We start from the raw sequence: 72089 nt of genomic DNA on the forward strand, positions 1-72089 counted from the left end.
AGAGCAAGTCCTGACATTGATTTGTGCCTAGTCTGGGTCATGGCCCAGGTTGGGGAAGAATTACTGTGGCAATACAACCGATGTACAGAGTAATCTCCATGTAGACCTGATGATCCTTGGATGTTCACAAAATGAGTTTTCTGAACCAATATTAGCCCTGATTGCTCTTACATGGTCTGCATGTGGAATGGTGACAGAGGTAACCCAGGTACTTCTTTCCTTTGACCCACGTTGTCAATGTGTGACATTTACTTATGACTGGCCCCTTATTTGCACAGGTCTGTTGTCACTTTTCCATAAGTCATGCTTCCATTGCAAAGTCCTATTGCGTATGTGACACATTAAATGTGCAGATAGTGGGCTACTTCTGAAGTGATTTTGATGTGTGAATCACCAGCATTGTTACAATCAAACGACACATAAAATGGTATGTTGAATGTCATCCCTGTAACAGTGTCCTGTGATAGCAGTACATACCACACAAACTCAATGGGACACAGTATGATATACCATTAAGTAGTCAACATGTCTACACATCCCATAGAGGAAGCTCTCAGTCACACACATGCCAGCCATTTTATTGTGACCTAAGTGTTAGGTTCTAGTCTATACTATGGTACCAGCCTGTATGGACTGTATGCATCAAGTCAGTGAGCCTGGCTGTAAATGTGTCCGTACAATAATAATGCACAAGTAGTTTACCCTTCAAAAGGTCACAATGGTGTGTTACGTTTAATAGTAGCTCACATCACAGTGCACGTACGATGGCTATGGGATACATGATGTTAGTGCCCTGGCTTAGTCAATGTAGGTCATTACGGGGATTGAGGATAGTCAGCATATGTCTTTGAAGTGCCTAGTGTGTGAAAATTACACATATTGTGTGTTAACTAATAATTAATGTTTGTGCTAGGTGTATACAAAATGTGTGTCAACCAAACAGATATCCTAAAATTAGTTATAATCAGTCCCTTCATCTATTGCATCCATACAGGTCAACGTCTACTAGAAGCAATCTATTTGGTAAACCATCGACCGGAAGGTATGGAACCTGAGGGTCTATCACCGATGCGGCATCCATTGCAGAAAAAGGTGGGAGGAACTGAGGCGCTGAACCCAGAAGATCACAGAGGTCCAGCTCCCAAAGTGGAAGGGGAGCATGCCAGACCCTGACCCCTCAAATTGCCCCCATACTGGCAGTGACCTATTCAGAGCTTGATGGGCAGTTGAGGGCCCAACAGCAGCTACAGGAGGTAAGTCTTTTTCAGAGTCATTCATGTTAGAGTGCCAACTTTGTGTGTTACTGGTGCACATATCCCCACCAATATTGGGGTGGCCCATGTGTGACACAGAAGAAGAGTTATTGTTTGTGTAGGTCTTGTAGTAGATGCATGCTGATGTGCTTTTCCTTTTGTACTTCTTACCAGGAACACAGCAGAGTCAAGTCCACTACCTATTTACTGTCTTGGGCAGACACATGGCTAGGTAAAATGATTAATCAGCTCATGCTGTTTGATGTTCTGGCTGACTATTGTACCAAACAGGCCACCTGTCTTCAGTTTGTCAGGAGTGATGCTCTCTCACTACTGTGTCTCATGTGACAGTAGGCCCAATACATGTGCCATACCATACAGAGCCCTTTGGATGCAGTTACTGAGCAATACCTATCCTTGGTAAGTGGAGAATGTACAGTAACATGAGATAGCAAACTTCACTGGTGCCATCAGTATTAGTGCCTACATTTTGGCATGTGTCCCTTTCTCCATTATAGTGTTATCTGCACTACTGTTTCATACATGATCTACATGTTTTGAAAGGTTAATGTCTGATCACATCACAAATGTGTGTGTAGGCTAGTCTGTATTTGTGCCTAGTTATTTGAAATGGGTATACAGTTAATGTATTACCACTGACCGGAGTGTTTAGACATTGGTGTAGGCAATGATGGTTGGGTCACACACAACCTAACCCATTACTCAATGTCATTAGTCAGGTCCAGTCGATGAAGCAATGAACAACATGACAGGTAGACTTACAATGATTTTTTACAATGTGAATGTTCATGTAATTGATGTGGGAGTATTCAGCTATGTGAATTACACATGTGGATTTGTCAAAGATCATTCACTGACTGGTGACATGCATCAGGCAGTAACATGCAGAAATGTAGGTGTCATATGTGAGTGTCTACACTCAATAATACAATGGAATTTGTGTTTGTGAGACAAAAAGTTACTGTGATGTGCCTTCCCATTATGACACAGATTAAACCACTTCTTGATGTAATGGAGATTCCCTGAGCCTCAACAACCTACAAAGGCTTATTGGCTTTTAGTTTTTTGGCAGTGTGTCAGAACGAGCAAGTGAAATCACTTGGTCTTGTGAAATCAATTTTGCAATGTTTTTAAGACAACGGAGAAACATTGAGTAGCCAACACGTGTTTCACCCCCTTACACTGGCCATCTGGCCTGGGGCTTCCTCAGGGCTGTACACAAAACCAGGTGTGTAGTGAGTGTATGGTGAGCACGTGATAGAAGTTTCACAGTTCGAGTCATGCAGACATAGAGGGTGGGGTGGTGTGAAAGGGGTAAGCAGGAAAAACAAGATTAAGTAGGGGAAGGGGAGAGGAAAGGAATGGGAAAGTAGGAAGACAAAGGGAGTTATCCATTGGAAGAAGAAAAGGAAGATATGAGTATCAGTATAAAAAGGAAGTAAAATTACCGAAAGGGAAATAGCTAGAAAAAACACAATCACCAGTGGTCGCAGATAGGGGCAAAATTCACTCCTCCGTATGCCTGTATCTTCATGAGTATAGTGGAGAGATTCTGGCTATGGGACCAAAGCTTTGCGGGAATCACTTCACACTTACCGGCACATGCATCAAGCATTTTACTGGCCGCAAATGGTCCGATTCGCAGAATCGGGCCGTTTGCAGCCGGTAAAATGCCATTTCCGATGCATCAAATCCAAAACCCATTCGCAATAAAGGTAATCGCACATTTTGCGATTACCTAAATTGCGAATGATTTTAGGGACTCGCAAATTGTGATTCCCTATTAGGGATGCATCAAAGCCTTTCCTAAATGCGACTTCGCATTTAGGAAATGCTAATTACCATCAACTGCAAGTTGATGGTAATTTGCAAATACTTGGAAAAATGCACAAAAGTGCATTTTTCAAAGTGCCATATGGCGCACACATATGCCCTTAGGGAATATGTTTGCGCCACATGAGCATACATGCCAAATTTGGGGGTGCAGCAGGGTGGCCTTTAAGGCCCCCTAGAACCCTTCAAATTGCATTCGCAATTTGCGAGTACCTATATGGTTCTCGCAAATTGCGAATACCTTCCCATTCAATCCTATGGGCCTCTAGGCCCATAGGAATGAATGGGAAGGCATTCTTTAATTGCAAATCGCATTTTGGGATTCGCAATTAAGGAATGTGTAGGAATCGCAAATATTTTATGCATAGGCAATTGCGATTCCTTAATAGCGATTCCTTAATAATTGCTATTAAGGAATCGTAATTGCCTAGCTTGATGCATGTGGCCGTTAGTACTTTGGCATCGTTATATAGACAACATTCTTTGCATTTGGCAAGGGGATCAACAACTACTAGAAAGTTTCCTATTGCCAATTGGACAACAACCCATGGAAAATTAAGACAACCAATAACTTCTCCATAACAGAAATCAGATTCTTGGCTCTCACATTCTATGTGAAGGACAATGTCTTGCACAGTAAGCTGTACAGAAACGAGACCGCGGTGAATGCCATTCTCCGTGAAGAAAGTTGCCACCCCAAGCACAATATCAAAAATATCCCCAAAGGTGAATTACTTTGAATCAGAAGGAACTGCAGTGAAGATCAAATGTTCTAACAAAAAGAACAAGAAGCAATAATAAGCTTGGAACAACGAGGCTATGATTGAGGCACTCTGCAAAACACCATGAAGACGGTATCTAGGATTGAGAGGGCAAGTACTCTTAATCCCAAAACTCAACAAAAACATGGCAAAGACAACAGGATTAGATTAGTTACGGATTATCACAATGGACATCACAACATTTGGCAAATACTCAGACACCACTGGCACCTGTTGCAATACACACCTGTGCTCAATGATCACCTTCGTAACTACTCTGAGGTAAGCTTCAGAAGGGCGCCCAATCTAAAAAGACTACTGTGCAAATCAGAATTGGTGGATAACAGGAAAAGGATAAGTACATTTCTAGACAGACCAGCAGGCTTCCATACGTGTCACAACTGTAATATATGCAAACTAGGGATCAACAAAACCATAAGTATACCAATGCCACAGAACAAACAAATCAAAATCAAAGAATGGATTGATTGCAGCAGCAAGTTTACCATCTAAGTGATTTTTTACACATGCAATCGACCATACATAGGGAGTACGCTCAGACCTTTATGAACAAGAATACAGGAACATTACAGAAATATCAAAAAGTACACCCACTAACAGATCATTTCCACAGTGCCCACCCGCACAAGAAAAGTTTCACCTTCTACGGCGTTGAGGTGGTCCACCCCCGGCAAAGAGGAGGGAACAGAGAACTCGGACTACAAAGAAGAGAGATTGAACTAATTCTCCAATTTAATACTGTGAAACTTGGACTGAACAAATATGCGGAAATGCATGTGTGGTTGGGTGATGAGTAAAACCGACTCAGGTTTGGTATAGATCCATTCTTCTGTCCAAAACACCATCTTTGTTTTGACTATTTAACAAGGGCCCACCACTGACCAGGGGCTCCTATCTAGTCTTCCAACATATACATATACTCTATCCATACACCACTTGCAGTGCTACACATGGACCTGTTACCCACATTGACTAGAATCAATGTCTAATTCCACTGAGTTTTTCCAACTTCCCTCCATCTTAGGTTTTAATACCTATCCCCCCAAGTGTAACCTTGGATTGCCAACTGCACAATGTACTTAATTTAGATCGAGTTCCTGGCCCACCCTGGGCTAAATTATACAGTAAACTCTACCAATTTAATCCTTGCATTTTAGGTCTTTCCTTCTTTGGAGCACGGTCACCATTCCTGGTACCCTCCAGTTTTAAACTTACAGTCCGGGCCCTTCTTGACCTGTGGCACCCCAAAAAAATTTTTTTTTATAAAAACATTTTCATATTAATTTTTTCTTTATTTGTCTCGTATGTATAGACTGACATAGTCTGCACCCCTATCCAGTTCTTTATCCCCACTACAGTACATAAATCCCCACCCGGATTTCATGTTCTCTGTTCACTGAATACCACTCATCTTTTTACTTCCTCTTATAACAATCCTGACCTCTTGGTCACTTTCAGTACTTTTTCGCGGTTTATTTACCCAGACTTCTGGAGCCTGGGTACGATATTCAGGCCCTAAATCTCAAGAGGTCAGTCAATCCACAAACCTTACTATGCACACCTGTCATTTTAGAGAATGGTCTAAAAGGAGAGGCAAGTAGCTTCCCATACACATTACTACACATACCCATCATCTGAGAGAGAGAGATCTCAAAGGAGAGGCTAGTCGAACCACACGCCCCACTACGAACACCTGCCATCTGAGAGAGAGGTCTCAAAGGAGAGGCCAGTCCATCCACACACCTTACTATGAACACCTGTCATTTGAGAGAGTGGTCTGAAAAGAGAGGCCAGTCCCCCCCACTCATTACTATGCACACCCATCATTTCAGAGAGAGGTCTTAAAAGAGAGGTCAGTCGCTCCCAATATACCCTACCTCACACACCTGTCATATGAGAAAGAGGTCTCATAGGAGAAGTCAGTCCATTCACACACCCTACTATGCACACCCATCATCTTAGATTTAGGTCTTGAAGGAGAGGTCAGTGGCTCCCCATACACCCTACTACATACATCTGTCAACTGATTAAGAGGTCTTGAGGGAGAGACAGGCCCATCCCACACCCTACTAATCACACCCATCACCCGAGAGAGAGGTCTTGAAGGAAAGGCCAGTCCATTCCCACAACCTACTAAGCACACTCGTCATCTTAGAGAGAGGACTTAAAGGTGAAGCTAGCTCATCTCCACACCCTACTTTGCAGACTAGTCATCTGAGAGAGAGGTCTGAAAGGAAAGTCCTATCCACTCACCCTACTAATGCATACCTTTCATCTGAGAGAGAGAGATCTGAAATTAGCAGCCAGTCCATCCACACAACCTACTATGATATCAGTCATCTGAGAGAGAGGTCGGAAAGGAGAGGTCTGTCCATCCAAACACCCTACTAAACACACCCGACATCTGAAAGAGAGATCTGAAAGGAGAGGCTAGTCCCTCCCCACACCCTACTAGATTAGCATTAAACATGAAAAAGAACTCTATACAATACTTTAAAACAGCTTTTATAACTCTACAGTCTTGCGAGTGTCCTGCGAGCAGCGTGTGAATAATTGAACAACTTAAAAATAGATTTACATGGTGGAAACTAATACTATATGTTATTAGAAAAACTGATCACTCTTTTTCTGAATTATAATTCCCTCTATAATGTAAAAAGACATTCATCACTTAAAAATTGTGACATTAGATTATTAATAATCTTTCTAAGAGACTCACTAATTGTAACAGTTAAAAGTACTGATGAGGTGGACAATTTCAACAGAAATTTTGGTGGATTACTCCATATTATACTTAGATGTCATTTGCTGGAAAGATTTTACAAAATGTACACCGTTTTTTGTTATGTAACAAAACAGAGTCATTACCTTTCAAAATGATGTGTACACACAGGATATATTCATCAATTATTCTGTCATGCATACACTCAAAAATAAATAATTTACTTTAAAAAAGAAAACTTGGAAATTCACTGCAAAAAACAAAGGTTAAAGTAATGTTGTAGAATAGTGTGATTAAAATAGCTGTTTTGTAAAAAATCCATGGTTGAATTTAAGTTATAGTTAGATGTAATAAAAAGATCTCTTTAAAAAAAAATACGTTAGACATTCACCAAAAATAAACCAAAGGTTAAAGTATCTTTAAAGTTAGGTGAATTGGTCAGTGATAACATCGACATTTTGAACTAAAATATTTGAGATGTCATCAGTGAAGGCATAAATGATGTCATGGAACATCTCATGAGTGATATAATATGTGAGGGCATAGGCATCAAACAACAGGAGTACAACCAAATACCCAGTTGAGACCCGGGTGACAAATGTATGTAACAAAAACAATATCTCAACAGGTAATATTTTGCAGGCTGTTAATAAAAAATGTAAATATAGGTGCAAAAAGAGCAGGGAGACTCAAAGGGTTTGAGAGAAAATGCAAGGAGATCTCAGTATTTAGAACATGTATTGAAAATAACAGTATCAGCACTGTTTAGAATCGATGTGGGTGTTAACCGAAAAAACATGTGCACATAAGTTCTTGTGAAACACAATGTGGACAGTGCAAGGGACCAGTGACACAGCAAAGTGCGGTGCAAGGTAGACAATAGTAACAATATTTACAAGGTACCTTTGGTTCACAAGTAGTTGTTTACAGAAATCATTTACTAAGGAATGACACTTTGTGTGTGAACCAGAGAATTGCACCAAAGGTTGCGCTGGGAGGTCAATGGTGTTTTGACCTGTAGTAAATTAAGGTCATCTTCAGGACCAGGTTACAATTTTGTTTGTGCTGATCAATAAAAGAAAGTAAAAAGGAAAGGATAAGAAAAGGGTCAGGCAAGAAGTGCATCAAGTAAGAGGCAGCCGGAAAATGTAGATACCTGATCTGGGAATGGACAGGGATCAATGAATCATGGAGATAGGGTGGGGATGCCAGAGGCCAGGATGCACAACCAGCCGGGGTGCACCAGATTTACTTTCTGTGGGAGATGGGTAAAAAGGCATAGGGTCAAAACAGCAGTGAGAGGAGAAGGATAACACCAAAACAGAGTGATAGGCCACGGATGGGAAGCCGGGCTAGGACTGGACCGAGGTGCGGACAAACACCGGATGGCAATTATAGAAACTCGCACACAATAAGGAGCTACAGAGGGAAAAAGACCTAGGTCGCCCTCCTCTCAATCAATATTTATCTACACAGGCCTAGGTCTTAGAAGGTATAATGGCCGTAAGCTGTGGTTCAAGCCCTATCACTTTAGGTATCTTGTACTCCCCGTATTTCAAATTTGAGGTCGTCACCAACAAGCTAGCCACCTTCAGTTTTTGATTTATAAAGGATTTTACTTCAGGCAGTCTCCCCAATGAGCCTCACGGTGTAAGGGCTCATGTAAAATACACCGGGTATTTTTCCAGTTATGGAAAAATGTGTGTAATAAAAAATGTGTGTAAGAAAAAATGTGAGCGAGGCGAGATGGCACCTCACGTGCGCAACACCAATTGAGCCTGCTGATTGGTACTCATCAGCTCTGCCCACTCTTGTCATCATCAGTTGCCATCACGCTCCAAAAAATATTAAACAAAGTGTCCACAAAGATAAACCCAAAAATGTGAAGGTAAGTGGTGAAGAAATCACATACCAAAGTACGACTGAATAGTGAAGATAAAGAATGAAAGTAAAAAATGAAGCAGATGCACCCTCTATAGGTTCAAACTTTATTCTTCCTTAGATGTGCACCCAATTCAAAGCTTAAAAAGGTTGCTTAATATGCATACCATTATGTAGTGCCAACATGTTTCATCGCCAAATGTGTTTGTAGCGATTTCGTCGCTTGGCACACGTCAGGGACACTTCTTAGAGTTTCATTCGGGGACCTTATTGAGCCATGGCCTTGCGTACCAGCTCGTTCCTATAGATCACCCTCGGGCTCCTTGTGTGAGTCCTCGTGGTGGTTCAGCATTCAGCTGTAATGCCAATCACCCAAAGCCTCACGGAGCTCCTTTTCTCCGCCGGTCGGTTCTTACACACATTTTTCCATAACTGGAAAAATACCCGGTGTATTTTACATGAGCCCTTACACCGTGAGGCTCATTGGGGAGACTGCCTGAAGTAAAATCCTTTATAAATCAAAAACTGAAGGTGGCTAGCTTGCTGGTGACTACCTCAAATTTGAAATACGGGGAGTACAAGATACCTAAAGTGATAGGGCTTGAACCACAGCTTACGGCCATTATACCTTCTAAGACCTAGGCCTGTGTAGATAAATATAATTATAGAAACTCACCTGGAAGCTGCTGGGACGCCATGTTCCGGTGAATACATACATCTAGTGTACGAGGATGTAAAGTCCGAAAACTGGCATCACTTGGAATGCGTCCAGGGGCTGGGTAAACAAAATAGCTGAGTATAAGGGATTGACACAGGTGGTAGGGTTTGGGTTGAGGGGGCAAAATAAGGGGAGGAATCGGAGATAGCTCTCATCTGGATAATGAATAGGGAAGGGCCAATTTTCCATATTCGAGGTCTGGCGGGTTCCTCTTATTATTAGTATTAATATTTATATGGCTCACAAATCATCCCCAAGGGGATCTCTTGGCGCCTGGGAGGCAGGCGTCTAAAAACAGAGCGGTAACCGTAATCGGCGTGGTCCGAGTAGGTAGACCCAAAAGTGAAAGACAATCAGGAAGTAACCGCACATCTGTAGGAGTGACATCACAATGTTGAGTGTGTGCGTGGGAGGGGGCAGTAGTGTGATGAAGTTAAAGGGCCAGAGCCGACAAGGAAGTCGGAAGGCGGGAGACCCGAGCAAGGGCACAGATTATCAATAAAGTTGGTTGTGGTGGCAAGGGCATTAGGAAGAATTGGAAAAAATAAGTTAAGTATTTAAAGTTGGAGAGAATGATACAGCTGACAGACATAGCGTTGTATTATTACTTGACATTTAAAAGAACATTCATAATGAAAAATGGAAAAAATTACATATGTTACATGAAGAGTTGACGAATCGTGTAGTGAGGGTAAAGTAGTCTGCATAAATGTGCTGTTTAACAATCTTATTTGTTGAAGTTGAGAATATCCCCAGGACTCAATATGTTGCCAGTGGTCGGAAAATGTTTGCGTGGTGTGAGGACATGCATCCCAGATGGAAGGGTGAATGGGATAGGTAGTAAGAGGAGGGCTAGAGGGTACATTGGTGTAAATCCTTGGAGGTGTGAATCCATAAATTGGTGTATGTGAATATGGACATTGCAGTGGGGTCAATTATAGATAGAGGGAATTTGTGCATAGACCTGGCTAGATGCGGTCAGGGGTAGGATGCGACAAGTGCAAAGTGTATCAAGTAGTGTATCAAGTAGTGTATACAGTGCTAGGAACAAGGATCATAGAAGGCATTTGAGATGAACAGTGTTGTGCCACTCATCGAGGGTGTTCAGACCTTGATTTACAGAATTGCACTATGTGATCCATCTACATTCATACTTGTTAAGGAGTTGCTGCAGAATGCCGCCTCGTGTGGGTAGTGTGTGTTGATCAGTAACTTGCAATACCATGTCAAGCTCACTGTACTGTTTTTCAAGGTAGTGTGCAACAAGGGGGACATTGTCAACTTTGCAATGGATGCGGCTTCTATATTGAATGAGGCATTGTTTTCCATTTGTGTGGTTTGGCCAATGTATATAAGGTTGCAAGGGCATCTTATCGCATAGATCACATTAGTAGAGCGACAGTTTGTGAAGGTCTTTAGTTCTTACGAGGTCATAAGCAGTGCATGGCTGGGGCACAAGTTATAGCCAGCACTGCTAACTAGAACTTGTGAATTTCTGTGTTTTTTTAGTTCAACAAATTTATGCTATGACTAGCAAATTCACCAAACTATGATTATTTCAGTGACAAAATGCACAGAAAATGCATCCCTCTGTTGAAGTTTGGGTGAGTGGTGCTGATAAAATTTTCCATATTCACATACAATTTCACGTATTATTTAGGGAATTTTATGTAATTTCTGCAGCGGTCTATTTTTGCAAAGTATTCAAGTCTGAAAAATGTTGCTTCTTTAAAACTAGCGAGACCTATTGACTTTTCCAAAGCTTGTTCCAATTAGGATTGTGAGGGGCATCTGTGTCCCAGATGCCTGCCTTAGCATCTCTTTTTGCGTCAATCCTCACTGTCTTTAATGGATGAGTTGGCTTGAGAGTTTCGTTCACATTGAATTCCATTTGAAGTACTTTCAGAAAACAAATCTTATAAAATGTTGTTTATGCTGTGACCTTCTTTTGAGCCAAGTATAGTACTGCCTTTTTCAAATCAAAGGAATTGGTATTGTTTTATGTTTTTTTTAAATGATTCACATTTTGCAAGTGTAGAACATTCATGAACATAGTCACCAGGTGCTCAAATATTCTTTGGAATTGAAAACAATCCATACAAATGCAGATGAGGCAACAGAGGCTGAAGGGCTGAACTAGCATCCCCTCTTGATGATGTGCCAGCAATTCTGTACTGGAGAAAAGCTCTAATGAGCAAACTCCCCAATAAGTATTATTTCTGTTAGTTATATAGTCGAAAATTACAATATTAGGTTCTTACATTCACATTGTGAAAATTCTGCTTATTTGAGCCTGTACCTTACAATAGTCAATATTTTCTTAGTCTCAAGGATAAACGTTAACCAATATCAATTTCAAATCTAGTCTCTAGATTGGAATACTCATTTTTCCCATTTTTGGTATGATAGAATGCAATGTGAACTGCTAGCAGAGTAGCATTGCTGTTATGCAAGGTATTACTGATCCTTTTCACTCAACCTTTCAGCTAATTATGATTTGACTCCTAAAAAGGCAGGGAAGCTGTAGCAGAGAAAACATAACATCAAAAAACTACATCCAATAGGTGACAGAGATATTGGAATTAGCCTAAGGTAGTCCCAGCATCGTCAGTTGCAGTGAAATAGATGTTAGAATTAGTGTCTTCAATAAATAAGCATATTCAGACAACAAAGGTTATGATTAATGTAGAAGATTTGCCTTTTCTGTATTGCACTGCTAAATTGTTTTACTTCTTCAGGGCCCTTATTTGTGCTCGGTTTAGGAATCTCTGTACTTCTAGACAGTAGCAAGGGCTCTGTGTACTTTACCACCACTTCTTAACAGTAGCAAGGTGCTGTGCTTTTCCCTCTAATCCATGTGCTGCATTTAGGAACTCCATCTTTGGCCTATTTAAAATTGTAAATAGTATCTAAAGTGTACTGTGGAATGAGAAGTTAAATGTCAAATGTGGGTAGCAGGTTGCATTTACACCACCCACATATATCCCTGTACTCTGTCTGGGCTGCAGCTTAAATGTAAATGTACTGCAGAGACACATTATATGGGAAAATAGGACATGGGAAAAAGACTTGGCCGTGTAGGAAAAGCCTATTTTTGTACATTCATATGTCACCCCAAAAGTGTGCCTTGTGCGCTCACAGGCACAGGACAGGGTGCTAATATATAAAATGTAAGGCACGCGGTATACTGACATAGTGTTACAGCTTTAGATTGGTATGAGTGGCACTATGCTAATCCTATGCTTATAAACTGCTAGAAAAACTGACATCTGAGGTGAGCCGATTCAGAGTGTTGGTGGTAATTTTAGAACTACCTAAAATTCCCTTTTTCCCCTTTTTCCTCTTTTGCAAAAAATGCAGGATTTTAATCCAGACTTACACTGGGTGCTCCTTTGTGTCTGGAAAAAGTCTGGAAAAAGCTATGCCTCTCTGATGATTGCTAACTAAACTGTACTACTGTGCCCTGGAATGGTAAAAGGCTTTGTAATATTTTAGACTTTGCTGTAAAAATGGAAAAAGTCTTTGTCACTTTTTAGCTTAGAGTGGATAGCAATGTTCTAGTCCTATGATTAAAAACTCTGCTAGAAAAACAGACATTTGGGGTGAGCAGATTCAGATTGTTTGTGAAGTTGTATGATGCTCCATATAAACAAGCTGCTCTCCACCTAAACTTAGGAACTAGCCTGAGTTCCTTGTTTCCTCTTTTGCCTAATGGGAGACAGAGACAAAATAGCGTTATACTCTATGGCTGAGTCTTAACGTTGGTCTGATTACAGAAGCATCACTTGGACTCTGCTTTTTGGCATAAAGCCATGTGTTGCCCCAAGCAAGATAACACTTACCATCCGGAATATGGTACATGCATGCATAAATTCCACAAAAATTATTCAACTGAGATAAATGGCTGTAAAATATTACTATGAAAAAAAGCTGTTTTTTGAAAGAAAAAGTAAATGTTTTCTTGTACTAAGCATATTTTAATGTGATCTGTACTGCCATATGCTCCAGTGAGCAGCTTCCTATGATTAATTGAGAATAGATGACATATTCAGCTAAGATATGCTTTAAATAAAGGTTGCCATTGAATAGTTCTCTGTCTTAGATGTATGGAGATAGATTGCAGTTGCATTTATAGATAAGGTTTCCAATTTTTCATTTGATACACTGTTTTAAAGGTAGCTGGCTGAGCAATCATCCAGTCTGGGTAGTATGGTCCTGGTTAAACACCGCATTATAAGCTGAATTGCAGCATTTTTAGCTTTTTGGATGCTGTTTCTTTGATATGCTAGACCAACAGTGCCAAGGGCATCACTATCAATTTTACCATTGATGGCTGTACTTTCTAGTAACGATATGTTCATGGGTTACAATGGCATTATAGGTTTAGGATAAAATTATAAAAGCTTGGTAAAACTGAGCCAACCTCCACGTTTACAGATTGATCAGATTGAACATTAAATACTCATGTTGTTACATTGTAGAAAATGGGTTGTTTAAAAATAATTGAAATGGTACTGCAGGTAAACTGGAGTGTACCATTTTCTCAAAAACAATGAGTTCCTTCTTAGAGCTATTTAGTTCTAGTAATTCGAGGACACATGAATTCAGACCTGCTGAAGACCTCTCTGTAGGTCTGATTCTGCTTAACTGTCTTGGAAGACTTTAACAAAATTTATGCTAAGTATGATCAGCATAAGATATGTGCTTCTTAAAAATGTATTATATATATATATATATGTATATATACATATTATCTACTGGCGGTCGCCAGTAGATAGTTATAGTTAGGACCATGTTTCCATAGGAAATCTCAAAATTCTATTTTGAATAACTTTGGCGCCGGTTGACGAATCCTCGCGAAATTTTCAAAACTAATGGGGTGCTCCGTTCAGCTCCTACCCTGAAAGTCTCGGGGTGATTCGTCAAGCGGGGGCTGAGAAAAAAGGGGGGTCCCAAAACTCGTTTTCCCCATGCATTTTTCCATAGGACCTTTAGACACAGCTACAGCCCGAACGGCTGAACAGAATTACTTGAAATTTGGCAGAGCGGTAGCCATAAGGCCAAGGAAGGGCCTTTTGCAGGTCTGGTGTAAATCTGTTCAGTATTTCCTGAGAAAATAGCATTTAAAAGCATATCAATATCTATACGCGCGCACCGTGCGCGCACTGAGCAAGCCCTGTGCGCGCAACCTGCCGTGCGCGAGCGTAATTCTGATTGGTTGTTACATGTTAGTAAACATTCGAATCGGTCGAAATCAGGAAGTGTCGGCCGCCATTCTGTCTGTCACACTAAAAAGGAAAGGTGGAGACCGTGAAAAGGGGGCAGGGTAGGGAGTTCTAGACCCCCTAGCCATTGTCAGGGGGGCACAGTAGGACCACGAAGGGCAAAAAAAAAGATTTAAATTTTTAAAAAAACATCGCGAAGTGCGCGCACTCTACGCGTACCCAAAAAAACCTTTAAAACATCACAACGTGCGCGCACCCAGCGCGCACCCGAAAAAAAACATTAAAAAAAATAGAAATAAAAATCAGATTTAAGTGTTTAGATATTAGGTGGCTCTAAAAAGAGCCCTTGTGTTCATTGAGTGTTTTTCGGTACCTACAAGTAAGTACCGATGCAGAGTCTAAAGTTCAAGAGGAAGACTCTGTTCCCTTCATCATTGAAATGTACACCGTCACCTCTATAAATGTCTTGCATGTTGTAACGCAAGTTGTTGTGGTATATAGAACCCATACCATAGTCTCTGAGGAAAGCAGAAACAGACTTATTGACGTGCTTTCTTGCTTTGTCAATCTGCGGACAATGTTGGTTGGACCAGTTCCACTTTTGTCTTTGGCATATGTTAGAATATACAAAGGCAGATTGAGGAAAAAGCGACATCAATTGCACAAAGGTGTCCTTAATAAGCATTTCCAGACCTACACCAGTTAAAGTGCCTAGGTCATTTCCACCACAGTGCACAATAATAAGGTTAGGCTGTGGGAGATGTAGAAAGGTTTTCACCAAAGGCATTAATTGGTGCCACTTTAACCCTCTCTGACCAATCCATTTAATGTCTACATTTGGCAAAGCAAGGTCTCTCACCATACCTCTGTTTTCTGCATACTTTTCACTCCAGAAGACATAGCTATGACCTACAATCCACACTGTGAACATCTTTCAAGGAGATCTGGATGCACTTAGAAGGTGTCTTTCAGTAGAATGGCAATATGAAAAGAAACACAGTTGGAAAATGGAGGCATACATACTTTTTTTTGATAAAAAGAACTCATTGGCTGATTTAAACCATTTTACAGTTAAAACAAGGCTGTATGTTTACATTTTTAAAAGCATGTTTTGGATTGGTACAGAAAAATGTGTTCCCACTGAACATTACTTTGGATTTGCTGCTAGGTTTGAAAAGTCAAGCACTCTTGCTGTTTTGATTTGAAACAATGTCTGCTGAACTTCTGACCTCTCTGCTCACACCTGTGTTCCATGAGCTGTTGCTATGGTAGCAGGCAGAAGTCAAGTTGGGGGAAGGGATGATTTGCAAAGGGGTTGAAAGTTGCAACCAATAGACATGTGTGATTCAATTTGAAAAAATGTGGGAAGGACTGTGATTTTACATTAACATGTATATGTGGGAAAAAAGAGAGGGAAAGATTGCCATTTACTGGTTCTGCTGAGAGGAGAGAGGTGTACAGCTCTGAGATTCTGGCTCTGATAATCTGCTGTTTGAGTGCCACATTTATTTCTCAACTAATTAATTTTAAAGGTGAGTTATGAGTTTGAGAGGGGAAGTATGTGGTGTATTTTGATATAAATAATAGAATTGTCATTCTTGTTTTAAATTTGTGTTTTACATTTTGTGATTTAGGAGAAATTTAACTGTCTTGAACTAGTAAGATATTATGGAGTATGTCTTCACTGTAAGTTAAGGTGTAGTGGTATTAGTGAGGAATATTGTTTTGTGACTAGAATTACATTATGAGTCTGTCTGCACACAGGATTTGTTGACAGAGATTTAATTTGTGTTACTTTTGTTCTGTTAGCCTTGCACTCGCAGAAAAGGGGTAGTTTGTTATGTTAAAGTGTGATGGTTAGCATTCAGCAGAAATCATTTACTGATCAGTGAGAGGCAAATGCAAACACATTTGAAAATAGTATGGTACATTTTCCTACCACTTTAAAAGTTGTGTTTTACATTTTATGTTAAGGAAGATATTTAAGTGCCTTGAACATGTTATATATTATGGAGTATGTCTTCATTATAAGTTAATGTGTACTGGTATCACTCAGGAATACTGTTTTCTACCTAGAATCATACCATGAGACAGTGAGCACATAGGAAATGTAAAGAGAGATTTCATTCCGGTTGGTCTTGCTCCATTACCCTTGCACTCGCAGGAAAGGGGCAGCTTGTTTTTTGTAACACTCTAGTCTAATCAGCCACGCTCTACATGGACTCAAGGAGCTGTTAGGACATGTGCTCCTTTGTGCTTGTCTAAACTAGAATGAACATGTGTCAGTCTGTTACAGTAATTATCACTTGCTCTACCCCAGTAGTAAATGTGCTTTCAAATTGCCAAAGGAAATATTGCTTTCTGCCTAGAATGAGACCATGAGTCTGTGTGCATACAGGAATTGTTGTTAGCGTTTTAATTTGTGTTGCTGTTGTTCTGTAAAACTTGCACACTCAAGAAAGGCTCAGCGTGTTTTCTTCCAATGTGTTGGTTAGCAATCAGCAGAAATCAGTATCTCAAAAATGTGATGCAAATGCAAACACTTATGAAAATAGCATGGTAGATTTTTCATCAATTCTTGCAATGGCTGCGGTGGTTCCTACATGTTGAAAACTCCAATTAACCCTTACCACACATGTACTCTTACACACATGTCTGTACTCTTCATGCAGTTGTGGGAGTCTCCATGCAGATCTCTCTTGCAGCTGACAATACACAGTCTCCAGAAACACACTCTTTGCACACACGCAGCAGCTTCTGCTACACTCCCATGTGTATTAGTCAGGTCTGTGTGCTGTTTCAGATAGCAGTGTGTAACGCAAACAGATTCTAAATCACCAAGGCTCATTTCCTTTGCTCTAGTCTAATCAGTCACCCTCTAACACATGGTCATGGTCTCAAGGAGCTGTTAGGACATGTGCTCCTTTCTGCCTGTCTAAACTAGAATGAACATGTGTCAGTCTGTCACAGTAATTATCACTTGCTCTACCCCAGTAGTAAATGTGCTTTCAAATTGCCAAAGGAAATATTGCTTTCTGCCTAGAATGAGACCATGAGTCTGTGTGCATACAGGAATTGTTGTTAGCGTTTTAATTTGTGTTGCTGTTGTTCTGTAAAACTTGCACATTCAGGAAAGGCTCAGCTTGTTTTCTTCCAATGTGTTGGTTAGCAATCAGCAGAAATCAGTATCTCAAAAATGTGATGCAAATGCAAACACATTTGAAAATAGCATGGTAGATTTTTCATCAATTCTTGCAATGGCTGAGGTGGTTCCTACATGTTGAAAACTCCAATTAACCCTTACCACACATGTACTCTTACACACATGTCTGTACTCTTCATGCAGTTGTGGGAGTCTCCATGCAGATCTCTCTTGCAGCTGACAATACACAGTCTCCAGAAACACACTCTTTGCACACACGCAGCAGCTTCTGCTACACTCCCATGTGTATTAGTCAGGTCTGTGTGCTGTTTCAGATAGCAGTGTGTAACGCAAACAGATTCTAAATCACCAAGGCTCATTTCCTTTGCTCTAGTCTAATCAGTCACCCTCTAACACATGGTCATGGTCTCAAGGAGCTGTTAGGACATGTGCTCCTTTCTGCCTGTCTAAACTAGAATGAACATGTGTCAGTCTGTTACAGTAATTATCACTTGCTCTACCCCAGTAGTAAATGTGCTTTCAAATTGCCAAAGGAAATATTGCTTTCTGCCTAGAATGAGACCATGAGTCTGTGTGCATACAGGAATTGTTGTTAGCGTTTTAATTTGTGTTGCTGTTGTTCTGTAAAACTTGCACATTCAGGAAAGGCTCAGCTTGTTTTCTTCCAATGTGTTGGTTAGCAATCAACAGAAATCAGTATCTCAAAAATGTGATGCAAATGCAAACACATTTGAAAATAGCATGGTAGATTTTTCATCAATTCTTGCAATGGCTGAGGTGGTTCCTACATGTTGAAAACTCCAATTAACCCTTACCACACATGTACTCTTACACATATGTCTGTACTCTTCATGCAGTTGTGGGAGTCTCCATGCAGATCTCTCTTGCAGCTGACAATACACAGTCTCGAGAAACACACTCTTTGCACACACACAGTAGCTTCTGCTACACTCCCATGTGTAATAGTCAGCTCAGTGTGGTGTTTCAGATAGCAGTGTGTAACGCAAACAGATTCAAAATCACCAAGGCTCATTTCCTTTGCTCTAGTCTAATCAGTCACCCTCTAACACATGGTCATGGTCTCAAGGAGCTGTTAGGACATGTGCTCTTTTCTGCCTGTCTAAACTAGAAGGAACATGTGTCAGGCTGTTATAGTAATGATCACTTGCTCTACCCCAGTAGTAAATGTGCTTTCAAATTGCCAAAGGAAATATCGCTTTCTGCCTAGAATCAGACCATGAGTCTGTGTGCACACAGGAACTGTTGTCAGAGATTTAATTCATGTTTCTTCTATTTTGTAAGAGTTTGACTTGTAGGAAAGGATCAGCTCATGTGATAGGATTTGAAAAGGTTTTTTTTTAAAAATGTAATGAATTTAAATTACATAAAGGTATTTTTTTTAGTTTTTTGCAGGTATTGGTGAGCAACAGTGAAAAAATATAAAGATGCCTATAAAGTCAAGAAAAAGAAAAGAAAAGAAACAACAACTATATTTGAAGACGACTGATAAAAAAAAAATAGGAGGCGAAGCACGTGTTGGAAAACAGAAAAAGTCTTCTGGTAAGCAAACTAAAGAATTTTTAAAAAATATCTTAAAAAAAAAAAAAATGATCGGAAGATACATTCAAACAGTGTTTCAAGTACAAAACAACAACAGAGTCGACAGCAAAAAGAAAATGCTAATATAGACTCAGAAGTTAGGAAGAGTGACTTAACACGGAAAATAGATTTTAAAAACATTCGTCGAAAAATGTTTCAGAGAAGAGTGATGTTAAATTTGCTGAAGGATGTGAAAAAATATAAGAAAAAAACAAATTTTATAAGAAAAAGAAATTTATTGAAAGTATTGTTACAAAGGCTTTAGAAATAAAAAAAAACTATTCATTTTAATTTTGAACAGGATGCGTAGATTAGATAAATTAGTGAATGCAATGAAGTCACAAAGCAAAAGGAAAAGAGAAGTAAAAAAAAAAAACTTTTGTAAAGTGTTCTTAGGAGAATGGAAACATAGTTCAAGTACTGAACCATTTTTTAATGAAGAGAGTTATCTTCAAAGTAATAGTTTGTTGCATGCAGTTGACACCAATGGTAGAGCTTATGAAGTTAAGGATGGTTGTGTAATGGAAAAGGAGAAAATGGTTCCAAGAAATGAGGAACAAGTGATGGCTGATGAGGTTATGGGAAGACGTCCTAAAGCCCCAGTGTACACTTGGAATTGTAGTAGTATTTGTACTGTGCGTCAGGAATCTATTGATAAATTATGTGACTTTCTAAGAGAATATAGTAAAAAGAGTGTTAAACAGAAAATTAAGGTGCTTCAAAGACTAGATCCATGCAGAGTGAGAGAGAATACTGGTTTGCAAGGACATTCTCTGGCTTGTCTATCTAGGAAAGTGTGTCAAAGTGTTTTTCACCATTTTAGGATGCTGGCTGTTCATCATACTGAAATGAGAAAGTTTGTGAGAACATTGTATTTTGCTAAAAGTCCAGCACTAAAGTTAAATGAGTTGAATAATGCTCTGTTCCGTGGTTCTGTATCAGATGTAGTGAAGGTTACTGATGAAATTCAGTTTTGTTACTTTGGTCCAGAACAAGAAAGTGCAGAAAATGACACAGTTATTGATGAAAATGTGGAAGAGAATGTAGAACTCACTGTTAGTAAAAATTTTGATGATGAAATGACAAAATTTGCTATCATCTCTAATGAAAGACCAAATATTACTTGTATATGTTGCCGGAGATGCCATTACAAAAATCAAACAAGGAATGTTGATCTGTATAAAAAAAGTGAAAATGAAGATAATTATAAGTGGAAAGATTTTGCAACATACATATTTCTGGAAAATTGTTTTGATTTGGGTGAAGATCAGCGTATTTGTAAATACTGTTATAACAAGTTAGAAGAAAATAGAATGCCAGCTAGAGCTGTACATAATAATTTAGAATTGGTTGATATTCCTCCAGAACTTTCTGATTTAAATACGTATGAGTCTATACTCATTCAATGTGTCCATCCGTTTCAGACCATAGTGCGTATGGAGCCAAAAACTGGTAAATTACCTCCGGATTTACAAAGAGGTTTAAAAGGAAGAGTTGTCTATTTGCCATTAGATTTGAAAAAAAATATGGAAACAATTGATGCAGATACTTTGGAAACTGAACCATTAGTTATTCTGGTTAATGGTGTACCTACAAAGAATAAGAAAATTTGGCAGGAGCTGGTGGATGTACGAAAAGTACAAAGAGCAAATTTGTATTTGAAAAAAAATAATAAATGGTATGAAGCCATTTATATGGATGAAGAAGAAATACTAGAAGACACAGGAATACCAACTGGGCAACTTGAAAAAGTGGATAAGTCAAAAGAAGAAGAAATTTATGAACATTTCAGCATACATCCTCTACATTCTAAAGAAGTTATGGGAAACGCTATTGATCTGTTTCAGATGAAGAAAGCACAAGGAACTCCCGTGAGTGTATGGGAGGAGAGCTTGGAAGCTCGTTGTTTTCCCCAGCTGTTTCTTACAGGAGAAGGAGGACGATATGATGAACGTCCAGTACAGATTCCTGCTTCTGAGTATCGGACTACAAGACTATATGCTGAAGATCCGAGATTTCGTCAAAGTATTCCTTATTTGTTCCATCTTTTATTTGAAAGTGACTTGTCAGCACTATCTTATGCAGTAAATCACATTTTGAAAACTGGAGTACATCTATGTAATGTGACTGCAAAGGATTTTATGAACAAAGTGCAACAGCGAGATGATCATTTGGAATCTCAATTGATCAATTTGATGGCTTGTCAGCGTGGGACGAATGAATATTGGTACCGACGCCATGTAGAATTGAAATGTATGTTACGGAATTTAGGAACTCCTACATGGTTCCTTACCCTAAGCTGTGCTGAGTACGCTTGGGATGATCTTCTGGATTTTCTTCGAGAGGCAAATTCAAATATTGAAAACATCCAATACAAGACAGCAGGAGAATTGTGCTCATTGGATCCGGTTAATGTTTGCAGATATTTCAATCATAGATGTGAGGCTATGATGTCCTTCATCTGCAATAAAAAAAATCCACCTCTTGGAGAAGTTGTGGATTTCTTTTGGAGAAAAGAGTACCAAGCCAGAGGTGCTCCTCATATTCATATGCTGTTGTGGATCAAGGATGCTCCAAAATTTGGAACAGATTCTGATGATGCAGTTTTAAGTTTCATCGAAGGATATGCAACATGTGCTATACCTAAAAGCACAGAAGAGAAAAATTTAAAAGAGCAAGTTTTACGTTTCCAAAGTCATCGTTGTGGAAAATACTGTCGACGGAAGTACAAGAGTAAAGATAAATTCTACACAAAATGTCGATTTGGATTTACACGACCTGTTCTTTCAAAAGGAAGAGTAAACAGTTTTATGTCAGCTGTGCGACATACTATTACAAGAAAATCGCCTAAGAATACCTACAACCTAAGAAGAAAAGAAGAGTCAAAATATATAAATGACTACAACCCAGTCATTTTATCCATGTGGAATGCTAACATGGATATACAGTATGTGGCTGACAATTCTATTGCTGTTGCTCGCTATGTCACATCTTACATCACTAAATCTGAGAAAACAGAATTGAAGGAAATGTGGGAAGAGATTTCTCATGAGAAGACTGTCAGTAAGAAGCTATACAGTTTCAGTTTAAAGATGTTATCGCATCGAGAAATTGGATCCTACGAATGCTCAGATAGGTTGTCATCTGCAAGTCTGTACTCAAAATACAGAAGAATAATTTGGGCAAGTTTAGGCCTTGCAGGAATGCGAAATCGGGTACTGAAATCTATTCGAGAAATTGAATATTTAGCAGAGTTCGAACCAGAAAGTACAGACATTTTAAGAACAAACATGTTGGACACATATTATCTACAAAGAAGTCATCACCTTGAGAACATGTGTCTCTATGAAGTGCTGCAGAACTTTATTTTTAAACGGAATGTCACAGAAGATATCAACAATGGAAAATATAAAGTCATTGGTGAGGAAGGATGTTTGGTGAAGCAAACAAAAGGAAGTTTGATAAATCACCGGAAGCTGAGTTGCGACACTCCTGATAAAAAGGAATTTTACTACTTGCCACTTTTGCAGCTGTTTAAACCATGGCGTTCAGAGGAGGAACTACTTGGAGAATTTCAGAGCTATGAAGATTCCTTCAATGCTAGCAAAGACAGCGTCGAATGCAGTACTTTCACAACTTATGTTCAAATGTTAAATGAAGAAATTGAACAAGAAGCAACAATTGCAGCTGAAGTAGCTAGAGACAGTTCTCAAGACAGTCAAAGTTCTGGGACATTCAGTCAAGATCCTCTAGGACAACCGATCATCGAAAATTAAGCAGCAATAGCCATGAACGAAGTGGAAACAGCTATGAATCAAGCTCAGGAAGATTTAGTAGACTTAACATATTTGGAGGAGCAACTGAATGAAGAACAAAAACAAATTTCTGAAGAAGTCAGACAAAAAATTGATCACGGATTACTACATGAAAATAAAGAGTGCTCATGCACATCTTTTGAACCAATGAGAATGTATGTAAGTGGACAAGCAGGAACTGGAAAAAGTTTCTTAATTAATGTAATTAGAAGCTACCTACAGAAGAAAATGGATTCCATTTTGTCTTGTGTTGTTACTGCTCCAACTGGGTTAGCAGCATATAACATCAAAGGAGTTACCTTACATCGTTTGCTAATGTTACCAGTAGAGCATGAGAACAAAATACAGTACCACAAACTAGCAGGAGAAGCATGCTTGGAAGTTTCAAGAGTATTGAAGAAAATGAAAGTACTGATTATTGATGAGGTAAGCATGGTATCAAACTTAATGCATGCCTTTGTGCATTTAAGAATGCAGCAAATTCTGAAGACAGACTTTGACGTCCTATTTGGAGGAAAACACGTCATAGTTTTTGGAGATCTTTTGCAACTTACTCCAGTTAAAGGACAACCGGTATTCCATACACTTACACATGAAGACACAAAAAAGTCATTAGGAAGTATAGGCAATGTAAATATTTGGACATATTTTGAGTATAAGGAACTCATTACCAATATGAGGCAAGCAAATGATGAGGACTATGCAAGTATTCTGAAAGATATAAGAATTGGACTACTCACAGAACATGGCAGAAAAGCATTACAGAGTCGATTGCTGAGTAATTTGTTTCCAACAGAACAAATAGTTCCAGAGAAAATATACAAGGAAATTGCAGAAAAAAATACTGTAATCTGCTTAATGCCAACACTACATGAATGTTCTGTATTCAATCAAGAACTTTTGAAATTGAAAAATGAAGAGATTATAAAACTGGAAGCTGTGGATAAAATAGAACATGAACGAATAACTGTTATATTGACAGGCAAATTGGGTACTAAATTGGATTCTCTGGAGAAAAACATTTCAAAAACAGCAGGTTTGGAAAAGAATCTTTATGTGTGTATGAACTGTAGAGTAATTTTAAGACGGAATTTGGATGTAGAGAAAGGTTTAGTGAATGGAGCTATGGGAAGAGTTGTGGGTTTTATTAATTACCAGAAAAAAGTTGGAATTGAATGTTTAAAAATAAAATTTGATCAGATACAAGAGGTTAAAGACATTTGTCGTTGTTCAGTTCGTTTCTTGCTTGTGAAAGACTTATATGTGCGTAGGAAGCAGTTTCCGTTTTCTCTAGCATATGCTGTAACTATTCACAAGTCTCAAGGATTAACTGTAGATAGTGCTTTTGTAAACATTGGATCTAGTGTGTTTAAAGAAGGTATGGCATATGTTGCTGTGTCACGCGTGAAAAAATTATCTGGTTTATTCATGATAGACTTTGATGACTCAAAAGTAAGTGCTGATGCAAACTGTGTAAAGGAGAATAATAGATTAAGAAGAAGCTATGCTCCTCATTTAGGTCAGTATCCTGTGTTTGTAAAACGTGTTGTTTGTCGGAAAAGGAGATTTGAGGATATCTGTAATGAGGATGTACAGAAGAGAAAACAAAAAGATAGTGATGGGACTGCAAGCAAAAAGAAAAAGGACAATGCTGAAGAGATTGTTGGTTGTCATTTTGAAAATAGCTCTGGTGTCAACTGCTACGCAAAAGTGCTGAATGTTGTATTTTATCTTGAATTTTTGCAAGAGCAGATAACACTAAATCATGAAAAAAGATTCTGTTCTCTGCTGAGTCTCCTCTATGAGAAGCTGAGTAATGATAAAACTAAAATAGAAAGTGCTTCTGATGTTAGAAATCTTTTAGATGTATGTTCTGGACGTACACAGTTTACACAAAATGTCCAGCAAGATGCACAGGAATTCTTGATGTATATCCTGATGGTACTGGAAGATGAAGGGTTAGAAGTAGAAAATGTATTTGGTGTCTCTTCTAAATGGGAACATTGTTGTGATAACTGTATGAACACAAGCAGTAGTAATGTTGATTCTGAAAGGGTCATATATTTACCATTACCAGAGAGTAAAACAGTGACTTTTAGTAAATTAGTTAAAGATGCTAATCACAACATGGAATGTTCTCAATGTAAATCAGACATGTTGTCAACGTTATTTTTAAAGAAATATGGACAGTATGTAATTTTAATGATGTAACGTTGTAGAGCTGATGGTTCAAAATTGGACACTTTAATAAAGAAGTTTACAGGACAACAATTATCAATATCTGGAAAAACTTTTGTTGCAGTTGCAACAATTTTTCATGATGGGCCTTCTATAACTTCCGGTCATTACACAGTTTATCTTAAATGTGAAAAAGGATGGACACTGTGTAATGATTCTCAATTGATTTTCAAGCAACGTTTGCCTTATGATTTACCCAATTGTTACCTAATTTTTCTGAAACCCAAATTTTAAATACTAACATCATCATTGGAAGAAAGCATTATTAAAATTTAAAAGGATTTAAATTGGATATTTCGCTCAAAAGAGATTTTAAACTTATCATTTGGCCGTAAGGAAAGGTAAAACAAACAATTGTGGACTTCTTTGACAGATATTATTTTGGAAAATGTTCTTTTGCAACAAGGTTTACAGACGTTATTTTTTGGAAATTGTTATTCTTCTTAAAAGGTATTTTTAACATTTCTATTAAGGTATGTTTTAGTGAGGATACATTTGGGGCTTTTTTAAACAACCTTTCAGATTGTTTTTTTTTTGCCTGCTGTTAAATGATGAATACAATTGATTTCACTATTTTCAGTGAAAATCAAAACATTCTGAAAACAGCAAAAAAGGGGCAAAAAATTGCTTTGCTAAATATGAAAAAACATGTACTGTTTAATAAAGTGTATTGTTGAATATTAATACATTTTTTCTTTTTTTCAGAACTAGAAAGAAAATTTAGAAGATGTTATTCAGTTATCTTTGCAATTAAATAAAAACATTTAATTCTAAATTATTTATTTTGATGGTCAGGTAAGTTTAACATATCTGTATGTGTCACTGGTTTCGTTTCATGCTTCCTTTTCTTCACCTTTCCTTACTCTACTTTTCTCATTTCTCTTCTCACTCTCTCTTCCTGCTTTACTACTCTTTTGTAACTCCCTCACTCCTTCTATACTACTCCCCTACCTTTACTACCTCCATCACTAATTTTTCATCCATGTTTCTTTTTCTGTATGCATATGTCTTAGTCTTTTTAACTGCCTTACTCCTTGTCAGTTGTTTGCTCTCTGTGTCTGTATCTGTCACTCTTGGTTTGTCTGTTTTACCCTTAATTTCCTTAACATCTCTGGGGTACATTTACAAGCCACCTGCGCCACCACTACGTCAATTTTCTTGACGAACTAGTGGCTCAGGGTGCTCCTCCATATTTACAAGGAGAGGATAAGCCTCTCTGTGTGTCTTTTCTTCTCCTTGTAAATACAGCCAATTCAAATGCAGCACTAAAATGAGCTATTATGTTTTTTGGGTACCTATACATAAATACTGATGCAGAGTTTAAAGTTTAATAGGAAGACTGTCTTCCGTTCATCTGTGAAATGTACACCATCTCTTTTTTAATTACTTTGCCACTCCCCTCTCTTTCTCAGGGAGTTCCTGAAGGTTTACTAAAGGTGAAAAAAAATGTTTTTTTTTTGTTTTTTTTAAAAACCCATTGGGTGCGCGCTGGGTGCGCGCACTCTAAAAAAAAAAAAAGAAATAGATTGTAAAAAACAAGTTGTGGTGTTTTGATTTTAGGTGGCTCTAAAAAGAGCCCTTGAGTTAATGTAGGGACAGAGGAAGAGAAAAACGAAAAAAAAAAATAACAAAATTATGGCCTTTCGCAAGGATGCTCCTCAAATTTTCTTTGAATGAGATCAATACTGCTCTCACCCAAAGTAATAAGACGACCACAATCCATGCAGTGTGTACTCATCCTCAAAAAACAAGGACGAATATCCAGGGGTGTGGTAGAAGGTGAAGGCACCACTGCAGAAGAAGTGCTTGCCTGAGCTGCCGAAGATGTGCTCGGCTGAGCTGCTGCAGATGTCGTCGGCTGAGCAGGTGGAGGGTTTGCTCCCGAAGCTCGACGAAAAGTCACTGGATGCATTTTCTCAACGTGCCTCGTCATAGTATGAATACTAAAAGAATACTTCTTGTTAGGATTCCCACGTGACAAGACGCGCTGACACAGTTTGCAGGTGACCTTTGGTGCATTCACCTTCTTTTGTCCCTCTGGAAAAGTGAAAAACTGCCATATAAAGGAGTCTTTCTGCTTCCTCTGCCTCTGTCTCTCAAGAGTGTCCTGCTCACTCTCAGAAGATGGCTGCTGCTCTGCCATTGTATCTCAACACACAGAATAGCTCCTTCTCCTAGGGAATCAGAACTAACAATGAGGGGGGTGGGTGTGATTTTGGAAGAATCTGGAAATGAAAGTACTTTGAACCAATGAAAAGTGATGTTTCTGGATCACATGACTTGCCATGAGGGGATTGGGTGTGGTGTTGAAACAATCTGAAACTGAAAGTAATGAAAACCAATTAGAAGTGTTGTTTTATTCATCACATACCCCGAGGTGCGCACACCGAGCAAGCTCCCTGCGCACACGGTACAATTACGCATGCGCGAACGCGTATGCGTGCATGCGCTTACGTACTATGCACGTACGTAACGCGCATACGCAGCACGCGCGTATGCGTAAACGTCAGCGCGCGTACTCTACGCGTATACGGAAGTGTACCGCGTGGAGTACGTACAACGCACGTAAGCATGCGTGCGTATGCATACGTACTAGGTACGCGCTCCTAGCACGCAGTAAAACGTATGTATGCGTACATAAATAACGTACGCCGGAATTCATGAAAAATGTACGCAAACGTACTAGGTGCGCGCTCCGAGCGCGCAGTAAAACGTATGTATGCGTACGTAAATAACGTACGCTGGAATTCATGAAAAATGTACGCAAACGTACTAGGTGCGCGCTCTGAGCGCGCACCCCAAGAATTTATATATAAAAAAAAAAAAGTGGATATAACTTAATAGAAGATATTAACTATGCTGTTCTACTTTATCTTAATTAAAACTTAAAAAAAAAATAAGCCACACCAAATTAAAGGATACAGAAAATATATAAATGTATACATAGGGAAGTTTTTGAAAAAGAAATATTTAAAAAATATAATTAAAAAATACAAAAATTAGCATTTAAAAAACCTTTGAAATTCACTGAAAAAACCATAGGTTTCACACACGTCATAGTTAGGAATTAGCATTTAAAAAACCGTACAAATTCACTGAAAAAACCATGGGTTTCACACACGTTATATTTAGGAATTAGCATTTAAAAAACCTTGCAAATTCACTGAAAAAACCATAGGTTTCACACACGTTATAGTTAGCTGGACATTTTACTCGTAAAAAACCAATGAAATTCCCCCGTTATAGTTAGTTCAGCTAACTATAACTCGCGCGCCCGCAATCCACTGCTGATGATGTCACATATTACATCACTCATGACATGGTCAGTGACATCACTGATGACATCACTGATGACATCTCAAATGACATCACTGATGACATCACTGATGACATCATCCTTGTGATAGAGTAGCACATCTTCTCACACTCTAATATAACCTTTGATACACCGACTAAAAATTTAAGAGTTTCATTCTCAAAACCATACATACTGCAATACCAATAACTACATACCCAATTATTAACTCTTAGGTCTACATACACCTCCACACACTCACCTGTACAGTCACTCATACTTACAGTCACTCCATACAAAAGTATCATATGAATTTATACACACACCTATATAGACACTCACACACTACCAATCATCCATAGAGGTACTCTCACACTTACTCAATCATGCAAATAATCACACTCCCATTTACTCACCTAGGCAGTGAAACACACTCAAGTTCACTTACTCATAAAAATAGTATCACATTCTTACGCTCTTAGAGAATCATTGATTCAAGCACACACTCATCCATACAGTCACTCTCACAATCACACACTCTCACATCTACCCACTTATATACTCTTACACGCATATATACTGCCTTTCACATATGTAGTTAGTCACACATGTACCACTGAGATATACATTCAAACCCTAACACACCTATACATACAATCACCCAACCATACAGTCCATCACAGATGCAGTCTTAAAACCATGCACCCATAGAATCACCCACTCACACATCTATGCATAGAGTGACACACACCCTACCCACACAAACATTCATGAACACATACAGATACTTAGACAACAAATCAATTACCCATGTAGAGACTCATATAGCTGTTCTCAAAACCATGCAGCCACTTATACACCAACATACAGACACATACACACATTTACACAGTTTAGTCACTAGTCTGCAGTAAGATACATTTAATGACTAACTTAAAGAATCATGTTATGCACCACAGAAAATTATCCATTTACACACTTGTACACCCACTCATTCTTAAACAGGCCTTTCCCTATATATATTAAACATATTGAAATTTTTCAAAAACACATACACACTGGATGATGTCATCAGTGATGTCATCAGTGATGTCGTTTGAGATGTCATCAGTGATGTCATCAGTGATGTCACTGACCATGTCATGAGTGATGTAATATGTGACGTCATCAGCAGTGGATTGCGGGCGCGCGAGTTATAGTTAGCTGAACTAACTATAACGGGGGAATTTCATTGGTTTTTTACGAGTAAAATGTCCAGCTAACTATAACGTGTGTGAAACCTATGGTTTTTTCAGTGAATATATATATATATATATATACATATATATATATATATATATATATTTACTGAAAAGAACCATAGGTTTCAGGCATGGTATAGTTAGAAGTGAGCATTTAAAAAACCTTTGAAATTCACTGAAAAAAACAATAGGTTTCAGGGATGTTATAGTTAGTTGGACATTTCACTCATAGAAAACCATAGAAATGTCCCTGTTATAGTTAGTTGAGCTCACTATAACTCGTGCCCCCACAATGCACTGCTGATGACGTCACATATGCCACTGGATTCAAGCAAGCCTGGCTGAAGACGGCTATGCTCAGACGTGAGTCCCTTGCTCACTTTGCCACTGGATTCAAGCAAGCCTGGCTGAAGACGGCTGAAATGCCAGGAACCGGTCCTAGGATGCTTGTTTCCGGTCCAGGGAAGGCATGGCTTGGCAGTTCGGGCTGGACTGTTCCCATGAGGCACAGGGTCAGACTGATTTGCATATGGCCATGTCTGAACTGGGGTGGCAGAGTGGGCTAAAGAACGGTGATGGATCAAATCCGGATCTGTTGACTGGGTGTGAGTGTTTGATTGGTTCTGATGCTCCGTCCATCACCACCCCCTTTTGTACCGCTTTGTTCGCCATAAGTTGGCAGGGTATGCTCAGACGTGAGTCCCTTGCTCACTTTGCCACTGGATTCAAGCAAACCTGTCTGAAGACGGCTGAAATGCCAGAAACCGGTCCTAGGAAGCTTGTTTCCGGTCCAGGGAAGGCATGGCTTGGCAGTTCGGGCTGGACTGTTCCCATGAGGCACAGGGTCAGACTGATTTGCATATGGCCATGTCTGAACTGGGGTGGCAGAGTGGGCTAAAGAACAGTGATGGATCAAACCCGGATCTGTTGACTGGGTGTGAGTGTTTGATTGGTTCTGATGCTCCGTCCATCACCACCCCCTTTTGTACCGTCACATATTACATCATTCATGACATGGTCAGTGACATCACTGATGACATCACTGATGACATCTCAAATGACATCACTGATGACATCACTGATGACATCACTGATGACATCATCCAGTGAATGTGTGTTTCTATAAAATGTAAATATGCTTTATATATATATGCCAAGGTGTATTGAAGAATGAATGGGTGTATAAAAGTCAGGATGGATGATTAAGTAGGTGTGTGACTGACTTTATAAGTGAGTGATTAATTGTGTCTTGCTTAATTCATGTGTTAGCGACTGAAACAGACATTCACACAGTTTAGGTTATCAGTTGGTGTGTAAGCAGTTCCATGGTTTGGTTAGCATATGTATCAACATCACCATTTGCGATTCTCAAATAGCGATTTTTAAGGAATCGCTATTTGAGAATTGCAAAACGGGATGTATTTAAAAAATTGCAAACTTTTTGCGATTTCTTAAAATTCCTTAATTGCGATTAGCAAATTGTGAAATCGCAATTAAGGAATACCTGCCCATTCATTCCTATGGGCCAGGAGACCCATAGGAATGTATGGGAAGTAATTCTCAAATTGCGAATCGCAATTTGCTAATCGCAATTTGAGAATAATTTCAAAGGTGCAAGGGTGTCAAGATGACTCCCTGATACACCCCTGAAATTAGCATGTGTGGTCATATGGCGCACATACATGCCCTAAGGGCATGTATGTGCGTCACGTGGCACTTTGTAAAATTACAAAACGTGCATTTTTAAAAGAAATCGCAAATTAACACCAACTAGTAGTTGGTGGTAATTTGCGATTTCTTAAGGATTAATCGCAATCCTTTGGTGAGTGTTACATTTCATTTAAGAAATCGCAATTTGCGATTTCTTAAATGCTTACGCAAACTTAAGAAATCGCTAAATTAGCGATTCCTTAAATTTGCATTGGGAATTTGCCTTATACATCCCGTTTTGCGAATTTTTAATCGCAAACGCTGTATTTTGCGAATCGCAGCGTTTGCGACTACAAATTCGCTTGATACATATGCCCCTATATGAGCTATTGATTGCTTGTCTGAGTACCTGTATGGGTGCCTGAGTGTCTGTGTAGGTGGGTGAGGGTGTGACTCTCTGCATAGATGTGTGAGTGGATAATTCACTGGGCATATGTGTTCAAGTCTGTATCTGTGAAGGGCTGTATGGCTGGGTGAGTGTGTGTATGAGTGTCTTGGTGAGTTAATGGATGCATCAGTGGTACACGTGTGAGTAACTCCATATGTGAAAGGCAGTATATATGAGTGTTGGACTGTATAAATGACTATATGTGAGAGTGAGTGATTGTGAGAGTGCCTGTATGGATCAGTGTGTGCTTGTATTTTTTATTGTATTAGAGTGTAAGTATGTGTTAGTATATGTTTAAATAAGGGATGTGGTATGTGTATAACTGCACAGGTGAGTAAATGAAATTGTGATTGATTATTTCCATTACTGACTAGGTGTGTGAATAACTCTATGAATGAGAGGTGGTGCGTCAGTGTCTGTATAGATATGTGACTGGATATGATAATGCTGTTTTGATGGCTGACTGTATGTATGAGTGACTGTATGGGTGTGTTGCAGGGATTCTGCTTATGCGCAGAACTATGCGCAGGAACCCAGGCCCTCAGTGAATTGCGGTGTACCAAAAACTCACCTCAGAACCCAGAACCCCTCATCCGGCCAGCATCAGTGTCCCATTCGTTATCCGAGGTTTAACTCGGCGGTCCCAATGTATAGACAACCCAGAACAAGCGACTTAGTATATTTCTCAGGAATGGTGGGAATCAGAAATACCTTTTCGTAATTATTCTCGTACCAGTCCACAACAGAGTAAACAGAGACACGGTAAAAGTTTAAAGAGTTTATTTTATAAACCTCATGTCCTAAGATGCAGCAGTTTGGCTAACATTAGCAGACAAACGATTAAAATCAAAACCATCAGCATAGTTACAATACCATAGAAAATAAAAGGAGTAATCATACTAAAATGACAGTGGCTCTAGGCTACCTTCCTTTCTCTAACACACTAATAGTATTATTAGACTAATAAAAGGTCTCTAGGCTTGAATGGGGAACCCCATACCGTAAAGATCAGCTCATAGAGTTCACATCACAGGATCAGCTATGCTCTGCTCCTAGGAACGCTCTTCTTCCGAATGTAATGAAAACATGTAACACTGCAATATTAAAAGCACTCGACTTTCAGGTATTTGCAGCTGCGTGCGTGTTATGGCTAAACTAGTGGGCCGATCAACCTGAACTCAACAACATGCACCGTCTAGCGACCCAGACTGTTTCTTTTACACTGTCTACAGACCAAGGTCGCTGCTCACTGTTTGGGATGTTAACAACAGACAGTTCTTATGTGAAGCAAAGTAAGCATTTCTCAATTTCTCAATTTAATAACATGTGACTACAGTGTTGTGTGCAAAAGCAGCAAAAGCGGCAAGATGGCTTTCTAGCATTTAACGTGGTTATGCTAACTTAGCGTTGTACATAGGTAGATAACGATCTTCACTACAGGTGAATGAATGGATGTGTGTGTAGACCTAGGAATTAGTGAGTGGATGTGTACTAACTGGTATTGGTGTGTTCATGGTTTCGAAAATTATAGTCTGTATTTTAGAGTGGGTGTATCAAGTGTTATATTAGGGTCTGATGAGGTGCATCAGATTTTGACGTGGATGATGTCATCAGTGATGTCACTGACCATGTCATGAATGATGTAATATGTGACGTCATCAGCAGTGCATTGCGGGGGCGCAAGTTATAGTTAGTTCATCTAACTATAACAGGAGAATTTCTATGGTTTTCTATGAGTGAAATGTCCAACTAACTATAACATCCCTGAAACCTATGGTTTTTTCAGTGAACATATATATATATATATATATATATATATATATATATATATATATATATATATATATATATATATATATATATATATATATATATATTACCTATAGTTATAGTTAGGACCTATTTTCCATAGGAAATCTCAACATTCTATTCCCAATAAAACTGGCGCCAGTTGACGAATCTTCGCGAAATTTTCCAAACTTTCGGCCAGCCCCGGGCGGTTCCTATCCTGAAAGTTTCGGGGTGATTCATCAAGCGGGGGCAGAGAAAAAAGGGGGGTCCCAAAACGCGTTTTCCCCATGCAATTTCCCATAGGACTTTTTGACGCAGCTACAGCCCGAACTACTGAACGGAATTACACCAAATTTGGCAAAAAGGTAGTCCTCCGTTCAGACTCGTTCCTTTTGCTTAAATGGTTTAAATCCATTCAGTAGTTTCTGAGAACAGTAGAGTTAAAAGTACATATATATCTATGGCTTCGGAGGATCCGCGCACCCTATGCACACCCTAAGTGCACCCTCTGTGAACCGTGCGCGCACCCTCCCGATCATGTGCTGAATGCTAATTGGCTGTCAAGTGTCTGCCAACATTCGAAACCAGGAACTGTTGGCAGCCATTTTGTGCCTCGGTAGAAGCGAGGCTGAAGAAGTAAGGGAAATAAGTGTGTGAAAGATGTAAAGGGGGCAGGGTAGAAATAGTCTGACCCTCTAGTGTTGCTTAGGGGGTCCCAGAAGGACTCCCAGGGCCCTTTTGTTTTTTAAATGGCAAAATGCGCGCAGGGTGCGCGGATCCGGACGTGCTTCCTTAATAATTAGCCCCCGGGGTGCCAAATTCCGGGGGCAAAATGCTATAACAAATTAAAAGGGAGGCCCAGGTCATCAGTGATGTCATCAGTGATGTCATTTGAGATGTCATCAGTGATGTCACTGACCATGTCATGAGTGTTGTAATATGCAACGTCATCAGCAGTGCATTGGGGGGCGCGAGTTATAGTTAGCTGAACTAATTATAACGGGGGAATTTCAATGGTTTTGTATGAGGGAAATGTCCAGCTAACTATAACACCCCTGAAACCTATGGTTTTTTCGGTGAATTTCAAAGTTGTTTTAAATGCTAATTCCTAACTATAACATACCTGAAACCTATGGTTTTTTAAGTGAATATATATATGTAGCGTGCTTTCCTGATGTACCCGCGTGGGCTCGCTCTTTTCGGTGGAAGGGAGCATGGTTTTGGATATGTTTTGTGCAGCCACAGCGCGATTGGAGCACCCATCCCAGAAGCAGTTCGGCGATATGTGTGGCATTCTGTTGGTGTACCTCATGGACTGGGGAATCACCGAACCGCCGTAGCTCACAGTGAAAACCTACCAAGCAATTGGACCGTGACTGCACAAAGGTACATTACTTACCAAGGTGGTGTTTCCAGGTTCTAGGTGTGAATACTACGGCGGGATGAGGGTCCAGGACAGCCGTTTTTCTTCCGCAATAACATCCAGGCATGGGATGAGAGGAAGCAGTCACCGCCCACTTGGGGAGTACTAACGGTGGCCACTGCTTCACAGAGACTCGGAGTGCTGGGGCTCAGGACACTCTCCCATTGGCTGCTTCAGAGTGCCTCAACCAATCGTAATGGGGCACACTGTTTTTAAAGTGGACAATATTTTGTACAATTATTTTTATGGCATTTGAGAAAGTCAATAGACGAAACGCATCATGCCGTTCTGTTCAAATAAAGCGTGCTTTCCTGATGTACCCGCGTGGGCTCGCTCTTTTCGGTGGAAGGGAGCATGGTTTTGCATATGTTTTGTGCAGCCACAGCGCAATTGGAGCACCCATCCCAGAAGCAGTTCGGCGATATGTGTGGCATCCTGTTGGTGTACCTCATGGACTGGGGAATCACCGAACCGCCGTAGCTCACAGTGAAAACCTACCAAGCAATTGGACCGTGACTGCACGGAGGTACATTACTTACCAAGGTGGTGTTTCCAGGTTCTAGGTGTGAATACTACGGCGGGATGAGGGTCCAGGACAGCCGTTTTTCTTCCGCAATAACATCCAGGCATGGGATGAGAGGAAGCAGTCACCGCCCACTTGGGGAGTACTAACGCTGGCCACTGCTTCACAGAGACTCGGAGTGCCGGGCCTCAGGACACTCTCCCATTGGCTGCTTCAGAGTGCCTCAACCAATCGTAATGGGGCACACTGTTTTTAAAGTGGACAATATTTTGAACAATTATTTTTATGGCATTTGAGAAAGTCAATAGACGAAACGCGCCATGCCGTTCTGTTCAAATAAAGCGTGCTTTCCTGATGTACCCGCCTGGGCTCGCTCTTTTCGGTGGAAGGGAGCATGGTTTTGGATATATATATATATATATATATATATATATATATATATATATATATATATATATAATATATATATATATATATTATCTACTGGCGGTTGCCAGTAGATAGTTATAGTTAGGACCTATTTTCCATAGGAAATCCGCAACATTCTATTGGGAATTTCTTTGGCGCCGATTGACGAATCTTAGCGAAATTCTCCAAACTTTTGGCCAGCTCCGCTCCGCTCCTACCCTAAAAGTTTTGTGGTGATTCGTCAAGCGGGGGCCGAGAAAAAAGGGGGGTCCCAAAACACGTTTTCCCCATGCAATTTCCCATAGGATCTGTTGTCGCAGCTACAGCCCGAACCGCTGAACGGAATGACACCAAATTTGGCAAAGAGGTAGTCCTCAGTTCGGACTCATGCCTTTTGCATATTTGGTGTGAAACTGTTCAGTAGTTCCTGAGAAAATGAGGGTAAAAAAGTTAGTGATATCTATGGCCGCGGAGGATCCGCGGACCCTACCCACACCGTACGCGAACCCTCCCCGAACCGAGCGCGCACCCTCCCGATTGCGCGCTGAATGCTAATTGGCTGTCGAGCGTCTCTCTACATTCGAAACTAGGAACTGTTGGCGGCCATTTTCTGCCTTGGTAGAAGCGAGGCTGAAGAAGCAAGGGGAATAAGTGCGTAAAACATATAAAGGGGGCAAAGTGGAAATACTCTGACCCTCTAGAGGTGCTTAGGGGGTCCTAGAAGGACCCCCTGGGGCCCCCCCTTTATTTGTTTTTAAAAAGCGGCGAAATGCGCGCACGGTGCGCGCATCCTATCGCGTTGGATGCACGGATTCTCTCGCGGTGGATCCAAGGAAAAAAAAAATGAAATTGTTGGGAGATAAAGAATAAGCTTAAGTGTTTTGTTCTTGAGTGGCTCTAAAAAGAGCTGTTGTGTTCATTGAGAGTTTTTGGTACTTATAAGTAAGTACCTATACAGAGTCTAAAGTTGTTGAGGAAGACTCTGTTTCCTTCATCAGTAAAGTGTACTCCATCTCTCCTATACATCTCTTGCATATGAAAGCGCAGATTGTTATTGTAAATGGACCCCATTCTGTAGTCTCGGAGAAAAGCAGAAACAGATTTATTCACATGTTTCCTAGCTTTCTCAATCTGTGGACAAAAATGATCGGACCAGTTCCATTTCTGCCTTTGGCATATGTTAGAATACACAAAGGCAGTTTTAGGGAAAAGTGAAATCAGTTGTGCAAAGGTGTCCTTCATAAGCATTTCCAGACCTACCCCAGTCAAAGTGCCTAGGTCATTGCCACCACAGTGCACTATTATGAGGTCAGGGTGTTGGATTTGCATGAAGGATTTCACCAATGGCATCAATTGGCGCCACTTTAACCCTCTCTGTCCAATCCATTTAATGTCTACATTTGGTAAACTTAGGTCTTTGTGAATGCCTTTGTTTCCTGCATACCTTTGGCTCCAGAAAATGTAGCTGTGTCCCACAATCCACACTGTAAGCATCTTGTAAGGAGGTCTGGATGCACTCAGATGGTCTCTGTAAATGAAATGGCAGTTTGGAAAGTAAGATGTTTCTAAAATGGTGGCTAAGATGCAATTTTGAAAAAAGACAAGAAATCATTGGTTGTTTGACAACCTTCTACACTGAAAGGTAGGGTGCATATTTCTGTTTTTTAAACGCTTGATTCTTATTGGTTAACAAAAACAGATTGTAAGGAACATTATATATGATAAGCTGATATGTTGAGAAGTCAAGCACACTTGCTGTTTTGATTAGCAACATTGTGTGTGTTGAACTTGTGACCTGTGTGCTCAGTACAGTGTTCCATGACCTGTTTCTATGGTAATGGGCAGAAGGCAGATTGGGGGAAGGGTTGAAGTTTATGTCATTTGGAAAGGGTTGAAATGTTTAACCAATAGAAATGTGTGTTTGCTTTTGAATGTATGTGGGAAGGAATGTGATTTGATGTTTACATGTATACGTGTGGAAAATGAGAGGGAAACTTTGCATTCTTTGGTTTTGCTGACAGGTGCATAGTGCAGAGATTCTGTATAAGAAAATCTGGTGTGTGACTGATATCTGGTGTGTGACTGATATACTTCTTAATCTACAAAACATCTTGAAAGGTGAGTTATTTAATTGTGAGGGGATGTATGTAGACTATTTTTATTTTAATCAGACTAATGTATTTTTTCTGCTAAAGTGTAGGGAGTATTGTTTTTTCTCTACAATCTTATTGACAGTGTGTGTGCATGTAGAAACCATTTTGTGATAAGGATTTGTGTTTTTTCATGTGTTTGTAGACAGATAACTATGCAGTTCTTATATTTTGGTAGATTTAGAAACCACTTATTGTTTATGAATTTGTGAAATGAGTTATGTTTCTGTAGCAAAATGTAGATGAAGAAATGTGTTTTGGTATAGTGTAAGGGATAGTGTTGTTTGTCTAGAATCACACAGAGAGCCTGTGTGCATTTGGGAACCACTGTGGAGAAGCGTTTGGTAACATCGTGCATTTGCTGACAGATAACTGTTTTGAAACTTGTCATGTTGTCAAGTTTTAGTAGCATTAGAAGACAGTTATGGCTTATGCTTTCATTAAATGAGTTAGGTATTGACAATAAATTGTAGTCGTGAAATATGTAGATTGTGTGCAGTTCCCTTACCATTTCCAGTGTAGTGAATGAGTTTTGGTAAACTTCTAGGAATACTGGTGCTTGTCTAGAATCACACTGTGAGTCTGTGTGCATTTGGGAACCACTGACAGAGAAGCGTTTGGTAACATCGTGCATTTGCTGATAGAAAACTGTTTTGAAACCTGTCATGTTGTCAAGTTTTAGTAGCATTAGAAGCCAGTCTTTGCTTATGTGTTGATTAAATGAGTCAGGCATTGACACTAAAGTGTAGTCGTAAAATATGTAGATTGTGTGCAGTTCACTTATCACTTCCACTGTAGTGAATGAGTTTCGGTAAACTCAGAAATACTGGTGCTTGTCTAGAATCACACTGTGAGTCTTAGTGCATTTGGGAAACACTGTGAAAGAAGCATTTGGTAACATCGTGTATTTGCTGACAGAAAACTGTTTTAAAACTTGTCATGTTGTCAAGTTTTAGTAGCATTAGAAGCCAGTCTTTGCTTATGCGTTGATTAAAAGAGTTAGGCATTGACACTAAAGTGCAGTCATGAAATATGTAGATTGTGTGCAGTTCCCTTACCTCTTCCACTGTAGTGAATGAGTTTTGGTAAACTCCTAGGGATAGTGGTGCTTCTCTAGAATCACTCTGTGAGTCTGTGTACATTTGGGAACCACTGTGAGAGAAGCGTTTGGTAACATCGTGTATTTGCTGATAGATAACTGTTTTGAAATCTGTCATGTTGTGAAGTTTTAGTAGCATTAGAAGCCAGTCTTTGCTTATATGTTGATTAAATGAGTCATCCCTTGACACTGATGTGATGTACTTAAATATGTAGATTGTGTGCAGTCCCCTTACCCTTTCCACAGTAGTGAATGAGTTTTGGTAAAGTGCTAGGATAGTGTTGGTTGTCTAAAATCACACTGTGAGTCTGTGTGCATTTGGGTAAGGATTGTGAGAGAAGCATTTGGTAACATCGTGTATTTGCTGACAGAAAACTGTTTTGAAACCTGTCATGTTGTCAAGTTTTAGTAGCATTAGAAGCCAGTCTTTGCTTATGTGTTGATTAAATGAGTCAGGCATTGACACTAAAGTGTAGTCGTGAAATATGTAGATTGTGTGCAGTTCCCTTTTCACTTCCACTGTAGTGAATGAGTTTTGGTAAACTCCTATGGATAGTGGTGCTTGTCTAGAATCACACTATGAGTCTCTGTGCATTTGGGAACCACTGTCAGAGAAGCGTTTGGTAACATCGTGCATTTGCTGATAGAAAACTGTTTTGAAACCTGTCATGCTGTCAAGTTTTAGTAGCATTAGAAGCCAGTCTTTACTTATGTGTTGATTAAATGAGTCAGGCATTGACACTAAAGTGTAGTCGTGAAATATGTAGATTGTGTGCAGTTCCCTTACCTCTTCCACTGTAGTGAATGAGTTTTGGTAAACTCCTAGGGATAGTGGTGCTTGTCTAGAATCACACTGTGAGTCTGTGTGCATTTGGGAACCACTGTCAGAGAAGTGTTTGGTAACATCGTGCATTTGCTGACAGATAACTGTTTTGAAACCTGTCATGTTGTCAAGTTTTAGTAGTATTAGAAGCCAGTCTTTGCTTATGTGTTGATTAAATGAGTCAGGCATTGGCACTAAATTGTAGTCATGAAATATGTAGATTGTGTGCAGTTCCCTTACCTCTTCCACTGTAGTGAATGAGTTTTGGTAAACTCCTAGGGATAGTGGTGCTTGTCTAGAATCACACTGTGAGTCTGTGTGCATTTGGGAACCACTATCAGAGAAACGTTTGGTAACATCGTGCATTTGCTGACAGAAAACTGTTTTGAAACCTGTCATGTTGTCAAGTTTTAGTAGCATTAGAAGCCAGTCTTTGCTTATGTGTTGATTAAATGAGTCAAGAATTGACACTAAAGTGTAGTCGTGAAATATGTAGATTGTGTGCAGTTCCCTTACCACTTTCACTGTAGTGAATGCGTTTTAGTAAACTCCTAGGGATAGTGGTGCTTGTCTAGAATCACACTGTGAGTCTGTGTGCATTTGGGAACCACTGTGAGAGAAGCATTTGGTAACATTGTGCATTTGCTGACAGAAAACTCTTTTGAAACCTGTCATGTTGTCAAGTTTTAGTAGCATTAGAAGCCAGTCTTTGCTTATGCATTGATAAAATGAGTCATGCTTTGACACTAAAGTACAGTACCATGTAGTATTGTCTTTACTGCCCCAGAACTGAAAATTTAATATTTTTACCCAGGCACTGTCCTAGAAGTAGTCTGATGATTTAGTCAGTTTCTAAGTACTTATGTTATCAACCATTCATTACCAAATAGACTGCTTCAAATGTCCATGCAGTATGCATGTAGTTCTCTAACCACCTACACAGTTGTTTTTCTCACCTTCAATTTTCTAGACAGTTTCCATACACTTCCAGGAAACACCCTATCACTCGCTTTGCAGTCCTCTAGTGACCCATTCAGGACCATGTACTAATCCATTCACTGTGCCAAAACCCAAACACTTATAAATTCACCAAGACACTCTCTTTCCAGTACTTTAATGATTCAGTCACTGCCTAAGTATTCATGCACTGAGCTAGGCCTTCGCACATGGACTTCTTCAAACCCCTATGCACTCTGCATGCAGTCTTCTAACCACCTAGACACTTGTCTTTCACAGTTTCAATTCCCTAGTGAGCATCCATACAGTCCAGCAAACATCCTGTCACTTCCTTTGCACTCTTCTAGTGAGCCATTCAGTACCAAGTACTAATCAATTCCCTGCGCCAAAAGCCTACCACTTATAAATTCACCCAGGCACTATCCTTGCTGTAGTCTAATCATTCAGTCAGTACCCAAGTACTCATGCAGTGAGCCAGGCCTTAGCACATGGACTGCTTTAAATGCCTATCCAGTATGCAATCAGTTCTCTAATCAGCTACACAGTTGTCTTTCGCAGCTTCAATTCCCCTGTTGGTATTCATACACTTCTAGCAAACACCCTGTTACTCACCCAGTGTGTCTCTTTTTAGTACTCTAATCATTCAGTTAGTTAGCATGTAGTCTTTTTGTGAGGTAGGTTTTAGGGCATGAACTGCTTCAAAGTAGTATGCATTATGTATGTAGTGTTTTAATCATCGTCACACTTGTGGTTCAGGGCTATAGTTTTTTAGTCTGTTTTTATATAAACTGTGTTTGTACAGTAATGGAAAATTGTAAATTTGAAAGTTATTAATATACATTTATTTGTGACTCTTTGTTGCAGATACTGTTTTTCAACGTTAAAATCGAGATGATTAAGCTGTTGCAAGGACTAGACCCTTGCAGAGTGAGAAAACATACTGGTTAGCAAGGTCATTCTCTGGCTTGTCTTTCTAGGAAAGTTTGTGAAAGTGTTTTTCACCATTTCAGAATGCTGGCAGTACATCATACTCAAATGCGGAAGTTAGTGAGAAGGTTGTATTATGCAAAAAGTACAGCACTAAAGTTCAGTGAGTTGAACAGTGCTCTTTTGCGTGGGTCAGTTTTAGATGTGAAGCAGGTCTGTGAGGATATTGAGTTTTGTTACATTGGGCCTCAGCAAGAGAGTGAAGAAACTGACACATTAGTAGAACAAAATGTTGAAGACAATGTAGAACCTGTAATTAAAGAAAAATTTGAGGATGAAATGACAAAGGTTAAGGTAATTTCAGGTGAAAGACCAAATGTTTCTTTTATTTGTTGTCGGCGAAGTCACTATAAAAATCAGACTAGGGGTGTCAATCTGTATTTTAAAAGTGAAATAGAAAATAATGATAAGTGGATGGACTTTGCAACTTAGTTGTTGGTAGAGGATTGTTTTGATTTGGGATGTGGGCAGCGTATTTGCAAATATTGTTATAATAAATTAGATGAGAATAAAATGCCTGCTAGAGCTGTTCATAATAATCTAGAGTTGGTTGCTATTCCTCCAGAGCTGATAGATTTAAATACGTACAAGTCTATTCTGATACAATGTGTTCACCCTTTTCAGGCTATTGTTCGTATGGAGCCCAAAACAAGTAAATTACCTCCATCAGAGTTGCAAAGAGGATTGAAAGGAAGAGTTGTGTATTTACCATTAGATTTAAGGAAAAATGTTGAAACTATTGGTGTAGAACATGCAGAAAATGAGCCACTAGTCATTCTAGTTAATGGTGTTCCTACTAAGAATAAGCAAATCTGGCAAGAGTTAGTGGATGTTAGAAAAGTGCAAAAGGCATCATTGTATCTGATAAAAAATAATGAGTACTATAGAAATGTGTTTGTTGGAGAAGAAGAAATAGATTTAGCAGAAGAAAGTGAAACATTAAGTGGACAAAAAGTGGACATGTCCAGATGTGAAGAGATCTATGAACATTACAGTGTACATCCACTTCATTCCAAAGAGGTGATGGGGAATACAATTGAGTTTTTCAAATGAAAAAAGCAACAGGAAGTCCCATGAGTGTATGGGAAGAGAGTTTGGAAGCTCGTTGTTTCCCGCAGTTGTTTCCAACAGGAAAAGGTGGACGATATGATGAACGTCCTGTGCAGATTCCTGCATCTGAATATCGGACAACAAGATTATATGCAGAAGATCCAAGATTTCGACAATGTATCCCTTATATGTTTCATCTTCTGTTTGAAAGTGACTTGTCTGGTCTTTCATATGCAGTAAATCACATTTTAAAAACTGCAATGCATCTGCAAAATGTATCTGCAAAGGATTTTATGGATAAAGTGCATCAGAGAGATGATCATTTAGAATCTCAGTTGATTAATCTGATGGCTTGTCAGCGTGGGACTAATGAATATTGGTACCGTCAACATGGAGAACTGAAATGCATGCTACGGAACTTGGGAACTCCTACATGGTTTGTTACACTAAGCTGTGCTGAGTATGCTTGGGATGATTTACTTGAATTTCTTCGAGAGGCAAATTCCAATATAAATAATATTGAATACAAGACACCTGGAGAATTGTGCTCTTTGGATCCTGTCAATGTATGCAGATATTTCAATCATAGATTTGAAGCTATGATGTCTTTCATCTGCAATAAAAAGAATCCTCCTCTTGGAGAAGTTGTGGATTTCTTTTGGAGAAAGGAGTATCAAGCAAGAGGTGCTCCTCACATACATATGTTGCTATGGGTCAAGGAGGCCCCCAAATTTGGAACAGATTCAGATGAAAGTGTTTTGTCTTTCATTGAAGATTATGCTACATGTGCTGTACCAAATAGCAGAGAAGACAAAAACTTAAAAGAACAAGTCTTACGATTTCAAAGCCATAGGTGTGGAAAATACTTTTGACGAAAGTACAAGTCAAAGGATAAGTTCTATACCACATGTCGTTTTGGATTTCCACGTCCTGTATTAGCCAAAGGAAGAGTGAACAGTTTGATGTCAGCTGTACGACATACCATCACAAGAAAGTCTCCGAAAAACACCTACAACTTAAGAAGAAGCAAAGAATCGAAATACATAAATGACTACAACCCAGTTATTTTATCCATGTGGAACGCTAACATGGATATTCAGTATGTTGCGGACAATTCTATTGCTGTTGCTCGATATGTAACGTCTTACATTACTAAATCAGAAAAGACTGAATTGAAAGAAATGTGGGAAGAGATTTCTCACGAGAAGAGTCTAAGTAAGAAATTATACAGTTTCAGTTTGAAAATGTTATCGCATCGTGAAATTGGAGCATATGAATGTTCAGATCGGTTATCATCTGCAAGTCTATATTCCAAAAGTAGAAGAATCATTTGGGTGAGTCTAGGTCTTGCAGGAATACGAAATCGGGTACTGAAATCTGTTCAAGAAATTGAATATTTAGCAGAAAATGACCCTGAAAGTACAGATATTTTGAAACCCAATATGTTGGACACATACTATCCAAAGAGAAGTCATCATCTTGAGAACATGTGTCTCTATGAAGTGTTGCAAAACTACACTTTTAAACAGAATTTTACAGAGAACATCAACGATGGAAAATATGGAGTGATTGGTTCTGAAGGATGTCTGGTGAAACAAAGGAAAGGAAATTTAATTAATCACAGAAAACTGAGTTGCGACACTGCTGACAAAAGGGAATTTTACTATTTAGCCCTTTAGCAAATATTCAAACCATGGCGTTCTGAACTGGAATTACTTGGAGATTTTCCCAGCTATGAAGATTCATTTAATGCTTGTAAAGATGGCATACAATGCAGTGCTTTCGCAAATTATGTGAAAATGTTGAATGATGAAATTGATCGAGAAGCTACAATTGCAGCTGAGATTGCTAGAGACAGTTCTCAAGATAGTCAAAGTTCTGCTGCACTGAGTCAAGATCCACTTGGACAACCAATTGTTGAAAATGAAGCAGCGATTGCCATGAATGAGGTGGAAACAGCAATGTATCAAGCACAAGAAGATGCAATACAGTTAGGAAACTTGGAAGAGCAACTAAATGTTGAACAGAAACAAATATATCAACAAGTGAAAGAGCAGATTGACCATGGATTACTTCATGAAAAGAAAGTCTGCTCATGTACATCATTTCAACCTATCCGAATGTATGTGATTGGTCAAGCTGGAACAGGAAAGAGTTTCTTAATTAATGTAATTACAAGTTATCTGCAAAAAAAAACTGTGTCGCATTTGTCTTGTGTTGTCACTGCTCCAACTGGGTTGGCAGCACATAACATTAAAGGAATTACTTTACATCATTTACTAATGCTGCCAGTAGAGCATGAGAGCAAATTGCAATACCACAAGCTATCTGGAGAAGCTTGTTGTGAAGTTTCAAGGGTCCTGAAGAAAATGAAACTTCTCATTATTGATGAGGTGAGCATGGTTTCAAACTTGATGCTTGCCTTTGTGCATTTAAGAATGCAGCAAATTCTTAAAACAGAGTATGACGTGTTATTTGGAGGAAAACACGTCATAGTTTTTGGAGATCTACTGCAACTGACACCGGTAAAAGGACAACCGGTATTTAAAAAACTTGCCCATGAAGATACCAGAAAGTCTCTTGGCAGTGTTGGAAATGTGAACATTTGGAGTCATTTTGAATACAAAGAACTGACAACAAATATGCGACAGGCAAATGATGATGAATATGGAAGTATTCTTCAAGATATAAGAATTGGAATTCTTTCAAAAAAGGGAAAGAAGCTTTGGAGTGTCAATTACTTTGCAATGTCTTTCCAAATGAAAATGCAGTTGCTGCAAAAGTGTACGTGGAAATTGCTAAAAATAAGTCAGTGATTTGCTTAATGCCAACACTGCGTGAGTGTTCAATATTCAACGAAGAATTATTAAAATTGGAAAATGAAGAAATTGTCAAAATGGAAGCCATCGATAAAATACTACATGAAGGAATCACTATTATTTTAACGGGTAAGTTGAGATCAAAACTAGATTGTTTAGAGAAAAAAATATCTAAAACTGCTGGTTTGGAAAAGACACTGTATGTGTGTGTAAACTGTTGGGTAATTTTAAGGCGTAATTTGGATGTAGAGAAAGGTTTAGTTAATGGTGCAATGGGCAAAGTGGTGGATTTTGTGAATTATCAGAAAAAAGAAGGAATTGAATTTTTAAAAATTAAATTTGATCAGATTGATGAAGTTAAAGAAATTGGTCGTTGTTCAGTTCGTTTTTTGCTTGTTAAAGATTTATATGTCCGTAGGAAACAATTTCCATTTTCTCTGGCATATGCAGTGACTATTCATAAATCTCAAGGATTAAGTGTAGACAGTGCATTGGTGAACATTGGATCTACTGTATTTAACCCCTTCGCCGCGGCGGGAATTCCGCCGCGGCGCTGGGGGGTGCGGGGGGGCAGCGCGGTGGCGCTGTGCTCATGACGGAGCCGCTCCGTCATGAGCCACGGTTGAGCTGTGCTCATGACGGAACGGTTCCATCATGACTCCGCCCAGTTGCGTTGTCCCCCCGCACAGGTGGGGAAACAGCGCCGCGTGGGCGGAGCGGCCGCCAACGGTCGTGGCACGACGGAACCGTTCCGTTATGAGCACACGGCAACCGTGGCTCATGATGGAACGGTTCCGTCATGAGCGGGGAAGGGGTTAAAGAGGGTATGGCATATGTTGCTTTGTCGCGAGTCAGAACATTATCTGGTTTGTTTTTGATTGATTTTGATGAGACAAAGATTACTGCAGATGCAAACTGTGTAAAAGAGTATAATAGGTTAAGAAGGGTGTATGCTCCAAATTTAGGTCAATATCCTGTATTTGAAAAGCGTGTGGTTGGTCGAAAAAGAAGGTTAGAGAATATCTGTTCTGAAGGTATCAAGAAAAGAAAAGAACAAGACAATGTTGTGATTGCAGGTAAAAAGAAATTGGACACTGTTGGAGAGATTGTTGGTTATCAGTTTGAAAATAGTTCTGGTGTCAACTGCTATGCTAATGTAGTGGTCAATGTTGTTTTTTATCTTGAAGATTTGCAAGAGCAAATTATGGAGAATCGGCAAAAAAGATTTTGTTCTTAGTTGCACTCTGTCTATGAAAAATTGACAACAGATAGAAGTAAAATACAATCTGTTTCAGATGTTCGTAGTCTTTTGGATGTGTGTCCTCGTTCTACACAATTTACACAAAATATCCAACAAGATGCTCAGGAATTTTTAATGTATATGCTTACCATTTTTGAAAATGAAGGTGTAGAAATAGAAAATATTTTTGGCCTTTCTGACAAATGGGAACATCATTGTGAAAATTGCACGTATACATGTAGCACCAATGTAGACACTGAGAGATTTCTGTATTTAACATTACCAGACTGTAAATCAGTGGCTTTCAATAAATCAGTGAAAGGTGCAAATCAAAACATGGAGTGTAGCCAATGTAAATCAGAAATGTTATCCACATTATTGTTAACAAAATATGGAAAATACATAATTTTAATGATGCAACGTTGTACAGCTGAAGAAAAAAATTGGATACTTTAATAAAACAATTTGTAGCAGCACAAATATCAATATCAGGAAGGACTTTTGTAGCAATTGCAATCATTTTCCATGATGGTCCTTCCACCACATCTGGACATTACACTAAATGTGACAAAGGCTGGACACTTTGTAATGATGCCCAGTTGGTTTTCAAACAACATTTGCCTAGGGAATTACAAAATTCCTACCTAATATTTTTGAAGCCAAAGTTTTAGGAAGCTAATTCACTCTCTGAGGAATTTATTATTATAATTTAATAGAACTACCATTGGACAGTTTACATAAAGAAGAAGTGCAAAAATACCATTTGGCCTCAAAGAAAGGTATATTTTTGAATTATGGACTTTTTGGTGGTCATTTATTCGGTGATTATTTTAATGTGGCAACATTTACAGTTTTTATAAGTTAAAGTTATAACATTTTGTAATCTGTAAGCATTTCATATGTGTATGATTTGTATTTTCTGGTATTTTACTGAGAATAGTATGTTGTTGTTTTTTTTAACAATCTTTCTGATTGTTTTTTTTTTGCCCGCTGTTAAGTGATGAGTACCATTGAAATCACTATTTCGAGTGAAATTCAATATATTCTGAGAACAGCAAAAAAGGCAAACAAATTACTTTGTGGAAATTATGTTGTGTTGTAAAAAATGTATTATTATATGTTATAATTTTTATTTTATTTTCTTTCACAGATCCGAATTTTAAAATGAACAATTTTTAAGAATTTATATTTGAAAGAAAAATAGGCAAAAATGAATAATTTTTTTTATTCCTATTACTGTGAAGGAAAGTTTAACTAAGTCTCAATATGGAGAATGAAGATGCCTGCAAGAATCTACAAAGTTGAAACACGTTTCTTAAAACACTTTTTTATGTAGTTTTGAAATTTGACCATCATCAGATATTAAGTGACCTGCAAAAAAAGAGATTTGAGGGGTTCATAATATTTCATCTTTTTAGCTGTTGAAGGACCGCAATTATTTCAATCATTCTTCTTTGAACATCTTTGCAGTCAAAATTCTGTGCTTACCTTCTATCATTCGCAAGGAAATTTAAAAACGGAAATATGTCACTTTTTGTAACATAGTTATTGTGTAAGATATTCTTTCATATTTTCAAAGAGAGGAAAAGGCACTCTGTGCACTTTTTATACTCCATGAAAATATAACTTCATCATGCAGACCACTTTCGGATGAAAGGGTGTTCTATAAGTGTTGTTTTGCATGATTGCACTTAATACTCCTAGAACGAGACACATGTCTAGATTTATTAGAAATCGTGAATCTCGATATGTGTGTGAATGGTGCACCATTCTACAATTGGTGTAGGAAAACACAACAAAGAGAATTGTTTTAATTTCTCCACATTTTTATTTCTTCAATGCATGCTGAAATGTTCAGCATACATTCAAGTAGTCAAAATACATTTTCGCATTGTTTTTGTACAGGAAGGTGTGTCTTCCTATAGAAAAACAAACAGCACATGACACAGATATCCTTGCACTATTGTGCAAGGGTGCATGTGTCACCACATGGCTGCAGTTTAAGCAGCCGTGCAGAGAGAAGCATAGATTTGCAACATATTTATGTACATATGTTGCATCCCTGTGCTTCGGAAGTACTACAACACACAGCAGTTAAAGAGGTTACTGTGTGATGCTGCAGCACTTCCTTATAGTTCTGCACTTACACATTCACCATACGCTACTAATGCATTCATTCAGTCAATTACGTACTACACATACATTCATCTAAACTTTCACACACTAACAAAGAAATGTAGCTCTTTTTTTAAATCAGGAAAGTTAGTTCTTAAAAGAACTTTTTTTTCTACTTTCTTCTTTTATGTTTTTTTTGGGGTTTTTTGAACAATTTTGTGTTTTTTTTGGTTTTTCTGAAAAAAAAAAAAAACTGGAGAAACCAAACAATGAACTTCAGGGAACAGTAAAAAAAAACAAAAAAATAACCTAGCATATATGACTTACCTGCCGGCGGCAGATGAGGTCGATTGACTGCTCGCCATAGCACAAAGTCTTATTGCACTTAGTGCAGAGCACTTTTAAAAATTGAAATTGAGGACGGATGTCCAAGGTTTGGTCTGAGGGATGCACTCTTGACGTGCTCGGCTGCGATGAGGTGGATGGCGCAGGAGCAGGAGTGTCTCTCATGCGTCGGCACTCTTCACGTGCAAGATTGTTTGGATGAAGGCTCCTCATGTGCTTCATCATACTTGCCGTGCCGCAAGAGTATTTCTTGGTGGGATCCCCTCTCAATAAGACTCTTTTGCAAATCGTACATGTGACCAAGGTGGCATTGGTCTTATTCTGTCCTTCGAGAAAAGTAAAACATGTCCACACCACTGAAGCAAAACGTTTTTTCTGTGGTTCCTCCGGCAAAAATTCATCTTCAGAGGTTTGAGGTGATGCAGGTGATGCCTGCTGCCCTGAAGCCATTTTTGGTTGCAAAAAGTTAGAACTAAGTGTATACTTAGTCTAAAAAAATCTTCTTCTGTCCAAAGAGGTGGTTCTCCAAAGAAGCTCAAAGAAGAATGATTGAAATGGGTGGGGTCTTTCAGTAGTTAGAACAGGAAGTGTAATGAACCAGTCAAATCTCTTTTTTTTGCAGGTCACATGGGATCCGCGCACCGTGCGCTTACGCAGCACGCACCCAGCGCGTATCCGCGAAATTGAATTAAAAAGAAATATAGGATTAGATGTCAGAATATACTAGTTTTAAGACTAGTTTAGAGTTTGTCTTCAATTAATATTCACATGCAATATATAAATATGTGTTTTTAAATGTTAAATACTTCGCAGGATCCGCGCACCCATCGCATCACGGACGCATATGACGCATCGCGGAAGCGCGTAAACGTCGCGTTACGTACAGCGAACGTGTCGCGTATAGGCTGGGAGTCGCGTACTGGCCGCATAGCGATCGCGCACTAAACACGTACCCAACGCATACCATGCGCGGATGCTATCGCGTACGGATCGTGAACGGTGCGCATAGGGTGCGCGGATCCAAAAACATTGAAAAATATATATATCTAAAATAAAGTTTTGCAGTTATAGTTGAAAAAATATTTTGAAAAATATAAAAAAATATGTTTGAAAAACACATTAAGTTCAAATAATATTTTTTAATTTTTAAAAGAATTAATTGAAGAAATATGTTTAAAAAATGATGATAAAAAAATTTTAAAAAAAAAAAAGAAAGAAAATGACACACTGAATTTGAAAAATATAGAAATGCAATCAAAATCATTAAACATGATATCTTTAGAGATAAGTTATAGATAGGAATTAGCATTTTGAAAAACCTTTGAAAATTCACCGAAAAAAACGTAGGTTTCATGCATGTTATAGTTAGGAATTGGCATTTAAAAAAACCTTTGAAATTCACTGAAAAAACCAAAGGTTTCAGGGGCGTTATAGTTAGGAATTGGCATTTAATAAACCTTTGAAATTCACTGAAAAAAACATAGGTTTCAGGGGCGTTATAGTTAGCTGGACATTTCCCTCGTACAAAACCCTAGAAATTCCCCTGTTATAGTTAGTTCAGCTAACTATAACTCGCGCCCCCACAATGCACTGCTGATGACGTCACATATTACATCACTCATGACATGGTCAGTGACATCACTGATGACATCACTGATGACATCTCAAATGACATCACTGATGACATCACTGATGACATCATCCATGTGATTAATTAGTGCATCTTCTCACACCCTAATATAACCTTTGATACACCGACTCAAAATTTCAGACGGCCATTTTGACAACCATAGATACTCCAATACCAATAACTACTCCCCCACTCATTGACTTTTAGGTTTACATACATCTCCACTCACTCACCTGTACAGTCACTCATACTTACGGTCACTCTGTGAATTTATACACCTATATAGACACACACACCGCCAATCATCCGTTAAGGTACTGATCCATCTAGTCAGTCATGCAAATAATTAATCACAGTAAAATGTACTCACTTATACAGTTAATAACACTCAAGTTCACTTACTCATAAAAATACTAACAAATTCTGTGTCTTCCTTCAGAAAAACAAACAGCACATGACACAGATATCCTTGCAGTATGGCGCATACAGCCACTCCCAAAATCACACTGTTGGACCTGTCAGCCCCAGGGTAGTCTCCCCATCTATTTTTGATCGTGCCTCATTTTTTCCACCCTCATTTTTGATGTTGGACTTAGGTCTCCGGGTGCCTTTTCATTGCCAGCCAGTGTTAAGGTGCAGGTGCTCCCTTCTCCCAAGATGGCTGCCACAGACCCCTGCTACTGCAGAGTGGTCTTTCATAGTAGCACCCTAGCTGCCAGGAGCTGGCTGGGACCCCACAACAATGTTGCGACACCAGCCCGCCTTTTTTGTCCCATAGGTAGAATGGGGAAGCTCCTGGAATGTGCTGGAACCTTCTAGAAGGGAGGTGTGGTTTTACTTTTGCCGCCTTGGCTAGAGGTCACCTGACCTAGGGATACATAAGTGAGGGAGGGAACTTTTTCCAGTCAGTTGGCCAGTGGGGTAAAGCAGAGCTGGAGAATCCACGCAGGAGTGTAGGCGGTAGGGCCTAGCCAGGGACTTATGCCTCTGAGAGTGACAGGGCTTAGGTGCTGCCTCTTAAGTGAGTGAGGGATCCTGTGAAACCCACTGATCTTGCCCAGCAGTAGGAGGACCCAGGGAACCTCTGCCCAGCCTGTCTAGGAAGGTCCTAGTCACCAACTCATTCCCTACCCCCCAGGAACAGAACCCCAAGGGCGCCAGTATCATCTGCGCCACCAGAACTGAATACTGAAACTCCATGACAAGAACTGAATGCTGGAACCTCATGACAACGAGCTGCATATTGAAACGTTCTGTGGAGATTGATTGCCGACTGCAGGGGATCAACCAGGTACTAGTGCTGTGTTTTCCGTGCTTCCCAACCTGGTCTGGAATCCCCTACATTGACCTGTCATCGAGCGCGGAGCTGGCCGAGCTCCCGCTTAATTTGTGACCCCCCTGGTGCGAGGACCAGCAGCGTGATCACCGCCGCGGCCCGTAGGCCTCAGGGACGTGACAGGGCCGAGTCGGGGCTCGCGGAGAAGCCCGGGGCCCCGCCACTGCCGTCGCAGCGTGAGGAGGAGAGAGGATTCGTGACGTTTCCCGCGCCGTTGCGCGTATCGGTTGAAGGGCCCGGAGTGAGAGGATTCGTGACGTTTCCCGCGCCGTTGCGCGTATCGGGTGAAGGGCCCGGAGCTGAGCCGAGCGACGAGACAGAGGTAACCCCCGGGGGCTGGGAGGTAGCGTGGCCGTGTGGCGGCCTGAGACTCGCCCCCCCCACTCCCCGGAAGTCTTGAGAAGGCCCGGTGCGCCCCCTGCCACGTGGGAGCGACACCGCAGGTAGAGACTGTGAGTACCCCCTTCGTGGGATTTCCCTCCGTACTGAGAGTTCCCCCTCCGTGGGATTTCCCTCCGTACTGAGAGTTCCCCCTCCGTGGGATTGCCTGTAACTGAGGACTGCCGTCCGTGTGACTTGCAGTGCTCAATGCGGTCTAAGTCTAAGTAGCGCTGAGCCCTCATTTGTATTCCCCAAATGCTCAATGTGTTCTAAGTCTAGGTAGCACTGAGCCTTCATTCGTATTCACCAGTGCTCAATGCGTTCTATGTTTACGTAGCGCTGATCTCTGATGTGTATTCACAAATGCTCAATGTGTTCTAAGTCTAAGTAGCACTGAGCCTTCATTCGTATTCACTAGTGCTCAATGCTTTCTATGTTTAAGTAACGCTGATCCGTCATTTGTATTCACAGGTGCTCAATACGTTCTATGTTTACGTAGCGCTGATCCCTGATGTGTATTCACAAGTGCTCAATGTGTTCTAAGTCTAAGTAGCGCTGAGCCTTCATGTGTATTCACAAGTACTCAATGCATTCCATGTTTAAGTAGCACTGACCCTTAATGTGTATTCACAAGTGCTCAATGAGTGCCCAGTCCAAATAGCGTGTACCCTCCGTTTGTGTCCTCAAGCGCTCCATTCTCCAGTTGAGACCTCGAGTGCAAGGCGCTCCGTGTAAGAGCGACGCCTTAGCATCATAGGGTGTCCCGCAGCACGAGTGAAGGTCATTCCGCATGGGGTTGCTGAGGTAATCGTAATTAGGCCTGGGCGTAGTTCGCGAAGTAGCACTTCGCGAAGCTACGCAAAGTGAAGTTCGCACTACGCGAGCTACGCGTAGCACTTCGCCAACTGCGTAGTACCTTGTTCGCACTGTGCCAGATGTCGTTTTCAATTATTGCACAGTGCGGACAAGCAACCGGCACTGTGCAATTATTGAAAATGGTATCTTGCACAGTGCGACCTGTAGTTTTCTGCTGCTCGAGTAGATTTTTACTCGAGCTTCAGCTTTCTCAACACGAACTGGTAGTTTCTCATCGCGAGCGGTCGCGAGCATACGCGACCACTCGCAATGAGAAACCTGACCTCCTCGCGTTGGGAATCTCGCCGGGAGGTTTATTTTCCATGCTCGCGATCGCCAACTTGCAGTTGCTGATCGCGAACAAGGAAAAAGTCTCGCCGGGATGTCATTTTGCTTGCTCGCGGTCGCCAACTTGACGTTGAGGACCGCGAGCAAGCAAAAAATGACCGCAGCACTACGCAACACTACGCTACGCGTGTTCGCACTGTGCTACGTGCAGTTCGCGTAGTGCGAAGTAGCGCCAACTTCGCAAACTACGCGAGCGTAGCGTAGTGCTTTGCCCAGGCTTAATCGTAATAAGAGGCGGAAATGCAAATGTTAATGGGTACCAGTTAAGATGCATTGCCTATAATGTTAATGTGTACAAGTTAGGATACATTGCTCTGTAAGATACTGTGCGTGCTCCTTTGATTAGATAAATCTGATTAACTTGCATTCACCTTACTGTGTGGCGTCCCTTATTGTGAGCGGTTACTGCTTCAGGGGATGTGCGTGTTGTATGGTTGCTTAACACACAGGCCTTTGGGTGCCCAGCCGCTCGTGTCACGTTACCCCCTTAGGGCCTGGAGACCCCAGGTCTTACACACACACTCTCATATATAGATAGTTATATACTCTTACACACATATACACTGCATTTCACATATGTAGTTACTGACACATGTACAACTGAGATATACATTCAATCACTAACACACCTATACATACACTCACCCAACCATACAGTCCATCACAGATGCACTCTTAAAAACATGCACCCACTGAATCACCCACTCACACATCTATTCACAGAGTCACACACACCCTACCCATACAATCACTCGGGCACCCATACAGATACTCAGACAACCAATCAATAACCCATATAGACACTCATATAGCTATTCACAAAACCATGCAGCCACTTATACACCAACACACAGACACATACAGACATTCACACAGTTTAGTCACTAGTCTGCAGTAAGATACATTTAATAACTCACTTATGGAGTCAGTTACGCACCTAGAAAATCACCCATTCACACACTTATACACCCACTCATTCTTCCATAGGCCTTCCACTATAAATATATAAAACATATTTAAACTTTTAAGAAAAACACAAATTCACTGGATGATGTCATCAGTGATGTCATCAGTGATGTCATTTGAGATGTCATCAGTGATGTCATCAGTGATGTCACTGACCATGTCATGAGTGATGTAATATGTGACATCATCAGCAGTGCATTGCGGGGGCGCGAGTTATAGTTAGCTGAACTAACTATAACAGGGGAATTTCTAGGGTTTTGTATGAGGGAAATGTCCAGCTAACTATAACGCCCCTGAAACCTATGTTTTTTTCAGTGAATTTCTAAGGTTTTTTAAATGCCAATTCCTAACTATAATGCCCCTGAAACCTATGTTTTTTTCAGTGAATATATATATATATATATATATATATATTACCTACTGCCGGTCGCCAGTAGGTAGTTATAGTTAGGACCACGTTTCCATAGGAAATCCGCAACATTCTATTTGGAATAACTTTGGCGCCGGTCGACGAATCCTCGCAAATTTTTCAAAATAGGTGGGGCGCTACGCTTTGCTCCTACCCTGAAAGTCTCGGGGGGATTCGTCAAGCGGGGGCTGAGATAAAAGGGGGGTCCCAAAACGCGTTTTTCCGATGCATTTTTCCATAGGACCTTTAGACACAGCTACAGCCCGAACGGCTGAACAGAATTACTTGAAATTTGGCAGAGAGGTAGTCCTCAGGTCAAGGAAGTGCCTTTTGTAGGTTTGGTGTAAATCTGTTCAGTAGATTCTGAGAAAATAGCCTTTAAATCAATATATATATCTGAGCCAGCTTACGGTGCGCTTACGGTGCGCTTACCGTACGCGTACGGTGGCGTGCGCGAGCGCGATTCTGATTGGCTGTTCGATCAAAGTAAACATTCGAATCGGTCGAAACCAGGAAGCGGCGGCCGCCATTTCGTGTGTTTCACTCAGAAAAAAAAGGGTGATATCTTGAAAAGGGGGCAAGGGAGAGAGTTACAGACCCCCTAACATTTGTAAGGGGGTCAAAGAAGGACAGAAAAGTACAAAGAAAACATTTATTGATTTTAAAAAAAATCGCGGGGTACGCGTACGGTAAGCTCAACGTACGCGTACGGTAGAAAAAAAAAGAAATGAAATTCAGATTTAAGAGTTTAGATATTAGGGGGCTCTAAAAAGAGCCGTTGTGTTTATGAAGTGATTTGATTTTTTAGTGGTACCTACAAGTAAGTACCGATGCAGAGTCTAAGGTTCAAGAGGAAGACTCTGTTCCCTTCATCATTGAAGTGCACACCATCTCCTCTATAAATGTCTTGCATGTCGAAACGCAAGTTGTTGTGGTAAATGGAACCCATACCATAGTCACGGAGGAAAGCAGAAACAGATTTGTTGACGTGCTTTCTTGCTTTGTCAATCTGCGGACAGAAATGATTGGACCAGTTCCATTTTTGCCTTTGGCATATGTTAGAAAAGACAAAGGCAGTTTTAGGGAAAAGTGAAAACAGTTGTGCAAAGGTGTCCTTCATAAGCATTTCCAGACCTACCCCAGTCAAAGTGCCTAGGTCATTGCCACCACAGTGCACTATTATGAGGTCAGGGTGTTGGATTTGCATGAAGGATTTCACCAATGGCATCAATTGGTGCCACTTTAACCCTCTCTGACCAATCCATTTAATGTCTACATTTGTCAAAGCAAGGTCTCTCACCATATCTGTTTTCTCTGCATACTTTTCACTCCAGAAGACATAGCTGTGCCCTACAATCCACACTGTGAACATCTTCAAAGGAGAACTGGATGCACTCAGGAGGTGAAATTCAGTAGAATGGTAAAAAGAAATGAAAGACAGTTTGGAAATGGAGGCATACATATTTTTTTTATAAAAAAAAGAACTGATTGGCTGTTTCATATTATTCTAGAATAAAAACTAGGCTGTATGTGTAAATTAATAGAAGCATGTTTTGTATTGGTACAGAAAAATGTGTTACCAAAGAACATTACTATGGATTTGCTGTTAGGTTTGAAAAGTCAAGCACTCTTGCTCTGTGGAATTGAAACATTGTGTGGCGAACTTCTGACCTAACTCCACACAGCAGTGTTCCATGAGCTGTTGCTATGGTAGCAGGCAGAAGTCAAGTTGGGGGAAGGGTACTAGGCAGAAGTCAAGTTGGGGGAAGGGTACTTTTGGAAAAGGGTTGGTTTTCAACCAATAGAAATGTGTGATTACATTTGAAAAAAAGGGGGAAGCACTGAGATTTGAAATTAACATGTATATGTGTGGAAAAAGAGAGGGAAAGTTTGCCATTATCTGGTTCTGCTGAGAGGAGAGAGGTGTAAAGAACAGAGATCCTGGCTCTGATAATCAGCTGTTTGAGTGCCACATTTCTTTCACAACTAACTAATTTTAAAGGTGAGTTTAGAGTTTGAGAGGGGATGTATATGGTAAATTAAGAAATGAATAATAGAAATGGAATTCCTTTTGTTGAAGTTGTGTTTATAATTTTCTGTTTTGGGAGAAATTTAAATGTGAGGAACATGTAAAATAATATGGACTATGTTTTCACGATAAATTAAGGTGTACTGGTAAAAATAAGGAATACTTTAAGGGTTTGAGGTTGCACTCAGTAATGCAAATACATACAGCATCAGTAAGGCTGGTTGCCCTTGCTGGAGTGTAGGCAGTCACCCAGGTTACAAATGGTGCTGGTTTGAAAAAGCAGTTTGGACATGTGCTGTTTTCAGAATCTGAAAAGTGGATTCAAGATGTGTCAGTCTGTAAAAGTGTTTATCACTTGCCAAAAAAAAGAAAAGTAAGTGTGCTTTCAAATTGGCAAAGAAATTTCGTTTTGTGACTAATGTGAAAACATGACTCTGTGTGCAAAGAGGAATTACAGGCAGAGATTTATTGCGTATTGCTCTGGTGATTTCACAGTTGCATTAGATGGAAAGGGTGAGCCATTTTTTTTGTGTAGAAGCAGACTCTTAGCACACACCCAGCTGCTTATCCTCTGGAATCATGCACAGTATTCACAACCGAGTGGGGTTTGAGGTTTCAGTCAGTAATGCAAATACATACAGCATCAGTAAGGCTGGTTGCCCTTGCTGGAGTGTAGTGAGTCACCCAGGTTACACATGGTGCTGGTCTGAAAAAGCAGTTTGGACATGTGCTTTTTTAAGAATCTAAACAGTGGATTCAAAATGTGTCAGTCTGTAGAAGTGTTTATCACTTGCCAAAAAAAAAGAGTAGTAAGTGTGCTTTCAAATTGGCAAAGAAATTTCGTTTTGTGACTAATATGAAAACATGACTCTGTGTGCAAAGAGGAATTACAGGCAGAGATTTATTGCGTATTGCTCTGGTGATTTCACAGTTGCATTAGATGGAAAGGGTGAGCCATTTTTTTTGTGTAGAAGCAGACTCTTAGCACACACCCAGCTGCTTATCCTCTGGTATCATGCACAGTATTCACAACCGAGTGGGGTTTGAGGTTTCAGTCAGTAATGCAAATACATTTAGCATCACTAAGGCTGGTTGCCCTTGCTGGAGTGTAGTCAGTCACCCAGGTTACACATGGTGCTGGTCTGAAAAAGCAGTTTGGACATGTGCTTTTTTAAGAATCTAAAAAGTGGATTCAAAATGTGTCAGTCTGTAAAAGTGTTTATCACTTGCCAAAAAAAAGAGTAGTAAGTGTGCTTTCAAATTGGCAAAGAAATTTCGTTTTGTGACTAATATGAAAACATGACTCTGTGTGCAAAGAGGAATTACAGGCAGAGATTTATTGCGTATTGCTCTGGTGATTTCACAGTTGCATTAGATGGAAAGGGTGAGCCATTTTTTTTGTGTAGAAGCAGACTCTTAGTACACACCCAGCTGCTTATCCTCTGGTATCATGCACAGTATTCACAACCGAGTGGGGTTTGAGGTTTCAGTCAGTAATGCAAATACATTTAGCATCACTAAGGCTGGTTGCCCTTGCTGGAGTGTAGTCAGTCACCCAGGTTACACATGGTGCTGGTCTGAAAAAGCAGTTTGGAAATGTGCTTTTTTAAGAATCTAAAAAGTGGATTCAAAATGTGTCAGTCTGTAAAAGTGTTTATCACTTGCCAAAAAAAAGAGTAGTAAGTGTGCTTTCAAATTGGCAAAGAAATTTCGTTTTGTGACTAATATGAAAACATGACTCTGTGTGCAAAGAGGAATTACAGGCAGAGATTTATTGCGTATTGCTCTGGTGATTTCACAGTTGCATTAGATGGAAAGGGGGAGCCATTTTTTTGTGCAGAAGCAGATTTTTAGCACACACCCAGCTGCTTATCCTGTGGAATCATGCACAGTATTCACAACCGAGTGGGGTTTGAGGTTTCAGTCAGTAATGCAAATACATTTAGCATCACTAAGGCTGGTTGCCCTTGCTGGAGTGTAGTCAGTCACCCAGGTTACACATGGTGCTGGTCTGAAAAAGCAGTTTGGACATGTGCTTTTTTAAGAATCTAAAAAGTGGATTCAAAATGTGTCAGTCTGTAAAAGTGTTTATCACTTGCCAAAAAAAAGAGTAGTAAGTGTGCTTTCAAATTGGCAAAGAAATTTCGTTTTGTGACTAATATGAAAACATGACTCTGTGTGCAAAGAGGAATTACAGGCAGAGATTTATTGCGTATTGCTCTGGTGATTTCACAGTTGCATTAGATGGAAAGGGGGAGCCATTTTTTTGTGCAGAAGCAGACTCTTAGCACACACCCAGCTGCTTATTCTGTGGAATCATGCACAGTATTCACAACCGAGTGGGGTTTGAGGTTTCAGTCAGTAATGCAAATACATTCAGCATCACTAAGGCTGGTTGCCCTTGCTGGAGTGTAGTGAGTCACCCAGGTTACATATGGTGCTGGTCTGAAAAAGCAGTTTGGACATGTGCTTTTTTAAGAATCTGAAAAGTGGATTCAAAATGTGTCAGTCTGTAAAAGTACTTATCACTTGCCAAAAAAAAGACTAGTAAGTGTGCTTTCAAATTGGCAAAGAAATTTCGTTTTGTGACTAATGTGAAAACATGACTCTGTGTGCAAAGAGGAATTACAGGCAGAGATTTATTGCGTATTGCTCTGGTGATTTCACAGTTGCATTAGATGGAAAGGGGGAGACATTTTTTTGTGCAGAAGCAGACTCTTAGCACACACCCAGCTGCTTATCCTGTGGAATCATGCACAGTATTCACAACCGAGTGGGGTTTGAGGTTTCAGTCAGTAATGCAAATACATTCAGCATCACTAAGGCTGGTTGCCCTTGCTGGAGTGTAGTCAGTCACCCAGGTTACACATGGTGCTGGTCTGAAAAAGCAGTTTGGACATGTGCTTTTTTAAGAATCTAAAAAGTGGATTCAAAATGTGTCAGTCTGTAAAAGTGTTTATCACTTGCCAAAAAAAAGAGTAGTAAGTGTGCTTTCAAATTGGCAAAGAAATTTCGTTTTGTGACTAATAAGAAAACATGACTCTGTGTGCAAAGAGGAATTACAGGCAGAGATTTATTGCGTATTGCTCTGGTGATTTCACAGTTGCATTAGATGGAAAGGGGGAGCCATTTTTTTGTGCAGAAGCAGACTCTTAGCACACACCAAGCTGCTTATCCTGTGGAATCATGCACAGTATTCACAACCGAGTGGGGTTTGAGGTTTCAGTCAGTAATGCAAATACATTCAGCATCACTAAGGCTGGTTGCCCTTGCTGGAGTGTAGTGAGTCACCCAGGTTACACATGGTGCTGGTCTGAAAAAGCAGTTTGGACATGTGCTTTTTTAAGAATCTGAAAACTGGATTCAAAATGTGTCAGTCTGTAAAAGTACTTATCACTTGCCAAAAAAAAGAGTAGAAAGTATGCTTTGCAATTGGCAAAGAAATTTCGTTTTCTGTCTAATTTCAAAGCATGACTTTGTGTGCACACAGGAATTATTTTTAGATATTTAATTTGTGAAGGTGTTATTGTGATTTTCATTTATAGGAAAGGGGTTTATAGTATTTTAAGATTTCTAAAGAACATAAAAAATGTAGTAATATATTTAAATAAAATAAAGGAATTTTTTTTTAGTTTTTTTCAGGTATTGCTGAAGAGCAGTGAACAAAATTTAAGATGCCTACAAAATCCAGACTAAAGAAAGACCACAAAAAAAACCTATATTTGAAGACAACTGGAGGACCTAAGTTAGTTGGAGATGCTCATGTTGGGAAAAAGAAAAAATCTTCTGGTAAGCAGACAAAAGATTTTTTAAAGAACATATTCAAAAAAAGGAAAAATGTACAAAATGTCTGTACTGGAAAGAATGTTTTCAATAGAAAAGGACAGGAAAAAATTGAGAATTTAGTTAATGCAAATATACCTTCTGTAACTATAAAGATTAACTTAAACAGAAAAACAGCGTTTAAAGAGATACGTAGAAAAATGTTTCAGAGAAGAGTTATGTCCAATTTGATAAAGGATGTGAAGAAATATAAGCAAAAGGCAAAATTTTACAAGAGAAAAAAAGAAATTGAAGCCATTGCAGCAAAGGCATTAGAATTAAAAAGGAAACTATTCATTTTAATTTTGAATAGGATGCGTACATTAGATAAAATGGTTAATGTACTGAAATCACAAAGCAAAAGGAAAAGAGTAGTGAACAGAACAAACTTTTGTAAAGTGTTTTTAGGAAAATGGATGCATAGTTCAAGTAGTGAACCTTTTTTTAATGAAGAGAGCTATTTTCAAAGTAATAGTTTGCTGCATGCAGTTGACACCAGAGGTCGTGCTTACGAAGTAAAAAATGGTTCCATAATGGAGAAGGAGATAATGGTTCCAAGAGATGAGGTACAAGTGATGGCGGATGAGGCTATGGGGAGACGTCCTAAAGCCCCAGTGTACACTTGGAATTGTAGTAGTATTTGCACTGTGCGTCAGGAATCTATTGATAAATTTCGTGAGTTTCTAAGAGAATATAGTAAAAAAAGTGTAAAACAGAAGATTAAGGTGCTTCAAAGTCTAGATCCATGCAGAGTGAGAGAGAATACTGGTTTGCAGGGTCATTCTCTGGCTTGTCTATCTAGAAAAGTGTGTAATAGTGTTTTCCATCATTTTAGGATGCTGGCTGTTCATCATACTGAAATGAGAAAGTTTGTGAGACGGTTGTATTTTGCTAAAAGTCCAGCAATAAAGTTAGATGAATTGAATAGGGCTCTGTTCCGTGGATCGGTATCAGATGTAGAGAAGGTTGTTGATGAAATTCAGTTTTGTTACTTTGGTCCTGAACAAAACAGTGCAGAAAAGGACACAGTAAATGAGGAAGAAGTGGAAGAGAATGTAGAACCCTCTGTAAGTAAGACATTTAATGATCACATAACAAAATTTGCAATAATCTCTAATGAAAGACCAAATGTTACTTGTATTTGTTGCCGCAGAACTCATTATAGAAAACAAACTAGGAATGTTGATCTCTACAGAAAGAGTGAAAATGAAGATAATTATAAGTGGAAGGATTTTGCCACATATATATTTCTTGAAAATTGTTTTGAATTGGGTGAAGATCAGCGTATTTGTGAATACTGTTACAACAAGTTAGAGGAAAATAGAATGCCGACCAGAGCTGTACATAATAATTTAGAATTGGATGCTATTCCTGCTGAACTTTCTGAATTAAATACATATGAGTCTATACTCATTCAATGTGTTCATCCGTTCCAGACCATAGTACGTATGGAGCCCAAAACTGGTAAATTACCTCCTTCAGATTTACTGAGAGGTTTAAAAGGTAGAGTGGTGTATTTGCCCTTGGATTTGAAAAAAAATATGGAAACTATTGATGCGGATACTTTGGAAACTGAACCATTAATTATTCTGGTTAATGGTGTACCTACAAAGAATAAGAAGATTTGGCAGGAGCTGGTAGATGTACGGAAAGTACAAAGAGCAAATTTGTATTTGAAAAGGAATAACAAATGGTATGAATCAATTTATATAGAAGAAGAAGAAGAAGAAGATTTACAAGAAGACACAGAAACACCAACTGGACAAATTGAAAAAGTGGACAAGTCAAAGGAAGAAGAAATTTATGAACATTTTAGCATACATCCTCTTCATTCAAAAGAAGTTATGGGAGACAATATTGATCTTTTTCAGATGAAGAAAGCAAAAGGAACTCCCGTGAGTGTATGGGAGGAGAGCTTGGAAGCTCGATGTTTTCCCCAGCTGTTTCCTAAAGGAAAAGGAGGACGATACGATGAACGTCCAGAACAGATTCCAGCTTCTGAGTATCGGACTACAAGACTATATGCTGAAGATCCCAGATTTCGACAAAGTATTCCTTATTTGTTCCATCTTTTATTTGAAAGCGACTTGTCTGCACTGTCTTATGCAGTAAATCACATTTTAAAAAGTGGAGTACATTTACAAAATGTGTCTGCTAAGGATTTTATGGAGAAAGTGCAGCACCGAGATGATCATTTGGAAACACAACTGATCAATCTGATGGCTTGTCAGCGTGGGACAAATGAATATTGGTACCGACGCCATGGTGAATTAAAATGCATGTTACGGAATTTAGGAACACCGACATGGTTCCTTACCCTAAGCTGTGCTGAGTACGCTTGGGATGATTTACTGGATTTTCTACGAGAGGCAAATTCAAACATTAAAAACATTGAATACAAGACAGCAGGAGAACTGTGCTCATTGGATCCGGTTAATGTTTGCAGATATTTCAATCATAGATTTGAGGCTATGATGTCCTTCATCTGCAATAAAAAAAATCCACCTCTAGGAGAAGTAGTGGATTTCTTTTGGAGAAAAGAGTACCAGGCAAGAGGTGTTCCTCATATTCATATGCTGTTGTGGATCAAGGATGCCCCAAAGTTTGGAACAGATGCTGATGAAGCAGTGTTATCTTACATTGAAGAATATGCAACATGTGCTATACCAAAAAGCACAGAAGAGAAAAAGTTAAAGGAGCAAGTTTTACGTTTCCAAAGTCATCGGTGTGGAAAATACTGTCGACGGAAATACAAGAGCAAAGATAAATACTACACTAAATGTCGATTTGGATTTCCTAGACCTGTTCTTTCAAATGGAAGAGTAAACAGTTTTATGTCATCTGTGAGACATACTATCACAAGAAAATCACCTAAGAATACCTACAACCTTAAAAGAAAAGAAGAATCAAAAAATATAAATGACTACAACCCAGTCATTTTATCCATGTGGAATGCTAACATGGATATACAGTATGTAGCTGACAATTCCATTGCTGTTGCTCGATATGTAACGTCTTACATTACTAAATCAGAAAAAACTGAATTGAAAGAAATGTGGGAAGAGATTTCTCACGAGAAGACTGTCAGTAAGAAGCTGTACAGTTTCAGTTTAAAGATGTTATCGCATCGAGAAATTGGATCCTACGAATGTTCAGATAGGTTATCTTCTGCAAGTCTCTACTCGAAATCAAGAAGAATAATTTGGGCAAGTTTAGGCCTTGCAGCAATGAGAAATCGGGTACTGAAATCTGTTGGAGAAATTGAATATTTGGCCGAGAATGACCCAGAAAGTACAGATATTTTGAAATCAAACATGTTGGACACATATTATCCCAAGAGAAGTCATCATCTGGAGAACATGTGTCTCTATGAAGTGCTGCAGAACTACATTTATTCACGGAAAGCCGCAGAAGACATCAACAATGGAAAATATAAAGTCATTGGTGAGGAAGGATGTTTGGTGAAGCAAACAAAAGGAAGTTTGATAAATCACAGGAAGCTGAGTTGCGACACTACTGACAAAAAGGAATTTTACTACTTGGCTTTTTTACAGCTGTTTAAACCATAGCGTACAGAGGATGAACTACTGGGAGAATTTCAAAGCTATGAAGATTCTTTTAATGCTTGCAAAGACAGCATACAATGCAGTACATTCTCAACTTATCTGCAAATGTTAAATGAAGAAATTGAACAGGAAACTACAATTGCAGCAGAAGTAGCTAGAGACAGTTCTCAGGACAGCCAAAGTTCAGGAACACTCAGTCAAGATCCCCTAGGACAACCAATCGTTGAAAATGAAGCATCAATAGCCATGAATGAAGTGGAAACGGCTATGAATCAAGCTCAAGAAGAATTTATAGACTTACAAAATTTGGAAAGACAACTGAATGAAGAGCAGCAACAAATTTATGAAGAGATCAGAAGCAAAATTGATCACGGATTTCAACATGAAAAAAAAGAGTGCTCATGCACATCATTTCATCCAATCAGGATGTATGTAAGTGGACAAGCTGGAACTGGAAAAAGTTTCTTAATAAAAGTCATCAGAAGCTACCTACAGCAAAAAACGGATTCTACTTTGTCTTGTGTGGTTACTGCTCCAACTGGGTTAGCAGCCTATAACATAAAAGGAATCACCTTACATCGTTTGCTAATGTTACCAGTGGAGCATGAGAACAAAATACAATACAACAAGCTAACTGGAGAAGCATGCTTGGAAGTTTCAAGAGTATTGAAGAAGATGCAAGTTCTCATTATTGATGAGGTGAGCATGGTATCAAACTTAATGCTTGCCTTTTTGCATTTAAGAATGCAGCAAATTCTAAGGACAGACTATGACGTGTTATTTGGTGGAAAACATGTCATAGTTTTTGGGGATCTTCTACAGCTTACTCCAGTTAAAGGACAACCAGTGTTTAATACTGTGACACATGAACACACAAAGAAGTCATTGGGAAGCATTGGTAATGCAAATATTTGGTCCTTCTTTGAGTACAAGGAACTTACTACTAATATGAGGCAAGCAAACGATGAAGAATATGGAAGTATTCTGAAAGATATCAGGATTGGACTACTCACTGAAGCAGGAACAAAAGCATTACAGAGTCGGTTGCTACATAATTTATTTCCAAAGGAAGAAATAGTTGCAGAGAAGATATACAAGAACATTGCAGAAAAGAAAAGTGTCATCTGCTTAATGCCAACTCTACGTGAATGCTCAATATTCAATGAGAAGCTTTTGAAATTGGAAAAGGAAGATATCAGGAAATTGGAAGCAGTGGACAAAATTGAGGATGGAAGAATTACTATCACACTAACAGGCACACTGAAAAATAAATTGGATTCACTAGAGAAGAACATTTCCAAAACAGCTGGATTAGAAACAAATCTATATGTTTGCATGAACTGTAGAGTATTTTTAAGGAGAAATTTGGATGTTGAAAAAGGTTTAGTTAATGGAGCTATGGGAAGAGTTGTGGGTTTTATTAATTATCAGAAAAAAGATGGAATTGAATGTTTAAAAATAAAATTTGATCAGATAGAAGAAGTTAAAGACATTTGTCGTTGTTCAGTTCGTTTCATGCTTGTGAAAGACTTATATGTACGTAGGAAGCAGTTTCCGTTTTCTCTAGCATATGCTGTAACTATTCACAAGTCTCAAGGATTGACTGTAGATTGTGCATTTGTGAACATTGGTTCAACTGTGTTCAAAGAAGGTATGGCATATGTTGCTTTGTCACGAGTGAAAACATTATCAGGTTTATTCATGATAGACTTTGATGACTCAAAAGTTAGTGCTGATACAAATTGTGTAAAGGAGTATAATAGATTAAGAAGAAGCTATGCTCCTCATTTAGGTCAGTATCCTGTGTTGGAGAAACGTGTAGTTTCTTGTAAAAGGAGAAATGAGAATATCTGTAATGAAGATATAGAGAGGAGGAAAAAAAAGAGGAGTGATGTAATTGCAAGCAAAAAGAAAAAAGAAAATGAAGAACAGGTTGTAGGATGTCATTTTGAAAATAGCTCTGGTGTCAACTGCTACGCTAATGTAGTGCTGAATGTTGCATTTTATCTGGAAAGTGTGCAAGAGCAGATAATAGTAAATCAGGGAAAAAGATTCTGTTCTGAGTTGAGTCTCCTTTTTCAAAAGCTGAGTAATGATAAAACTCAAATAGAAAGTGCTACTGAAATTAGAAAACTTTTAGATGTATGTTCAGGACGAACACATTTTTCTCAAAATGTACAGCAAGACGCACAGGAATTCTTGATGTTTTTTCTTCAGGTACTGGAAGAAGAAGGGGTTCCCATTGAAAATTTATTTGGTCTCTCTTATAAATGGGAACATAGTTGTGAAAACTGTTACAATATATGTGGCTCTAATGTTGATTCTGAAAGGTTTATTTATTTAACATTGCCAGAAAGTAAAACAGTCACTTTTGCTAAATTAGTTAAAGATGCTAATCATAGCATGGAATGCAGTGAGTGTCAATCTGACATGTTTTCAACGTTAATTTTAAAGGAATACGGACAATATGTAATTCTAATGATGCAACGCTGTAAAGCTGATGGTTCAAAATTAGATACTTTAATAAAGAAGTTTACAGGACAGCAATTATCAATTTCAGGAAAAACTTTTGTAACAGTTGCAATAATTTTCCATGAAGGACCTACTGTAACTTCTGGACATTACACAGTTTATCTTAAATGTGAAAAAGGCTGGACACTGTGTAATGATTCCCAATTGATTTTTAAGCAACGTTTGCCTTTTGATTTAGCAAATTCCTATCTAATCTTCCTGAAACCTAAATTTTAGAGAGATTTGGCAACATCTGTACAAAACAGTTTTACCATTTTATTGGATTACCATTGGAATTTTAAAAAAAAATGATTTTACAAATTATCATTTGGCCTAATGGAAAGGTAACCAATTGTAATGTGGACTTTTTCAATTTTTAATGAAACTTTGGAAAACCAAAAATTTAGACAAAATCGGTAACATCTGCACAATTTAAATTTTGTAATGTTATTGGATTGCCATTGGAAATTTATTCAAAAAAGATTTTTAAAATTACTATTTGGCCATGCGGAAAGGTAAACAATTCTATTGTGGACTTATTTAATTATTAATTAATCTTTCGGAAACCAAAATGTTACAGACAATCGGTGAGATCTGTACAATTTAAACTTTAGATTTTTATTGGATTACCATTGGAAATGTAATCAAAAAAGAATTTTAAAATTACTATTTGGCCTAAAGGAAATGGAACCAGATGTATTGTGGAGTTATTTGAGATATATTTTTGTGATTATACTTTTGAAACAAAAATGTCAGACGGTATTTTAAAGAAATAAGTATTGATATTAGATGATATTTTTTAAGAATATTATGCATTTCTATAAAGTTATGTTTATGCAAAAAGAGATTGTGGGCTTTTTTAAAACAATCTTTGAGATTGTTAATTTTTTTTTTGCCCGCTGTTAAATGATGAATGCAATTGCTTTCACAATTTATAGTGAAATGCAATATATTCTGAAAACAGCAAAAAAAAGGCAACATTTGTTTTTGAAAAATATGTAAATATGTGTACTGTATTATAAAATGTTTTATTAAATATTAATACTTTTTTCTTTTTTTTCAGATTGAGATAGAAAATTTTCGAAAACTAGAACCATTTTTAAAGCAATTAAAATTAAATTTAAATTAATAAATATTTTTTTGAGTGGGTATGGTAAGTCAAAAATTTCATGGTCCCTTTTTTCCACTTCTCCACAATCACATTTTCAGTTTTTCATTGTAGTCTCTCAAGGACCTTGTAATGTGATAATTGATTTTTAGTGTTTTTAAAAAAAAAAAAAAAATATTACGCGTACCGTACGCGTACGGTAAAAAAAAAATCAAAAAAAAGTTTAAAAAACATATATAAAAAATAGTTGAAAGGTAAGGTTGGCTCTTACAAGAGCCGTTGTGTTCATGCAGGGACAGAGGAAAGAAAGAATGGGAATATTAGTCGGTACGACAAATGTGCTGATCTATTTTATTGTTCACTAGGGAAACACTGGTCTCCCTATGACAAATTAGATCATGACAAGTGGCGCACCGTATTTCAACCCTCACAAACCAAGGGTTAGTATCCAGAGGACCAGAAAAAGGAGATGCTCCACCCACAGATGAAGGGCTCACCTGACCTGCCGAAGATGGACTCGGCCCTGCAGATGATGGACCAGGCTGAGCTGCTGTGGATGTGCTTGGTTGACTTACTGAAGGGTTACCTTCAGTATGTCGAGCATGTGTCCTTCTGTGTACATCTTTAAGGTGTCTCAACATGGTGTGATTCCCGAAGGAATACTTCTTGTTGGGATTCCCTCTTGAAAGTACACGGCCACACAGCTTACAAGTCACTAAGGGTGCATTTACCTTTTGCTGGCCCTCTGGAAAAGAAAAATACTCCCATATGAAAGAGGTCTTTTGTTTCCTCCTTCTCTGCCTCAAGGTAGTGCTGCTAGCCTCACTCTCAGAAGAGCTCTGCTGTTCTGCCATCGTATCACAAAGACAACCCAGCTCCTTCTCCTAAGGGATCACAAGCAGAAATGAGGGGAATGGGTGTGGTGTAGGAGAGTTCTAGAACTGAAAGTAGTTTCAACCAATCAAAAGTTGTGTTTCATGATCACATGACCCACCGTGCGCGTACGTTACACTTACGGTGCACTTACGGTGCGCTTACGGCAAAAGTACGCATGCGCGTAAAAAAGACACGCGCTCGCGCGCATGCGCATGACAGTCACTCCCCAACACTTCCGCGTAACGTGCGCGTGTAGCGTACACGCCTACGCGCCCCACGCGCAGTACGCGCGGCTACGCAAATTGCGTAACTATACGCAAACAGAGTAGATAAATTACGGACATTGCGTAAACCGTACGCTTACCGTACGCGCACTAAAAAAAAAAAAAAAATATTTTCAAAGTTATACTAATATATCTTACCTGTTTGGTAAAAAAAAAAAAGAGAAAACTTGATATATTGCAGATTTTTTATAAAAAAAACATAGTGTTTTAAGAGAATAAAAAGTTAAAAAAAAACTTGTTTTTTTTTTAAAAAAAAAACACATTTAATATAAGAATTTATAATAAAAAAATCATAAAAAATCAATAAAAAAAATATGGGAATCACATATGTTATAGCTAAGAATTAGCATTTAAAAAACCATACAAATTCACTGAAAAAACCATGGGTTTCACACACGTTATAGTTAGAAATTAGCATTTAAAAAACCTTGCAAATTCACTGAAAAAACCATAGGTTTCACACATGTTATAGTTAGGAATTAGCATTTAAAAAACCTTGCAAATTCAGTGAAAAAACCATAGGTTTCACACACGTTATAGTTAGGAATTAGCATTTAAAAAACCTTGCAAATTCAGTGAAAAAACCATAGGTTTCACACACGTTATAGTTAGCTGGACATTTCACTCGTAAAAAACCAATGAAATTTCCCCGTTATAGTTAGTTAAGCTAACTATAACTCGCGCGCCCGCAATGCACTGCTGATGACGTCACATATTACATCACTCATGACATGGTCAGTGACATCACTCATGACATCACTGATGACATCTCAAATGACATCACTGATGACATCACTGATGACATCATCCATGTGATAAAGTGGCAGACCTCCTCTCACCCTAATATAACCTTTGATACACACATTCAAAAATAGAGACTGAAATTTTCAAAAAAATGGACATACCAATACCAATTACAACAACCTCTTCAATAATTCTAAGATCCACATAAACATCCACTTATTCACCAACAGTCCTGTACAGTCACTCATTCGTGTACTCACACATCATATGTACTCATACACCTATACATCCTGTAACACAATGCCTCTCATCCATAGAGTTACTCACACACATAGTCAATCATGCTAATAAAGAATCAAACATACATTTACTTGCATATACAGTTATACACACACCACCACACTTACTTCTACGGAAACTTACACATACTTAGTCTTTTAAACAATCACTTATAGAAACACATACTTATTCATACAGGAACTCTTTCAATCTCTCACTCTCACATACACTCACTTATATACACCAATAGTCACATATACTAGTTTAAAACATATGTAGTTACTCATAAAGACACTATTGAGACAGCCATTCACTCACTAACACACCCATACACACACTCTTCCACCCATACAGTCCTGCACATATGCTGTCTTCAACACATACAAACAGTGAGTCACTCATTCATGCACTTATGCACTACGTAATACCCCCCACTGAACCATACAGACACTCAGACACTCATACTGATACTCAAAAAACCAACTAATAACCTATATAGACACTCATGTTGCTGCTCACCAACCCATGCAGCCACTTATACACAAAGTGAGAGACTGATACAGGTATTTACACATTTAAACATTACTCACTTAGCCATGTATTCAATAAGATACACTTAATCAGTCAGTTATACAATCAATTTTTCAAAAACAAATCATCCATTTAGACACTTATATACTCATTTATTCTTCCATCGACCTTGAGATATATAAAACATATTTAATTTTCAGAAAAACACACATTCACTGGATGATGTCATCAGTGATGTCATCAGTGATGTCATTTGAGATGTCATCAGTGATGTCATGAGTGATGTCACTGACCATGTCATGAGTGATGTAATATGTGACGTCATCAGCAGTGCATTGCGGGCGCGCGAGTTATAGTTAGCTTAACTAACTATAACGGGGAAATTTCATTGGTTTTTTACGAGTGAAATGTCCAGCTAACTATAACGTGTGTGAAACCTATGGTTTTTTCACTGAATTTGCAAGGTTTTTTAAATGCTAATTCCTAACTATAACATGTGTGAAACCTATGGTTTTTTCAGTGAATATATATATTAATATATATACATATATATATATATATTCACTGAAAAAAACATAGGTTTCAGGGGCGTTATAGTTAGGAATTGGCATTTAAAAAACCTTAGAGATTCACTGAAAAAACCATAGGTTTCAGGGGCGTTATAGTTAGCTGGACATTTCCCTCAAACAAAACCCTAGAAATTCCCCTGTTATAGTTAGTTCAGCTAACTATAACTCGCGCCCCCGCAATGCACTATATATATATATATATATATATATATATATATATATATATATATA

This window comes from Triturus cristatus, chromosome 3_1, assembly GCF_964204655.1.
Source record: "Triturus cristatus chromosome 3_1, aTriCri1.1, whole genome shotgun sequence".
Lineage (NCBI taxonomy): Eukaryota > Metazoa > Chordata > Amphibia > Caudata > Salamandridae > Triturus > Triturus cristatus.